The 68,879-nt window shown below is 53.1% G+C and overlaps 4 protein-coding genes across 6 annotated transcripts in view; 2 read left to right on the forward strand and 2 right to left on the reverse strand.

Annotated features, from left to right (window-relative positions):
• The first annotated feature begins 2,513 nt into the window (after window positions 1-2,513).
• Window positions 2,514-10,101, forward strand: GUCA1B (guanylate cyclase activator 1B). Its single transcript, XM_046639274.1, has 4 exons — window positions 2,514-2,720; window positions 7,687-7,836; window positions 9,180-9,300; window positions 9,974-10,101. The coding sequence occupies exons 1-4, from the start codon at window positions 2,514-2,516 to the stop codon at window positions 10,099-10,101; spliced, it is 606 nt and encodes a 201-aa protein (XP_046495230.1).
• Window positions 10,102-13,434: 3,333 nt separating this feature from the next.
• GUCA1A (guanylate cyclase activator 1A) lies at window positions 13,435-19,351 on the reverse strand. The gene is made up of 4 exons (XM_046639840.1): window positions 19,151-19,351; window positions 14,409-14,558; window positions 13,925-14,018; window positions 13,435-13,625 (listed from the first exon to the last, which is right to left on the reverse strand). The coding sequence occupies exons 1-4, from the start codon at window positions 19,349-19,351 to the stop codon at window positions 13,435-13,437; spliced, it is 636 nt and encodes a 211-aa protein (XP_046495796.1).
• An 8,585-nt stretch (window positions 19,352-27,936) lies between these two features.
• On the reverse strand, window positions 27,937-32,085 carry GUCA1ANB (GUCA1A neighbor). Its single transcript, XM_046638760.1, has 2 exons — window positions 32,006-32,085; window positions 27,937-28,352 (listed from the first exon to the last, which is right to left on the reverse strand). Exon 2 carries the CDS (start codon window positions 28,293-28,295, stop codon window positions 28,023-28,025), a length of 273 nt encoding a protein of 90 aa, XP_046494716.1. The 5' UTR covers window positions 28,296-28,352; window positions 32,006-32,085; the 3' UTR covers window positions 27,937-28,022.
• Window positions 32,086-43,458: 11,373 nt separating this feature from the next.
• Window positions 43,459-68,879, forward strand: part of C15H6orf132 (chromosome 15 C6orf132 homolog) — a 38,473-nt gene continuing 13,052 nt past the window's right edge. Inside the window, exons 1-3 of one of the 3 annotated variants that reach the window (XM_046639499.1) lie at window positions 43,459-43,927; window positions 54,816-54,922; window positions 68,647-68,722. In XM_046639499.1, the coding sequence (XP_046495455.1) occupies window positions 43,786-43,927; window positions 54,816-54,922; window positions 68,647-68,722 (325 nt within the window). In that variant the 5' untranslated portion in view covers window positions 43,459-43,785. Of the gene's footprint in view, window positions 43,928-54,815; window positions 54,923-68,645; window positions 68,723-68,879 lie in introns of those variants that run through there. The other 2 variants (XM_046639498.1, XM_046639500.1) reach the window with 2 other exon arrangements.

Below are 68,879 nucleotides of genomic sequence, written 5' to 3' on the forward strand. Positions count from 1 at the left end.
GAGGGGCGGAGCACGTGGGTGAAGGGCAGAGAAGGGTCTCTGGTGGGAAGATGAGGAGGTTGATGCGTCGCTTTCTTTGTGAGGTGAAGTATGTGACAAGGTCATCAGCTGAACATGGGAGTGAGTGGAAGCTTTGAGGGCAGGGAGAGCTGTGGAATAGTCCCCTCGGAGGGGGAGAGGGAATCCACAGGGAAGAGAATGTAGTGCGATTGTCTGGCATTGTTTGAAGTGGGTGCAGCCAGTATGATTTGATGACTTTCTCCAACCGTGTACAGCCTCCTGGGTGCAGGTGAGGTGTTAGCACATAGTTAGTGGATAGCTGTAGCCAGGGTCAGGTTTTGCCAAGTGAGTAAGTTAGAGGGAGAGAGGGGCACCAAGGGCAAGGAAATGGCAAGAGTGCTGGGCCATGGATAAGGAGAAGGAGGGAAGCGAGGATATGAGCGAGATGACACATGTTAGGAAATGAGATCAACAGGTTGCACGTCTCAGGAAGGCTAGTGAGTTGTTGGAGCAAAGGTGTTAAAGTAAGTGAGCTGGACAGAGAGGTGATGGCAATGTCTGAATGTTTCAGAAGTGGTGCAGAAATGCTTGGTAGCAAGCCCTACGGTAGAGGCTCCCAAACTTTGTGTGCATTGGAGGCACTGGAGGGCTTGTTCAAACACAGGTTTCTGGGCCCACCCACAAAGTTCCTGATTCAGTAGGAGAGGTGGGCCTGAGAACTTGCATTTCTAACATACTTCCAGATACTGCAGCTGCTGGTCCAGGGACCACAGGTGAATGGGAGGCCAAGGTGGGATGGAAGAAAAGCTCTTTGGGACCAAGAAGATCAAGAACTTTTGAGGCCAGAGTGTGGGATGGACTGGCTATCCATCTAGATGTAGAAGTCACTGAGCTGACACTTTGAGACAAATGGTGAAGTCACTAGTGAATGATGGCAACAAGGAGGGTCCATGGCAGGTAGCTGTGGCCATGGCTTCGAAGGGACCGGAATTTTTGAGGGAGAAAAGAGAAAAAGTGGAGGCAACAATTAAAAGCAAGGAGGAGACCAGCTGTACTCTCCAAACCCTGAGAGATGTGGGATGTGGCAGAAAAATCCATCAGTTCTTGAAAGGATGACAGAGGAAGTGGGGTCCTACTTCAGGAATGGCAAGAAGTGAGACAAACTCTGAGAGATTAAGGATGTTTGGAGACAGGGAGCGGTGAGAGAGGGCATCAGGCCTCGAGATGCACAAACAGCTCAGGGATAAACGTCCAGTGGGAGACTGGAGTGTTGCCCCTGAGATTACAAAATGCACTGGAGTGACTGCCCCTAAAATCTTCTAGAAAAATCAGTGCTTCAGGCCTTCTGGTTTCTTGGAGGTGTCATTTTTATACTACATTAAAATAAGCATGAATATATAACTGATTCAAAAACAAATTTACATGAACCTTTACTATAAAGTAAGAGCCTTCAGGGGGGCTGGCCCCGTGGCCGAGTGGTTAAGTTCGTGCACTCCGCTGCAGGCGGCCCAGTGTTTCGTTGGTTCGAATCCTGGGTGCGGACATGGCACTGTTCATCAAACCACGCTGAGGCAGGGTCCCACATGCCACAACTAGAAGGACTCACAACAAAGAATATACAACTACGTACCGGGGGGCTTTGGGGAGAAAAAGGGAAAAAAAATAAAATATTTTAAAAAAAAAAAGGGCCTTCAGAGATATTTTAAGCCCTGTTCCCAGATCCTTCTCACATGTTCATCCTTTGGAGGGAAAGTGGGGAGAGCCCTGCCTCTTGGTCTTGGGTGAAGGGTGCTGGAGGGAAGCATTTGTGCTTTAAATTGGAAAATGGAAAACTTCCAAGACTCAAGGGTGTGATCTTAATGGAGCTAAAGATACTGTGCTGGGGACTGAGTTAGCTTGGGGACAGAGCTGTTCACCCAGAGCCCCTCACATTGTGGATCCTGCTGCTGGATCATGTGGAGGAGCGAGCCCCAGATCACGAGCAGATTCTATTTTATGAGTAAGGAGTTGGCCTTTCTTCCTCTCTCAACCTCAGAGTCTCCTGCGTGTCCAAGAAGGGCCTCTGGAGCAGTGAGGTGCCCAACTAAAGGGACAGGGAGCATGTGTGAGAGGGGAGGGTCTCAGCCTGTCTTCCCAAATCGCCTTCACTCAACCCTCCCTCTGCCCACCTCTCAGTTTCTTCCCCTTCTTCCTTTTCAGAACCTGCCAGGGTGGCTTAGTTGAGTGAATGACAAGACTAAAGGGAGGCATGAGGCTGGGGGAGCTTAGCAGGCTGGAGGTCAGACCTTCCAGGGATGTCTTCTAATGATCTTAGGGCAGCTTAGCTGGCCTGGTCCCGCCCCCCCTTGCCACCTGCTGCCTACACTGTCCATCATGTTCAGTTGCCCAGGAGATGATGAAAAGACTGGCTGAGCAAAGGAAGGGGAGGAAGAGGGCCCTGGCCTAAGGAATCAATCAGCAGAAGCCCAGGAGGAGACAGAGAGCCTTGCTCCCTGACGTGAGCGGGGACCAGGATGGGGCAGCAGTTCAGCTGGGAGGAGGTGGAGGCGGCCAGCGAGATGGACGTGGCGGAGCTCCAGGAGTGGTACAAGAAGTTCGTGGTGGAGTGCCCCAGCGGCACACTCTTCATGCACGAGTTTAAGCGTTTCTTCAAGGTCGCGGGCGATGAGGAGGCCACCCAGTATGTAGAGGGCATGTTCCGAGCCTTCGACAAGAACGGGGTAAGGCGCCTTGAAGGGAGGACCGGCAGCCAGTCCAACTGGCCCATTTCTCCTCCTTGAGCTAAAGGAGCGTCCTCTGAGGGAGCCACTGTTCCCCAACCCTCCTGCTCCTCCTCTCCACTCTTCTTTTCTCTCCATTCCCCTCACCTTTTCTGTCTCGCTCTTTCTCCAAAACTCTTCTCTCTCTCTCTCCCTTGTCTGTCCCTTCCCATCTTCTCTTCCCTCCTCTCCAACTCTCTCCTCTCATCTGACTCTCCGTCTCTCCTCTTCCTGAGAGCTGAAGTGCACAGTCCAGTCCTTTCTTTCGGTATTTTTGACCAGGGCTCTGCAGCCCAGGAACCTGGTTTTCCACACCCACCAGAGCCGCTGTCACTCTAACGTTTAGGAGCTAAAGAGCTGTCCCACATGGAATGAGCTATCGTGGCGTAGACCGTGAGCTCCCCCTTGTTGGGGTCCTTCAAATTGGTCTTCCAACCAGGCCTTCCCGCCAAGAAAGCTGGAGGAGCCTCCTGCACTGACTGGGCGGTTGGGTGGATTATTGCAAAAGCTCTTCCAACTCTTCAAGTCATGGAAGATTCCATGAACTCATTCAACCACGGGGTTTCTTTAAGCCTTCCAGTGACACCAGCGGCTGAGAAGAGAATACATTTTGTCAATACACCTGGAAATTGAATGTAAAAATTGAAACCCCTTCATTATTTAAGGTCTTCCCTTCCAGTTCCTCTGCAATCCTTTAAACCATTAGGGTTGCTTCAGATACGTATTTCAGCCCTCAAAATTGAGCGGGTGGGTTGGATCTAGATAGTCAATCTGGAGAAAGCCTCAGTACCCCACTTCTCTGTATGGAGAACTTCATTTTCCAGGCTGAACCACTGGGAATGCCTCTTTGGGTGTGACCTGGTCCCTGGTACCAGTCAGCACACATCTCCTCAGCACCTGTCGGGGCACAGGAGTGGGGGTCAACGTCTTCAATGCAACAGGAACCTCCTTGGAGATGAACTCTGTACCCCCTCCCGAGGCTCAGAGTGAGCCTCAAACTTTCCAAAGCTCCCCCTCTCCTCAGCCTCCTCTGAGTCACAGCAGCCCTGTGAGGGGGCAGGCAGAGTTTGTTATTTCAAATTAAATGATGGGAAAACTGGGGCAAAAGGAAGTGAATTAACTTGCCCAAGGTCACGAACTCAGGGATCCTGACTCCCAGGCAAGTGCAACTGCCTAGAAGGCAGTTTGTTTGTTTAAAGAGAGAAAATGATTTACAGAAAAAAAAACAGGCCATATATGATGACTTTCATAAATATATCAATCTCCCCCATCTGAAAATTCAGTACAATGACAATTCAAGATCCAAAAGGGATTATTAAGCCCCTGGGCATAATATAACTCTACCCCCAATACCGCATCTCTTCTTACAGTTAGCATATAATATTCATCAATTGCTTTTTTCTTTATTTATAACTTTTATTTTGATAGGATTTCAAATTTATACAAACTTGCACAAATAGGACAAGTAACTCCCATGTACAACTTATCCAATTGTTTACATTTTGCCTCATTTGCTTTACCGTTCTCTCTCTCTCTCTCCATATATGTTTTTTAGAAGAAAGTTGGAGACATCACAGCCTTTCTGCCTAAATATTTCAGTGTGTTTTTCCAAAGAATAAGGATATCTTCTTAAATAACCTAATACAATTATCAAAATCAAGAGATTTAACACTGATACAATTCTATTATCTAATCAACAATCCATATTCAAATTTGGTCAATTCGTCCTTAAAATGTCCTCCATAGCGTTTTTTTTTTTTTTTTGGTCTGATCATGCATTGCATTTACTTGTCCTGTCTCCTTAGTCTTTAATTTGGAAACTTTAACCTCTTCTTTTCTTTGTCTTATTTGACCCTGACATTGTCAAAGATCGCAGGGCAGTTATCTGGGTTTGTCCAGTGTTGCCTCGTGATTAGATCAGGTGTTACACTTCTGGCAGAAATGCTGCAGAAGTCATGTGTCCTTCTCGGTGCATCATTTCAGGGGGCACATGGGGTTGGTTTGTCTTATTACTAGGGTGGTTAACTTCCATCATTTGGTTACGGTGGTGTCTGCCAGGTTTCTCCACTGCAAAGTCACTATTTTTTCCTTTGTAATTAGCAAGTATCTTATGGGAAGATACTTTGAGACTAAGTAAACATCCTGTTGCTCATCAAATTTTCATCTACTAGGTTTGGCATTCATTGACAACTTTCCAACTCCACCATCCCTTCTTTATCTACCAGTTGGCATTCCACTGTAAGGAAGAGCTTTCCTAGAAGGTGTGTTAAGTTCCTCTGTCAGGGTCTGAGCCTTTCCTTTTCTCTTCCCACTTAGCCTCTGTCTCCCAACTCACACCAGACTCCACTTCCCACTTTGGCACCATCTTTACATAAACAAGTCTCATTTCTGGGCAATTGGTCTGAGATTTCTGGGGCAAATAAAATCAAAAGAGCTCATATAGGTCTGGCTCACGTGTCCAAATCTGGGGTGATGGAGACAGGGGTGTGGTGGAGGCAGGGAGGGAGGAGCTCCTGGTCTCCGCTGCTCTCCCTTCAACACTCCTCTCTGGCAGTTGCCCTGTGATGCACTGGAATGGAAGGAAAGGGAGGATGAAGACCAAATGTCATTTGGGATCCTTATGTAACATACATTGGGGTCAGGGCTGGTGTCGAAATGCAGCCAATTCAGGGAGAAACGGGGCAGATAATCCCAGAGAGCAGATCACACGCCTGTCACTTCTGCTCCTACTCTTGGGTAGACAGGCATTTCCGTCATCTTGGGCCTCTGTGGGTAATTGAAGCTGATGAGGCCCGTGCACGGAGGATGAGATTAGTCTCAGCTGGAAGTTTCCCAGACGTGGTCCTGGGGTTTGGTGTAATCTCACAGGTGAGCTCACCTGACAGGAAAGGCCACTCTACAACGTGGCTCATGTCAGCAACGGGTCATTGTGGAGACTGAATCATGTCGAGAGAGGATGTTGTGAGAACAGAAGTCTCTAGACAAAGAATGTGGGGGAATCTAGAGATCTGGAGAGTAGGCCTTTGGCAGTGGTCTTGGGTTTTTTGCTTTTCTCCTCTGGGTGCTAGATACCAGACTCATTTTTTAGACAGTAATAGACCTTGAGTGGGGTAAGAAAGTTCTTCAGCTTGATAAACTGGAGAAGATGTGTAGCTTGAAAGGCTCTGCCACTTGCTGGTGGCAATTCCTTGGGAAACTTATTCAACCTCTGAGTCTCAGTTTCCTGATAAATAAAATGTGGATAACAGATCTTAGGGAGATGATGTATGACATTTCCATACCCAATTCTTATTGAAAAAGAAACGTAAGATCGATTTTTAGTAAACTTAATAAATAATAACTACTAATGAAAACAGCCTTTTAAAGAACAACCACTACTAAGAATCCACCCTAAAGAAATTATCAGAGATTCAAGAAAAAAATATATGTGCACAAAGACGTTCATTGTGTAACACAAAATATTAAAACCATGGTCGATAAGAGGGACCGCTCAGTACCCCTCAAAAAAATAAAAGGTAGGATTTTAAATCATTTTAGAGACATGGGACATTTTAAAGTAAAAATCCAGGAAATAAAACTGTAGCTACAGTCTGACCTCAATTAGGTAAATGCACGGTGGGAGGTGTGGAGGACCAGAAGGAATTATATAAAAGACGTTGAATAAAACACTTCAGGTGTTGATCAGGCCCGTTTTGTTTTCTTCTGGGTTTCTCCTTAGGCTTCTTGCTATTTCCCTGGTTTTCTGCTGCGTTGTCCTGTTGCTCACACCTTGCTCATCCAGGCACCCCTTGATCTGGGGCTGGGGGTTCTGAGTGGCCTGGCCCGGTGAGACAGAGGTGCTCTGGGCCAGTGATGTCATTTCTGATTACACTGTCAAGTGAGTGACAGACCCTCCTGGGGAGCTGATGACTGAGATTTTGGTTTAGAGAGCTGAGCTCCCCACCCTGGAATATGAGAGCTCCGCTAAGTGGGAACACCCCATAAAGCTCCGCCTGAGGCCCTGGCCCCACCGACCCACTGCGGCCACCACTACCCGCCTCTCACCTCAAACTCATCTGGAGTGAAAGCCTGGTCTCCCCCTACTTCTAACTTATTACTTATGGAATGATTGTTGCTGTCACATTTCTGTTTGAGGAAGGCTCAGGTTCCTGGTCAGAGTTACTTCAGAAGTGGACTGTGCCCCCCTCCTTCCTCTGGCCAGTGAGCACCTGAGCTCTGTCTCCCCCGATTCTTCCTGGGTTGGGGTGGGAGTGGGGGCACAGGCCTCTCCTTCAGGGTCATGTCCACCTGGGCCTAGAGGGGAGCAGGGGCTGGAGCCACTGCCTGCCCACCTTCCTCAGGCCCAGAGTGAATGAAGTGCAAAGGAAATCATCAATGTGAGCACTGCTCTCTAATCTCCTTCCAAACTACCTTAGTCTCAAATTCAGTCTAAGTCAATCATTTATTCATTGATTCATAAATATTTATGAGACCTCGACTCTGAGCATAAGGGGCACTCTGCCAGGTATGGAAGAGACACAAAGGCAATGTAAACCCTCTCTTTTCTCCAGGGGCTAGAGAATGAGATGTACTTATGAAAGTTAAGTGACAGAGTAAGTCCCAAACTGTGTAGAATAGACAGTAGGTGCTATGAATGTTAGATGAGGGGGGGAGAGAGAGATCAATGTGGCTGAAGTGGTCTGAAAAGGAAGGCTTCCTGGAGGAGGGGACCCTTGAAGGCTGGGTAGATTGGGTGATCACGGAGACTGGGAAAGGATCTGGGGTGGAGAATGCCACGAGCAAAGATGCAGAGGCCACACGGATTGCAAGGAAGAGGCAAAGTCCTGAGCTTGTAGGGGTGGGTGGCCCAGAACAGGGCTCACACCTGCGCTTTGGGGAGGTGGGGCGACGGGCGGGAGGGGGCCTCACAGCTCCCTCTCCAATGCAGGACAACACCATCGACTTCCTGGAGTATGTGGCAGCCCTGAACCTCGTGCTGAGGGGCACCCTGGAGCACAAGCTGAAGTGGACATTCAAGATCTACGACAAGGACCGAAATGGCTGCATCGACCGCCTGGAGCTCCTCGACATTGTGGAGGTCAGCGTCTGACCGTGGGGTCAGGCCCCTGGGCCCCTGGGCACTGCTGGGCTGTGGCCACTGGAGTGGGGGCCCCAGGCCTGGGATTGGGGGAGGCGCATTGGAATCAGTCAGAGCATGTTCTCTTACCACAGTGGAATTAAACTAGAAATCAATTACAAAAAGATAACTGAAAAGTCCCTATCTGTTTGGAAATTAGGCAATATACTTCTAAATACTCCATAAATCAAAGAAATAATATCACACACATACACACACACACACAAGTAGTTTGAACTGAACAATAATGCAAACATAAAACTCAAGGAATGCAGCTAAAGGTAGGCTTGCAGAGACATATATAGCCTTAAAATTTATATATTAGGATATACAAGAGTCTGAAAATCAATGATCTAAGAAGTCATCTCAAGAAATTAGGAAAAAGAAGAGTAAAGTAAACCCAAAGAGAGTAGAGAAAGGAAATAAGAAAGAGCAGAAATCAATGAAATAGAAAAGAAATGCACAAGAGGAGAAAAGCCAACAAAACGAAAAGCTGTTTCTTTGAAAACTGATAGGAAGAATGATCAAGGGGGCAATGAAATTCCCTCCACTAACACGGACTCCGTCACGTGAACAGGGTGAGCCTGTTACTGCACTGCGAGGGTGTTGTTAGCTCATCTTACAGACGAGGAAACCGCCTCACGGAGGGTCTGTAGTTTGCCCAAGTTCATCCACGCAGGAGGTGCTGGGGCTGTAAGCCCTGAGGCTCCCGGACACCGGCAGTGCCAGGCACTGTGCTGGGCAGTGAGGGATGGACAAGACAGGCCTCTGTGCTCAGAGATCACCCAGTCTGGGAGCTCAGGATAAGCCTCACATTTGTCTGTCTCATCCCCATTTCACTTCACCAACATTGCCTCATCGGGAGAGGAAACAGGGCAAAGAAGAGACCTGTTCCTTCCCCTCCAGTGCAAACGCCCGGGTCTCCCTCATCCTAGTTCACACACAAAGACACTCATCCATAAGTATACTAAATTCTCTTTTCGGAATCTCCATTTCTTCCTCCATAAAGTGGAGTTTAGACCATCACGGTGCCGTACACATCCCGCAGCGGAGATTTGAGGTTCTGGCTCTGATACTCACAGTGGAAATGCCAATGGCAATGGGGTGGGTGGCACATGAGGGCGGGGACTCCTTGGTTGGAACTAGGCCACTGGGACCCTGAGAGAACAACCTGAGGACGGGTCAGTTTTGATTTGGATCTGGGTCCCGTGGTCCTCAGCTGCACTGCCTGGGGGGTAGCGCTGGGGGCACAGGTCCCGGGTGTGGGGCAGTATCTGTCAGTGCGTCTGGGTTTCCTCCCGCAGGCGATTTACAAGCTGAAGAAAGCCTGCAGGGTGGAGATGGAGGCCGAGCAGCAAAGCCAGCTGCTCACGCCCGAGGAAGTCGTGGATAGGATCTTCCTTCTGGTGGATGAGAACGGAGACGGTAACAGGGGCAGAGATGGGGGGGGGGGCACCCACTCCGTAGCACCCTCACTTTCTGGCCATGTGACCTTGGGGAAGGCCCTCCACTTCCCGACAACTGGTCCTCATCTGTGAGCTGGGTGTGGAGAAGATTACGTGAAATAACAAAGGGTGTCACCAGCACGTGATGTTTGTAAGAGTGATTAAAACTCCCACCGGAGGTGCTGACGGAGGCCAGGCAAGTGTAGCGAAGGAATAGGAGCTTTGGAGTCAGGCAGGCAGACCAGGATGGTACGTTTAACCTCTCAGCCTGGCCTCAGTTTCCTCATGTGCAAAACGGGGAGAATAATGGTTGAAAGGAATGCACGGGGTATTGTAGTTAAGAGCTGGGCATAGGGTGGGCTTCCATTAAGGCTACTTGGGCTCTGCTCCCTGTAGCTCGGTGCCCCAGCCCAAGGCTGTGCAGGGAGGGCGCTGGCTGGGAACACACCCAGAAGACTCCCCAAGAACATTTTGAAGGTACCATGGGCAAAAGTAAAGCTTAAGTTCATTTGCAAGGGAAGTCCCTTAAAGAAACCCTTGAAGGTTCCAGGAGACTCCTGGAGAATCAGAGATTTGACAGGCCCCAAACTTAGGCCCTGTGCCTGCCGGCTCTTCATTCTCCTGTGTGACCGTCTCTCCTGCCCCTTGCTCAGGCCAGCTGTCTCTGAACGAGTTCATTGAGGGTGCCCGTCGTGACAAGTGGGTGATGAAGATGCTGCAGCTGGATGTGAATCCCAGTGGCTGGATCTCTCAGCAGAGGCGGAAAAGCGCTATGTTCTGAAGGGTGTGGGACCCTGGGAGCCCTGTGGGAGTACATAGGTCCCACCAAGACTCCAGGCCCAGCGGGTTTCCAGAGTCATGGCAGGGTCCCTGGCTCGGCCGGCTTGTGCCCACTTATCCTTGCTTGGACTTCCTGGCAGCCCCTGTGCAGGGCGGTGGGGCTGAGTGGAGAGGGGAAGAGGCTGTCGGTGTGAAGTGGCCGACAGGACACAGCCCATTTGGGAGGATTTACTGGGGTGGTGAAGGGAACTGGGTTACTCTCCCCTTTTGGCTGCTCCCGGGAGGATGATACCTTGGCTGGGTAGTTGCGGGGCTCCCTCAAATTCCTGGGTGGTTCTCAGTTGGAAGCAGGGGCAAACTGAAGGGTGGGGTCCCACAGCCCAAATTAGCAGCGAGAACGCCCACTCTTACGGGGTGTGAGGCAAAGGGGAGCAGGCAGGGGCTGGAAGGTGTGGAGACTAAAGAAAAGGGAGGAGTTGGGGGAGGACAGTAATGACATCCCCCCAGGATCCTGAGGAGTGTTCACGGGAGGACTCTTGCCTGCTCCTCCCCAAGTTGTCCTCACCAGGGCTGTCAACACGGGGAAACTGCAGTAAGTAAGGCTGTGGTCTTCCTGCCCTTGGAGGGGTCAGCTCTGCCCTGGTCCTGTTTCCCCAGTCCCTGCGGCCAACCTCCCTCCAAAAAACCTCCTCTCCACCTCCCTAACCCTCATCCCCCACACTCACCTCTTCAACCACTACCCCCAGCATGGACCTTCCTCGATGCCCAGCCACAAGCCAAATGTGTCTCCTTAAAGGATGGAGAAACCTCTGTCCACCTCTGGGGAGAATTGGGGGCCTGCTGACCCAGGTTCTAGGCCAGGCGTGGCCTCCAACTGCTTTGTGACCCGAGACAGCCATTTCTCTTCCCTAACCTCAGTTTTCTCAGCTGCAGGGTGAGCAGGTTGGACTAGATGAGCAGTTTTCAGATTATTCTTTTTTTAGATGTGGAATTATTATTATTATTATTTTTGGTGAGGAAGATTGGCCCTGAGCTAACATCTGTGCCAATCTTCCTCTGTTTTTTATGTGGGGCCCTGCCGCGGCATGGCTTGATGAGTGGTGCATACGTCCGTGCCCGGGGTTCCAAACCCTCAAACCCCGGGCTGCTGAAGCAGAGTGTGCAAACTTAACCACTATGCCACTGGGCCAGCCCATGTGTGGAATTACTTTTGTTATGCAAATTCTGTATGCAATCCCAATACAGAAACTTGATGAAAAGGGAGCCACTCTGGTTGAAGGGGGCCTGAGGAATTCAGCCTAGGAACTCATTCGAATAGATACGTTTTTATGTTGAAATACAAAAAATAAAACTAACCTATTGAGCCTGCGATTTCATAGGTATGATATTGTCATAAAGTTTCCTTTAGAAGTAAATTTTAGGTAAAAATAAGTTGATTAAAAAATAATAGTAATCCAGGTAGGACACAGATATGCCCCGAGTCATGAAGGGGGTGCGTGAACGAGGTTGTAGAAAGGCCCTAATTCTATCCAAATACCCTCCCAACTCAGACCTGCAGGATTTCTCAGGAGGCAGCCATCAAGAGAAGGAGCAGAAATGTCAACTCCCTTTTTTTCCAGGCTGCCCCTGGCGTTGACCCCCACCTTCCCTCCACGTCTGTGCTCAGGCCCTGGCTGACTTCCCAGTCTGGGGTGGTCCAAGAGGTGTGAGCAAAACACGTCCTCTCCTCCCCCCAGTGGGGCTCTCAGCAACCTGGAGCTTCACTCCCTCTCACCTCGTGTTCTCCCTACCACCCCTGGACTTTTATTTACTCCCTGCCCCTCCCCCACACCCAGCGGCAGTGAAGACAAAGCCCAGAAGAAAGAGCATCTTTGTAAAAATGGGCAAAACTGCTCCAGCCTATGTCTCTCCCTATGGTCCGAGACCCGTATTCCTAAAGTTGAGGTGGGCAAAGCATGGGGATGGGGCCAACCTGTAACAGACTTCCCCACGTCTCAACCGTTGTCAGGTGTCAGTGCGGCAAGAGAGATCTAGGTGAGACCAGGGATGGTCAGCTCACTTGCCCTGAGCAGAGTCGCAGACCCGTGGGAACTACGTAGCACTATGCGCCGCCGAGGAGCCAGCAGGGAAGGTGAGGGTGTGGTGCAGTTACTTCTGAATAAATACGGATTTCCCTGGATGAATGAGGACTTTCTCTAGTGCCGCCCCTCCTTCTTTTCTGGTCAACATCAAACTGAGCAGACCCTTCCAGAGTGTCTGGATGCACGCACATGCACGCGTACACACACACCCCCCCCACCCCGTGACCGGTCATTCAGTCACGATTCAGATCTATACTGTCCACCAAATGCCATCCTTGTCTCCTTAGAAGCCTTGTGAACATCTTGAAGGTTTTTTTTCTTTATTACTGGGGGCCTAGGAGTGCTCCCTAAAAATGGACATGTGGCCCCTTATTGTTTCAAATTTGGTAAAATTTAAATCCTAAGAGATATCCCCAATTTAGACGTAGGAAAGCCCCTCCCCACATGACACAGCCCCCCACATGCACACACATAATCACACAGAATGCACCTCCAACCTCCCCCGCACCTCACCTTCTTCTCCACGGGCAACCCCAACTCCTCTTTCTTGTTCAAAGTCAAGGGTCACCTCTGTGAGGCAGCCTGAGTCAGACTCGCTCACTGTTCCCCGTGCTCCTACAGTAATCTGTTCATCGCTTCTCTTAGTATATTTTATTATAACGCTGCTGAGCCTGTGGGTTCCTTGAGGATGAGAACTGTCCTCTTCTTTGCACACCTAACATCTAGCATTATACACGGAAGGTGTTCAATAAACGGTTGCAGAAGGGAGGAACAAATCAACGCAAACCAAACAAGTAGGCTCCAGGCTCCTGGCGTGGGATGGGTGTGTGGTTGCAGCGCTGGGTTGGAGCCTGTGGTCCCCCAAGCTGCAGGATCCCATCAGATTCCGGGAAGGCCCAGCTGTGCCTCAGAGCTTTGCTGTCTAGAAGAGAGTGGGCCTGGAGAAGCTCAATGGGGCAAGCCGGGAAAAGCTGGAGGAGGTGCCAGAAGGGGCAAGGGAGGTGGCAGAGGGATGTTGAGGAGTTGCCCCCAGCAGGGAGCAGTCACCGCCAGCAGCCTCAACGGAGAGTTCAGGAACCTTCCTTCACCGTCCCAAGCTCTGGCCCCCCACCCTTGCCCCTCTGCTGCCACCACGCACCCCAAAGAGGTAAGCTGACCCTCTGAGTTCATAGACTCCATCTAGAATTAAAACAACGAGGACACCAGCACCACTGCACACCCCTCCCCCATACAGAAGCAGCTGAGCGGTGGGCTCAGCCGGCTGCCTCAGCCGCCCCGCCGCCAGCCCCCTCCTCATCTTGCTGGTTGCCAGCCCCCTCCTCATCTTGCTCGCCGTTCTGGAGCCTGCGCACAATGCGGGTAAGATCCAGGCTTCGTGTCAGTGTGTCCAGGAGCATCTGGTCGTTTTGGACGCCCTCCACGAACTCCTCCAGCGAGAGTTCCCCTGGGGTAGAGAGAAATGGGGTCATGGGCAAGAGGGTGTTCATGTCTGCTGTCCAGAGCCCCGAGCTGGAGTCTTGCGAGGGGGACAGAGCCAACACCAGGAGAGGTGGCTGTGAGTGGAGCGTGCAAAGCAGCCAGAGACCAAAGTCAGGTCCGGGATCCCTCAACCCAACTGAGCAGCAGATGGAGGAGGCGGCCAGCAGAGGCCCCTTGTGCCTCCCTCTCCCCTCCCACCCTTCTCCCCTGGAGACTCCACATCCCTCGTGACCCTCCCCCGGGGACGCCCTCCCGGCTCCTCACCATCCCCATTGACGTCAATCTTGGAGAACACGGTATTGGTGAACTCCTCTGCGCTCATGGTCGAGTCGCTGCAGGGGTTAATGGCACGGATGGCCTGGGAGGGAAGGAGAAGTGAGACGACCCATCCTAATTCAGACTCAGTGGTGGCAGTGCGGGCAGTGGGAGCTCGTCTGGCTCCCAACAGCAGCGGGGAGTAGAGGCCAGGGTGCCGGAGCAGCGGCGGGCAGCAGAGGCAGAGCTGGCACTTAAGAGCTTCCACAGTCTCTTGGTACAGATGGGGAGACTGAGGCTCAGAGAGGGGAAGCAACGTAGCCGGGGTCACGCAGCTGGTGAGGGCCAGAGCTGCCACAGGGACTCTCAATTCCAATCCTGTCCCCTTCTGAGGTTGCAGTTCCGCCCGCGAAGGAACCCCGAGGTTTCACCTCTGGGTCCACCCCAGGCCGCTGCCCCCGCCCCTAGCCCGGCCCTCTGCACCTGGAGTTACCCGGATGATGGTGAGCAGCTCGTCGCGGTCAATGCACCCGTTGCCGTCGACGTCGTAGAGCTTGAAGTACCAGCGCAGCTTCTGTTCCACCTTCCCTTTGAGGACCAGGCTGAGCGCCGCCACATACTCCATGAAGTCGATGTAGCCGTCCTGGGCGAGGGGCGCGCCGCCTTGAGCCCACTCCCCGGCCCCGCCCTGGAGCACCCACGGCCCGGGAATTGCTGAGCCCGGGCTCGACCCGCGCCCCTGCCCCCTCGTGCCCACCCCCGTCTGTCCTGGACGCGCCGCCCCGCCTGCCCCAGATCAAATCCCATAACGTCCCCCCCCACCCCCACCCCGCACTGGGGTGTGAGTGGCTGATGCTCTCTCTTCACGGTATTTGGGTTCTAGCGTCATTGACTGCTTCCCTGTGACTCTCAAACTTGAGCCCTTCGAGGGGCAGGAAGGTGTGTGTAGGTGGGAGGAGAGAAACGAACCCCCAGGGCTGGGGACGTGGTCTGGGTGAGCTCCTCCGAGCTGGGGTCAGGGGAGCAGGTGGATATGCAGGCAGGGGGCGCCTTACTCCTTCTTTGCTGTATTGTGGAGCTCCCCGGAGCGCCTACTGTGTGCTGTGAGAGACTGAGGACTCAGAACTCGGGAAGCTATGAACCCTGTGCTGACGGGAGTGCGGTATGGAGGGCGCAGGTTCGAATCTTGGTTCCACCCCCTCAGAGCTCTGGGATCTGGGACAAAGGACTCTGATGGGTCTCTGGCCCTCGATTTCCGCATCCATAATAGTTATAACAGTACCTGCCTCTATGGGATTGTTATGGGATTAAATGAGTTCGTGTTGCGTAGTAAGCACTCAGTCAGTGTTGCCTATTATCATCATAAGGAGATCACTGCACCATTGTGATGTGTATTCGGGGACAACACACTAGACAGGACATTATGTGATCACAGAACAGAGGCACCAGATCTGCTGGGCGAGGGCAGGGGAGCAGGGCTGCAGGAGGCTTCCTGGGGGAGACGATGCCCTCTTGAGTCTTGGGGCAGGGAGGGTGGCACAGACATTCCTGCGGGATATTTCTCCAGGGTCCCCCAAATGTTCACGGGCCCTGCCAGCCCTACAAATGGAGCAGGGAAGTGGGGAGCACAGGCCTGCCTCTGCCCACGTGCCCCCCAAGCCCAGTGAGGCTGGGAGAGGGCAGCCTGTGTCTGGCAGGAAGGCTGAGTGCTGTAAGGAAAGGAGCACTGGACTCAGAGCCTGAGAGCTTGGAGCCCAGCCCCCTGTTCCTCCACTTGCTCACAACAAGGACTCTGGAACCGGGAAGTTACCGCCAGGCAGATTTGGGATCGGTATGAGGAACTCTTTAACAGCAGAGTTGCCCGTGGTGGAAGGGGCAGCCTCATGCAGTAATGAGTTCCCTGTCACTGGAAGTGTGCAAGCAGAGGCTGGAGCACTGTTATTAGGGATGTGGCAGAGGTTGAGCAAGACAGGCTTTGAGATCCGCTGGTTCTGGGCCAGCCTTTGGCCTTAGGTGAGGCCTTACCCACTCTGAGCCCCACAGGGGGTGTCGTGATCCTCGTGAACATTTGCCTGGCTTTCACACTCGCCTTTGGTCATTCAGTTCCTGCCCAACCCGCCTCTCAGGACTGTGGTCAGAACGGACCAAGGCCCCTGGGCAGCGATGCTCGGAGAAGTAAGAAAATGCTGAGAAGTTTCCTCTGGGTGAGCGGCCCCGGGTGAGGACACTTTTGCTTCCATTTTTTTATCTTTCTTTATTGCTGGAAATGTTCGCAATGAGCTATATTACTTACGTAATTAAAAAAAAATGGCTCAAAAGGGGCAATGGAAAGGTATGGGCTTCTGTGCCAGAAAGACCTAAACCCCGTCTTCGGAGAGGTGTGACCTTGAAAAAGTCACATGGCCTCTTTGAGGCTCAGCTTCCTCAGCTCTAAGCCAGAACGACAGTATGTACGTTTCACGCTTGGGGTATGGATGAGGTCCGGTCATAACGCCACCATCATACTGCCTTTTTTTTAGTGCTTCCTGTGCTGAGTGTTTTATTGGCTTCACTCAGTCTCACAACCACCCCAGGAGGTGAGGTTTTTGTCCCCATTTTTGGATGAAAAGGCTGAATTAGAGAGGTGAGGCCACACAGCTAGTGAACCACAAAGCCGTGCCTACAAACGGGGTCTCCTGAATCCTACGCGGCGCTCAGGTGCAGGAACGGAAGGTTTATGTGGACTGTGTGTCCCTGGATGGTTGCGGGTGCTGCCGAGTCCAGGCAGCGCTTTAAAATAAGCAGAGCACATGCGTGGCCCCCAGGTCACACCGCCCCCTCGTACCACTGCACCCCCGACCCCTGCCCGCCCAGCACAGCACCTAGCAGACAGTGTCTTTTAACTCAGGGGCCGGCAAACTTTTTCTGTTAAGGACCAGAGAGCGAATCTGCCAGACAGCATATAAATCAATGGTTGTGGTATGTGTTCTAATAAAACTTCATTTACAGAAATAGGCCCCGGCCATTGTTTGCACAGCCCCGTGTTAACTCCTCTCTGTATCAAAACTTCCCAGCCTCCAACCGTCCGGTCTCCTGGTCTGCTACACTGCTCTGTGCTCGGGACAACGGGTGAAGGCAATGTTGCCCCAAGTGAGTGTGCACCATGGGTGGATATGAGGCTCTTCAGATGTGACAAAGATGCTCTTTGTTTTAATAATTATGCATTCAAATTAATGTGTATTGTGAAATATAAAACTAGCTCATAAACTCATGATTGCTGATATATTCATTCACTCATATAACAAATATTTATGAAGCACCCACTGTGTTCAGGCTGTGTTCTAGGTGTGGGGACACCGCAATGAACAAGACGGACCCTACTCTCTGCCCTGACGGAGCTCACACTTGAACGGGGGAGACAGACCGTCAACACCGTGGCTAAATGTTATTTAATATCATGTATGAGAAAATGAGACCTGCTCTAGGGGGAAAGCGGGGACTGGGAAATTGAGGGGTCCCAGGAAAATAGAGTTTAATCAGGAGAGCAGGGCAGGTGTCAGTGGAAAGGAGGTATTTGCTAGCAGAGACTTGTAGCAGGGGAAGATGTGAGCCAAGCAGGATTCTGGAGGAAGGGGGAAGTCTGAAGGAAGAGGGCTCCAGCCAGCACCAAGGCAGGCACTAAGGTAGAGCTGTGGGCATCATCTAGGGCAGGTTGGGGACAGTACAGGTGGTGCTTGCATGTGACAAAAATGGAAGAGGTGGCTTACGCATGACTAGGCAAATACAGGGTTGATGGGCTGTCCCTCTCTCATGTCATAGGCGTGATGGGCTCGACCATGGTCTCTTCCCTGTCCTCTTCAGTAACTATCACTGCCTCTGGAGCCCTTGGGGGTCCAGCATGTGACACCATCCCTCCTGGTCACCATCCCTCGGGCTCCAGTACTTGGCTCCCCCATGCCCCCTTCAGGAAAGCCCTCGGACGCCAGGATGCTGCCCTTGAGGCCGGGACTCAAAGCCCATAATCTGCTTTGGCCCCTTGATCCCAAATATTAGTGAGTTTTAAATAGCCTCAGAGCCCCAGCTTTCCCCAGGAGCCCCACCTACAATGGCGTTTCGACCTCTGGGCAGTGAGGGGAGCCGAGAAAGCTCTAGGCAGCCTCCCCGGCTTGTGGTGGACACGTGGCAGCTCAGCATCACATCCCCGCCTTCTGAGGGAGCGCCAGCCTGGGTGGGGACCAGCCGGCATGGGGACCAGCGGCGTGGGGACCAGCAGGGGCAGGAAGATGGGTTTGTGGATTTGAGTTCTTTTACCACTACATCTTGACTGAATTGCAGCAATTAAATGGAAGATTTGCTACTGAAAACCAACAAACACCTCACCCAATGACCTGCCATCCATGGCAGATACAGGTGAACAAGCTGAGGCTGAGGGGCAGATAACGAGCTCAAGGTCACCCAGCTGATGAAAACTAGGGGCCAAACTCACCCAGTTAGGAGTTAGGTGCCTACCTCCTCTCTCAGCGCCCCCTCTAGCTTTTGGGGAAGTCCTCGCCCAGTGCGTCCAGGTGATCGCATAGGGAGGAATACAATCTGACCCCCGGGCTGAGCTTCGACCCACCTGAGAGAAGATGAACTGAGGTCACTGGGTATTTTAGAGTTGGAGAAGCTGGATTCCCCAGTGACCAGGCAACCCTGCCCTTCCCCAGGTCTAGTGTCCACGGAGCATCATGGATGACCCAAGTAACACGGGCCTGCCCATCCCAGACCAGCCGGGGCTGAAGCCTCATCGCCCTGCTCCCTGCTCTCTACCCGTCCTCCTTCTGCATCTTGCAAAAGCAGCGCTTACAGCGCCAAGCACTTAGTAGGTGCTCACGGATTGTCTTGTAAGTGTTCACACTTGTTCTGGAGTAAACCAAGATGTGTTTGCGGAAAAGGCAGAGGCGGCCATTAGTTTCAGCCTCTGAGGACACTAGCTGGTGGGCCTCCCTGCCTTCCCCTGGAAAGAGAGGGCAGGGACGGCTCTGGTTCATCTCGGAACCCCAGTGCCTGACTCACAGTAGGCACTCAGTAAATGTTAGATCAGCTGAGTCCCTGATGTGGTCCTTCAACCTCCCACATGAGCAAAGAACAGGACAAGCCGGATGAAGTCACTCCTCCAACGGACGCTGCCGCTCTCCCACCTGCTCCTCCCCTCCCCAACACCGGTTGGGCCTCCGGGGTGCCCCTCCAGCGCTCCCCACCCGGACCCCTGCTCACTTTGTTGAAGTCAAAGGTCTCGAACATCTGCTCCACATACTGGCTGGCCGACGGGCTCAGGTTCTTGAGGCCGAAGAACTGGCGGAACTCGTAGAGAGTGAGCTGGCCGGAGGGGCACTCGGTCATGAACTTCTTGTACCACTGGTGGCACTCGGTGCTGCTCAGCTCCTCCACCGACTTACCCTCCATCACATTGCCCATTGCCCAGGCCCGCGGGAGGCTGACGCCCAAGTTGGACAGGTTCTGTGCCTGCTGTTCCCTTCCCAAGGGCGGCTCAGCTTTCTAAAACTGGGCCCCCCTCGCTCACAGGCCTCGGTCCTCCAGATCTGAGCAAGGAAGGGCCTGAGGAATCAGACAGTGCGCAGAAATGTTGGGAGGAGGTGAGCAGAAGGGAGAAGGTAACGGAGCCGTGCAAGTCCACATGCAAATGCAGGGGATGCCAGAGAACCGGTGTTAAGAGTCCCCGCTAAATCCTTGTAGCCAATGGGGCCTGCTCCCTGGGGAAGCGGAGTGAAAATAGAACAGAGCTTAGAGGAGCGGAGGCCCGGGATTACCTGTTGAGCTGGTAGGTGAGAGGATTTTCTTACCCAGTTTGCAAGCTCCTTATCCCTTCTTACCAGGACAGAGTGGGTGGCCAGATAGCAGCTGTTCTGATCCTGTGACCTCTACTCCCTTCTCCTCCTGTTTTGAGTGGGTTTTCAATGCTTTTGGTTCCTCCTTCAGACATGGAATTGAGGTCCATGTGAGATAGAGCTGCTTCCTTTTCCAGAGCTGGGCCAACTATGGGCTCTTGATAGGGCTGCTGTGTACAGTTATCCAGGCTGTGCACTGCACTTGTCCATCAGAGCAGAGACATTCCAATCATACCATGGATAGCTAATATATGAGAGCAGCTGGGTGATGCAAAATTTTGGGGCTTCCAAGATGAGTCCTGAGCAGCTGGAGGGAAACCCCTCCTATATAAAACTGCACTAGTACACATAGCCATGCACACACACACTCATTGGTCCTGTTCTGACCACACTCTCAAATTCCTGGAGGTTGCATCTTTCCCATCCTGGTAGACCTGGACTCAGCCCTCCAACTGACTCTGACCTGACACCATCACCTCCCAGAAGCATGGGGATAGGTGACATTGAGTGTGTGCCTGGTGGCCTGGGGGGTGTGTGTGAGTGTGTGTGAGAGAGTGCCGGGACACAGGCGCATGGGTGAGCTGCTATCTGCTGGTCCTGGAAAGCTCCCAGGCCAAACCGAGGGGCCTGTCTCTGCAGCAACAGCTTCCTCCCACCCCTAGTGGGATGTTCTCCAGCCATAGACTTTAAAGTTAGGGCATTTATGGAGCCAACAGTCAGGTGCACCTGAGCTGGATGCTCCCAGGAAAGCCCAGAGCACGCACTCGCTCGCTCCGCCTGGCCCCTCCCCTTGTTTCTGTCCTCCTTTGCACGTGGACCGAGCCTTCCCCTACCTGGGCCACAGGGAACCACCACCCACAATGCTGCTTTCCCAGCAGGCCCTTGAGTTCTTCAAGTTGTGCACTGATACGCTAGCATAAAAATGTCTTTTATACTTGAGGAAGGCGTACCCTTTGGGGGGGGGGGCTTGTTACAGCAGCTAATCTACCCTCTCCTGCCTGATGCAGAGGCTGTGCAGTTTTACATGCTGCACCAAGCATCAGGAGGCTTTCCAGCAGCACTGGGCCTGCTGGGCTCCTTCAGGAACCCCAGCTGCCTGCCTGGGCCCCCCACACTGCAAGGCTGCAGGGAGAGAGTTCTTTACCCCAGGTTGCAGAGCAGTTTTTCTTGAGAGTGGAAACTAAGGAAGGTTTTTTTTTTTTTTTGAGGAAGATTAGCCCTGAGCTAACATCTGCCACCAATCCTCCTCTTTTTGCTGAGGAAGACTGGCCCTGAGCTAACATCCGTGCTCATCTTCCTTTACTTTATATGTAGGACGCCTACCACAGCATGGCTTGCCAAGCGGTACCATGTCCACACCTGGGATCCGGACCAGGGAACCCTGGGCCATCGAAGCAGAACGTGCAAACTTAACCGCTGTGCCACTGGGCCGGCCCCTAAGGAAGATTTTTATATACACGTGTATGTATATAAAGGTACTGATATTTACATAAATTATACAATTAAATGTATTGTTACATATAAATTAATTTATGTAAATATGTTTACAATCTATATTATATAAAACATATTTTAGACAACAGAGTCCAGACATATATATCTCAGAATTGACCAGGTTTAGCCACAGTAACAGACTACTCTAAAATCTCGGTACCTTAAAGCAGCACAAGTTGATTTCTTGTCCACACTACTGGCTCGGTGACCCTGAGCAAGTACCTTAACCTCTCTGAGCCTCAGTTTCTTCATCCTTAAAATGGAGACGATGGAGTCCACTTCATAGGGCTGTTAAGAGGATTACGTGAAGTAAAATTAATATATGAAAAGCATTTAGGTCAGGATCCGGCATAGAGTAAGTGCCCCATATTAGCTATCAGTGTGTTATTTCGTATCTGCTACTGCAGCAGTTCTGGCTTGCTGGTGACTTTAGAATCTGGGTGCAGTTATGTTGCGTTTTGGGCACAGCAGTGTCCCTAGATTACAGCCAATCGTGCCTCTTGTCCCTTTAGCCCCATTCACCATGGCCCGGGCTTTGTGTGGGGCAGACATCAACCTGTCTCACACAGGAGGACCAGCTGTGGTCAGGCCCCAGAGAAGGTGGAGGCCTTCCTTGGAAACTTAGCGGACCTGACCCCGTTCCCAACTCCCCACCCCCTTGCCTGCCTCTCCTAAAAAGAGGCTGGAAAAGCAAGAAATTGTTTTCCTACCCTCTTTTTGCAGCTAGGAGTGGCCACATGACATGGTTCTGGCCAAAGAAATATAAGTGAAGATCTTCCATGGTTTTCTGGGGAAGCTTTGCTTTCTTGATAAAAAAGTGATAAAAGATGCAGCTGGTGCTGCCCTGTCCCTAATTTTGGACTTGAATGTGAATGTGATGCCTGGACCATAGCAGCCATCATGTGACCATGAGGTTATAAGCAGAGAGAAAGGCCAAGAAAACCAGAGATGTCAGCCATCATTGTTGAGCTACTGAACCCATGCTGCTCCCCATAGTTCTGGTTATGTTTGAAGAATGATCCTCTCTTTATTTAAACAAAAAACAAGCTAGACCCCTCAGAAGCAGTTTGGAGATGGAGACACCAGGAAAATGGTGGTTCTTGTGCGATTTTGTGTGAAGAATGCCAGGCTGTCAATCCAGAGGTTCCCTGAGAACTAGACAGAAGGGAGGACTAGGGGCCGGGACAAGGTCAGCTCAGTAGATGGCCCAGCCCTGTCAAGGAGGGGCAGGCACAGCCTTCCGACCATCAGGGATGGCCCAGTCTCTGCATCCACGGGCTGTGCCCACTGCCTGGGCAGAGGGAGGAGCCCAGAGTAAGGGGGAGGGGGGGTCTGTGCCCCTGGACACTGCTCAGCCCTAGCAGCCCTTCCACAGGTGGACACCCCCTTTCAACAACTCAGGGCACATATGAACCACCAGGAGCAGGACCCTGGACACCCAGGGAGGGATCTCCCTCCTGGACTGAGATGCTCCAGATGGAACGAGCCAGAGGGCTCCCTCAGAACTGGGGGGAGACCGGGAAGGCTGCTTCTCTGGCCCGGCCCAGATAGGTGGCGTCTGCCAGACGTAACCGGGGTGGGGGATATGTGCTCTGAGCCGGGTCTGCCTTCTCAGATCTGGTCTTCCCCTCAGGAGCGGTTTTCCTCCTTCCTATCATAAAAATCACTGGTTGCTCTCTCCTCTTTTCAATTCTACACCTCTTTTTGCCCATTATCCTGAGCAGGTTAATCCAAAGGGCCTGGAGCTCAGAACGCTCCTTAGAAGACCAGAGAGAGAAAGACTGAGACGAGGGTGACATTAACACTGTTGTCCCTGTCACTTGTTGTGTACCTGTGACCAGAAGGAAATGCCCAGAATGTTAATGGGGCTCATCTCTGGGTCATGGGATCACCGGTGCTTTTTATAATCTTTGCTTTTTAAAAGTTATCTGTATTTCTTAAATGGTTCATCATGAACACATGTCACTCCCATAATCAGAGGACAGTTATTTTTTAAAAAGAAATCAAACAGGACTGTTTCACCTCTCCTCTACCTAAAGCGATCAATTTAGGGCGCATCGGGTGGGGGTGCTGGACTCTGCCTGCTTTGGGCAAGTTCTCCAGAGCATGTTTTGAGGAGCCGGGGCAGGGAGAGCTCCTCCGGGGAACTTGCTTGGGGTCCAGGCTGGAAGCCATGTCCTTGCAGAGTCCTCTCAGGCCCAGGGTTTGGAAGAGGCTGAGGAGGAGGTGCCGCTCATCTTTCCATCTCTCCCTAGTTACATCCTCCTCACTCTTCGTGTTCGAGTACAAATGCCACCTCCCCCAGAAAGCCTTCTGAATCTGCAGCATTCACCTTTCCTGCCTCCGCACACTGACATTCTGCATATGTGTTACGTTGTTTTCTATGCTGCATAGCAAATTACCACAAAGTCAGCAGCTTAAAACGATTCACATTTATTATCTCACAGTTTCTGTGGACCAGGAGTCTGGGCATGGCTTAGCCAGGTCCTCTGCCCAGGGTCTCACTGGGCTGTAATCAAGGAGTTGTCTGGGCTGTGTTTTCATCTGGAGGCTCGACTGGGGAACAATTCACTTCTCTCTCATTCAGGTGGTTGGCAGAATTCATTTCCTGTGGCTATATGACTGAGGGCCCTGGCTTTTTGCTAGATAGTGTCTGGAGGCCACTCTCAGGTCCTAGAGGCTGCTTGAAGTTTCTAGAAGCTGCCCACACTTCCTTGTTACATGGGGTCCTCAATATGGCTGCTAATTCTGTCAAACCTGAGAGGAGACTCTCTCTCTAATCTGCTAAAGTGGAGTCTTATATGATGTAACCTAATCGAGGGAGTGACATCCCATCACCTTTGTCGTTCTCTGCGGTTAGAAGCGAGTCACAGGTCTTGCCCACATTCGGAGGGAGAGGACTGCACACAAGCAGGAACAACAGGAGGAAGAAATCACTGGAGTCACGTTAGGGTCTACGACAACACTTACACTTCTACGACAATGTAGACAAAACATTCCTTTCTTTCTGGAATTATAAGCAGCTGTTTACTGCCAGCCTGCCCTCAGGAATCCAGCAAAGCTCCCGGAGAGCAGAGACCATCGTCTTACTCATCTCTCGCATCCTCCCAGAGCCCAGTCCTGTGTGTTCCACGTGGTCGTGTGCCGGTTATTCTGTCTGACCTCTCCCCACTCATTCTCCACCTTCCTCTGTCTGCTCTGCACCCCAGGAGGCTGACCCCCATGGATTGGATCACCCAGGCTCCCCTGCTCTCTAGCTTCTGCTGGGTCTTCCATTGAGGAGCACGGGAAGGAGATTAGAGGGTAGAAAGAGAGAAGGGCTGGGTATTTGTTCCCCTCTCTCCCTACTGGGTCACAGATGGGGCCCTGGTTGCTTTCTTCTACCTTCAGCCACAGCTCCTGGCAGAGCTCTCTTAGGGATCCCGTAACCAAGTCCCTTCCCTCTACCCCTCAGGCTTAGGAGTGAGAAGGGCTTCCGTCTGTTTCCACTTTCTGGGTGCATCACCAGCCCCTTAACTATGCCCACTCCCCTGTAATAAACAGTCCCCTCATTCAGCTCGCCTCAGTTACCTTTTTGAGGGTAACATTTGACCCACAGAAGCTTGAGCTCCATCAAGTATCATTGAATGAGTGAATGCATGCATGCGTGATTAAAGAAAGAATTAAAGAAAGCTGGGGCAGGATGGAACTGTTATTAAACATCTAAACATCGACTGTGTTCAGGGCACCGTGCTAAGCTTGTTGAGTAGGTTCACAACAGCCCTGTGGGGTGGGTCTTATCATTTCCACGTGAGACAAGAGGAATTTGGAGCAGAAAAATCACATCCTGAGGTTCACAAAGATTTTAAGTGAGGGTACCAAAGTTTTTCCTCTTCATCACCATGCTCCTGCCCAAGTCTTTAAATCTCTGAGGAAGGCCTGGATGGAGCTAGAGGGCCCCTACAAGCCCCTCACTCCAGCGCCCTCCCCTGTGGCCCTTCTGCCTGGACAATTCCATTGACAGGGAGCTCGTGACACTTGGGTGTGGGGACCCCATCCCTTGCCTCCAGCCCAGGATGGGCGTGGACCCCCTCGACTCCCAATCCCAGAGCCCAGCTTCTTCCTCTTCGGTGGCCTCTCTCAGTCCCGCTCTCCCTCCTTGCCCCAAAGACTTAGACGCCATTCGATGGAGGATTGGGATCCAGACCAAGGCCTCCAGGAAGAGGGGAATACAGGAGAGGTACAGAGGGGCGGAGTGGACGGCTCACACCATACACGCATGAGAGACGTCTGGTGACTGCCCCTGGCTGCTTTGTCCTCAGGACCCTCCTGGGACAGATGCCGTACCAGGTGAGAGGATCCACCTGGCTGAATGGTGCCACGGAGAGCAAGCCGGTGGGGCAGGGCCACAGAGGTGGAAGCCATTCCCAGGAAGAGACGGGAGGGGCAGCAATCCCAGGCCTGACTGACCCCTCCAAGGCCGCCCGCCCCCCACACTCCACCTCCACAGAAACGTGACAGAGCCTGAGCGGGGGTTCTTTTGCCTCCGGGGACCATCCCTCCCAGACTGACCGGGATCTGGGCCGGCTTCTGCTAAAGAAAGCTTCCATGGAGGCTGCTCTACCAAGGTGAACCTCTAGGGGGAGACCATTCTCCAGGAGAGGAGCAGGCGGCTGGTGGGAGAGTGAAGATACTGGCCCCGCCCCCGACCCCACACAAGGCTGTCAGGTCTGGAGGGGCAGAGATGGTTCTTTTCCGTCTTTGCAGCCCAAGGACCTAGCAGACCCTAGGTGGTCAACCAGTGTGTGTCGGTTGATTAATTGGATGTATTACTTTGGTTGCATAGAGACTGAAAACTTGCATTCTTTGCTGCTCCTTTTCAAAATCCCACTAAAATGACAATAAATGCATTTTGAAAAGCTGCAAATCCACAGAGACAAAGAGAAAGAGAGACAGCTGATGAGAGGGTCTGATAAAACTATGGACGACAGAAGGCAGATGGACGAGTGGTACCCATCTCATCAGAGTGCAGAGTTGAAACCCAAATACTTCCAAAGAGCTGGAGGATGTGGAGGTTGTACAGGCACAAAGCCTGTTCCTCTCCCAGAACTCCAGAGGCTCAGGAGGTGTGTGCAGAAGGTGCCCTGAAGGCTGGGGTGCAGGACAAGTGGGGCAGAAAGAGGAGAACTGGTGAAGTGTCTGTGTCAAGAGCAATTAGCTGCCCAGATGCCCTCTGCAGGGCAGCAGGATGGGCATCTCCAGGCATCTCTCCCCTCCTGACCCTGGCCAGAGGCTGTTCTGGAGATTTGGATTGGAGAGGCCCTAACCTCTAGGCACAGCTCGGGAAGAGAGAAGGGCCACTCTGAAAATTGGGGAGTTAAGGGAAAGTCTGCATGTGAAGAGTGAGACCCTCTGCCCCCGGCTCCTTCCATGCTGGCTACTCGAACACCAACAACCAGGCAGGGGAAACATGGTCCAGATGCTAAGTTGCCTGGTTCCAGCCAAGGATCACCAGGCATTGGAGGAGAACCTCTATCTGGAAAGAGAGCCTGCAACAAGCAAACAGAAAGACCCGGACTCCATGCTGTTGGGGAAACTTCAGGAGGATCCCTCATCCTTCCTCTCCACTTACCATCTTCTTTTCAGAGAAGGGCATCCAGCGAAGCCTGGCCAGTGCATCAGCTGCTTGTTTGGGTCCCCAGAAGTCCTGTCCCTTCATCCCACACCAGCACCAACCTCCTGTGTTCTAGAAGTATGCTCCACTGAATACGCCACCCTACCTAGAATGAGATGTGACTCCCAGAGATGAAACCAGTTGTATCCCCCAGTGGCGTGCTGATAAATGTTTAACAATGGGCTCTGGAAAAAAGAACCCCCAGTTCCTAGGCTTTTGCTGTTTTCCGCGCTGTAAATACTCCCACCACGGCTGACTTCAGACTACCAACGTGAAGTCACTGATTGTGGAGCTGGGAGGAGATGCCCATGCTCAGCTCTCCCAGGCCGCTCTGAGCTGGCTCCAGCACACCACTGGATTCCCTGCTGGATGGCAGTGACCAGGGACTCACTCAGGCCACTGCTCTGGGTCAAGTGCCGTCTGCTTTCACCCTTCTTCTCCAGGAACCATGGCCCAGGAGCCTAAATAACCTCAGAGACAGCTCTTCTGGTCCAAAGGAGAGACTTGAGATGGGGAATCCATCCCCTACCAACAAAGTACAAGTGGGAAGAGGAGGTTGTGGCAAGGCTAGGGCTGGAGAGGAGGCCCTCTGGAGACGGCACTCTCCCCTGCATTTCTTCCCCTTCTCCAGCGGCTGCTCCAACCCCAGGGGAGAGGACCTCGGAAGAGAGCAGGGGGCCTGGTCAGATGACGTATCTTTTTCCTGTCTTTGGAGGCATTGCCAAGCCAGGTGTGACCAGTGTGAGCTTTGCTTTGGACTCAGGCTCTGGAGGGGCGTTGGGGTTACTCTTGGGGAGCGGGGACTGAGAGTCAAGTCCTTTCAAGTCTTCAGGCACCTCCAGACATAACCTTGCTCTATGACACCCCGTGACCTCAGTTTACCTACCCACAGCCACCCATTCAGATGCCAGGGAAAGGAAGGACAAACTTTAATTGCTGCTGAGAAGAGAGACCTCCCTTTACCATTGTTGATGGTGGGCGGGGCACAGCTGTCTGAGCCCAGGCAGGGTCCACTCCTCCTGGAGTGAGCGGCCCTTCCCCTCCGTGACCCGGGATCATGGGTGTGAGGTGGGGGCTTCTGGCTGGCACAGGCCTAGGTACGCCACAAGATCAGGTTGGCAGGAGGCACGTCAAAGCGCTTGCGGGTATGGTCGGTGTCCCGGCGGTACAGGTAGCCACAGGTGGGCTTCTGCAAGGTGTAGAAGGGGTTCAGGGAGTTGGAGTATTGGGAGGTGTAGAAGTTAAACCTGAGCTTGTCCAGGTTCTGTCCCCTGGGGGCCATCACCACTGGTACATAGGCCGACGCCAGAGTCTGCTCGTGGTCCTGCTTCCACGACCGGGACAGGGGAGGGCGTGGAGTCATCATCTTTTTGCCTGATGATATCTTCGGCCCACGGCTGGATAAGGAGGGTTTCTGTGAGTCCTGGGAGGAAGGAGAGAAGGGAACAGCTGGGGCATCGGACAGTGGGACTTGGCCTGCTAGGACCAAGGGCAGGAGGGAGGGGAAGGACCCCAGAGCCACCCTGGAGCATGGCTCTGCTGGCCATGGAGCCAGAGACCTCCAGATGGAATTAATCTTCCTGTATTAATGGCCAAATCATGTGGCTCTCCTCCTCAAAGCATCTTTTGCTCTCTACTGCCGAGAAAATAAAGCCTGAGCTCCCAGCCTGGAGGGAAGGCCTCTGAGGATGGGGTAGCCCTGCCCTGTGCTCTAGCCGCGCCGTCTCCTTCTTACTCCCTGCTCTCTGGCTGTCCTTCCAGCTCTCCAGGCCTGTGCGCAGGCACTTGCCCCAGCCAGGCATGCCCTCCCACCCGGTCATCAGGGAAAGTCTCTCTTCCCTTTTCGGTTCCTTAAGGGCAGGGCTTTCTCACCCTTGCCCTTGACATAACAGCCTCCGAAATCCTCTTCCTTGTTTTACTTCAGACCAAGGCATTTAGTGAGAGCTCAATAAATATAGGTTCAACTGAACCGGATTCTAGTCAGGGGCCGCTCCCCTTCCAACCAGCCAGCCCATTCTATTTTAGAACATCTCTCATTGTTCCAGAGTGTCTCCTGCCCAACAATGCCTGCTCTCCGTCACCACCACTTGTGGTCGGCTACTGCGGTCTCCCCTCAGGGAGTGCCCCATTGCCACATCTATCACGTCACACTGACATTTATGTACTCCTCTGTTTCTACCCTCCTTGACTGTCCTGTGACCTAATTGTCTTGTTCACCTTTGACCCCCCCACACCATCTCCCAGGTACCATACGCCCATTTTACTAGGGACCTTCATAGCCATGACAGTACAACCCAAAGGATGCGATGCCTGTGTGTGGGCTGGCTCTGTCCTGCTCCCCCAGACTACAACTGTCAGGGGAACCTGTTTCCCCCAACCCAGCCTTGAGGCCCTCCAGCCCTGGTGGAACCAGGAGGAAACTCCTAGCTGCAGAGTTACTGGAAGCTTAGTCCCTGCCATCTTACAAAAGAAATCCCCTGTATTCACATCATACTGGACACTTCTCTGCATTTAATTCATAAACTATTTGTCCAGCTCAAACTTGCCCAGAGCTTTCCTCCAAGGCAGTCTTTGCTCCTGTTGCTTCTTCCCCAGGAATATATATGCCCTCAGCTTTGCATTTCAAAGTTCTTCCCATCCTTGGGGCTGGCCCCGTGGCCGAGTGGTTAAGTTCGCGCGCTCCGCTGCAGGCGGCCCAGTGTTTCGTTGGTTCGAATCCTCGGCGCGGACATGGCACTGCTCATCAAACCACGCTGAGGCAGCGTCCCACATGCCACAACTAGAAGGACCCACAATGAAGAATATACAACTATGTACCGGGGGGCTTTGGGGATAAAAGGAAAAAAATAAAATCTTTAAAAAAAAAAAAATTCTTCCCATCCTTCCAAGCTGGCCACTCTCTTGACACCTCCTCCAGGAAGCCTCTGATGCTGCAGCTCGGTCCCCATCTTTCCCACCTCTGTGCCTTCAGGCACTCCTCCTGGCATGCGGTCCTTTTTGGTCTGGGACTAACATGAGGCAATTTTAAGGAGGTGCTCACTCTTAAGAGTCGTGGGAGGGCACTGTGAGTGCTTCCTTATGTTTTGCACCCTGGATGCTGTGCTTTCCTCGTCCTAATCCCAAATCCTGGTCCTTCCAGCCTCCTGCCATTGCTCCGACAGCCTATTAACTGTTCGCGGTGGTCAGGACCACATCCCATTCACATCTGCATCCCTGGGGCTTAGCCTAGTGCTGGCATAGAGCCAAGCTGGAGAGATGCGTGAATGCATGAATGGGTTCTCAGCCATCTTCCCAGACTTTTCCAGGCTCAGCCCTGGGATGCAGGATTACAGGCAGAGGGGCCAGCACGGGAAATGAACTATGATGGTGGTAATCACTGACCGTTTGTCACCCCCACTTAGAGCCACGCCTCCAAACTCTTTAAGTGAATTATCTCTTCTAGTCTTCACATTAACCCTTTAAGGAAGGTATTATTACTAGCCTCAATTATAGTTGAGAAAACCAAAGTGAAGAGGTTACTCACAGGGTTAGGGTCGCGTAGCTGGTAAGGAGCCGGGTTGGGATTTGAACCCAGGTCTGGCTGAGCGCAAGGTCCACACCCTATGCCTCACAATGCATCCTCTGACCACAGCACTGTAGGGATTGGACCTGCCCATTCATTTCTGCCCCATTCCCTCAACTAGCTGAGCCCCTGCTGGGCGTGCTGGGCAGCAGGTGAGCAGCCAGGCTGCCCCCACAGTGCCAGGCTTGCTGGAGGGCGAGGCAGCCAGATTTCCTAGCTTGGCAGGAACAATGTGGTGTTTGGAATGCTGGATTTTGGTTCTGGGTTCTTGGACCCTGCGTGGACAGGACGACACACCAGGAAGCATGAGATTTATTCTGTGAATTACCACCTCTCAGCAGAGCCGAGGATATGACATTAGTTGCTTCATTCATTTCTTCAAAACTATCCCTCTTGTTTGCCAGGCTCTGGGTGTGGAGGTAAGAAAGACACCACGGATATGAAGCCCCGTGGAGCAGACTTCTCACTTAGCACCACTGACATTACATGCTGATAATCCCTTGTGGTAAGGGCTGTGCTGTGCATCGCAGGATATTTAGCAGCATCCCTGTTCTCCATCTCCTGGATGCCAGTAGTGCCCCCTTCCCAGTTGTGACAGCCAAAAATGTCTCTTGGCATTGCCGATGCCTCCTGAGGGCAGCGCTACAGGGTCTGTAACAATCTCTTTATCCTCCATCTTGAGGCTGACAGCCTGGCCTTGCGGAATTTTCCCTTTCCTGGGCCACAGAAGTGGCTCAGGTTTCTATGTGTTAAGCATGATTCTGAGGATGTGGGTTCTGGTCCCTCTGACACTACAGAAGGGCTCAGCCTGTGGCCATGGAGAAGAGGGACCTGCAGAGGCACCAACCCCGACACACTCTTGCTCCCCAGCACACCCTTCAGTCTTGGCCACCTGGACCCTGCCCCTTGGGGTCGGGGGGCTGGTGTCTGCGGTGACAAAGGCAGGTGCTTTCAGAATAGTTGGGGGTCTGATCAGAGACTCCCACAAAGGGAATGGTGACCCTCTTTGCTAACAGAATCGCGCATCTACCAAATGCCAGGCACTGGCCACTCAGCTCTGCAAAAGCTCCTAAGGGCCAGTTGAGATGTTACTCCCATTTTCAAATGTGGAAACTGAGGCTCAGAGGCGTCTAAGTGTTTGTCTAAGTTCACACAGTTAGTGAGGTGGCATGTAAGAACCTTGCAGAAGTCCCACGACTTCTAGTTACCGCGGGAACCAGGAGTTGAACAGTCCCCTCCCTCTCTGCGTCAGCCCAGGCCCTGGCTCTCCCGCCCTGGGTCTACCCATCAGCTGCTGCAACACGGGGGGCCCTGGTGGGGGAACAGGGCTCCCAGCACGCCCAGGGATGAGGCTGTCACAGAAACTGGGGCAGAGGGACGGTCCCAGGAGGAGGAAGCAGAGGAGAGGGAGGAGGAAGAGAGAAAGGAGGAAGAGAAGACATCAGGTGAGGAGGAGGAGAAGGCCCAGGCAGCCCCAGCCTCGCCCTGCCCCTTCCAGGTTCCAGGTGACTAACCTGAGGGCTGAGGACACCCCATCCCCTCCGCAGGGCCCAGCACGGCCAGCTCTGAAGGGAGGGTGGGGCCTGACCGCATAGTTTCCAGGTTAACATCTGGTTTCCTTTAACCATCTCCTCCCCTCTCAGGTCCTCTCCGTCAAAGGCACTCTGTGTATGCGTTGGGGGGTGGGGCGCGGGGGGGGGGGGGGGGGGGGGCGCAGGGGCGTGGGGGTGGGCGTGTATTTGTGTTTGTGTATGTGTGTGACTTTAGAGAAGTGGTTCGCAACCTGTTTGTTCCCCCAGGGCACATTTGGAAATGCCTGGAGACATTTTTGCTTGTCACAGCTGGGGGCGCTACTGGCTTCTAATGGGTAGAGGCCAGGGAGGCCGCTAAACATCCTATAGGGTGCAGGACCGCCCCCCAACATAGAATATCAGCTCATGATGTCAACGGCGCCAAGGACGAGGAGCCTGGCTTAGAGGTTTGAGGAAGACCTCCATCTCCCCTCCCTGCTTCCTCAGCCCTCGCTTGAGCCCCCCACTCCACGGGGAGTGACGAAGCTCGAAGGGCAGGTGCAGGGTCCCACCAGCCCCTTCCCTCCCTTCTGACTCCCACTACCCTATTTTTGCTTGGTTTTTGAGGTAGAGCCAAAAGAAGGAACCTGAATAGAACTCTCCGTCACGACCCTCACCCCCGCAGGCAGACCCCCCCTAAGGTCTTTTAAATACACATGGATGCATTTGTCCCTTATACCAGGGTTTAGAATGGGGACGAGGGGACTCAAGAGTGGGGCTTTCTGAGTAGGGCAAGAAGACCTCAGACATGACGTCACTCCAGGTCCTGTGGGGAGATACCGTCCTCTCAAACCCCCAGGGCCACGGGCACATCCGCTAACCCAGCCTGTGCCTGGCATTCCACCGTTGGCACCTTACTCTTCGGTGTGCCCTGTTGAAATGCAAATTACGTTGGGTGAGGCAACTGGTTAAGCCTCCCCGGGCACCTGGCGCTGTGGAATGTGCCTGAGCTCAGAGCCTGACTCTGCCCTTACAGGCCAGGCAACCTCCGGCAGGTCGCTGAACCTCTTTGAGCTCCAGTTGCCTCATCTGCAAAATGGGGATAATAAGGCTCTCTGTCTCACCGGCTTGCTGTGGGGGTGCAACAGGTTTTGGGGCCTGTAAGAGCGCCGTGCAAACAGTGACTACGACCAGCCTCGTCCAGCAGTTACTCCTCATCTGAACCTTGATGAGAGCATGCTTGCCTGCAGTGGGGGCAGAGGGGCCCCGAAGCCAGTGGATGGGGAGTCCAAGGGGGCCCCAGCTTCCTCATGAGGCTGTGTGGCATGGGGGCCTGGCGTTCAGGTTCCACCTCCACCACCCACTAGGCACCTGGCCTTTTAGTAACTTATAATTCTCTGTCCCTCCGTTTTCCCACCTGTGGAGTGGGGATAACAGGAGAACCTGTCTCACCCTGAGGATGCTCTGAGAGATTCTACGTAAAGTGCCTAGACCTCTGGAACACTCACTGAACTTCAGCTGTCACTATGACTTGTCACAAGTGTGCCTAGGAGATGGGGTAACACCAAGTAACAGTCCAGGAAGCGTCTTGGAGAAGTGAAGGGGCAGAGGAACCAGAGGAGTTGGATGGTGGCCCCCTCCCTCCCCCCTCCCTCCCCCCTCCCCCAGGAGACAACGCCCCACAGTAAGGGAATGAGTCGGGCAGTGGCACTGGCACCTAAGCCTTTTCTAAGAGGCCCCCAGCTCCCAGCCACACAGGTGGGCCCGGCTGGGGCCTTCATCATCCTTCCCGCCAATGAAACTTCTTGTGACCTTGGGCTGCCCTGATCTGGCCCTGTGATGTCATCCCACCTGGGACATCCTTGACCAGGGCCTTCCTTGGTGGTGAGATGGAACTTCTGGTGGTCAGGGGCTCCAGGGCTCCCGGGGTCTCTTGAGAGATACTGGGACTGCCAAAGAGGGGAGCACTTGCATGGGCGGGGGCATTGTGACACCTCTTTGATGACACAATTCCTTCTGTCTTCCTAAGGAGATACAGGAGCAGGGCTGGGGGCTGGAGGCTGAAGTTTCAAGGCCTGAAAGGTCTGTTAACCTTGACACTGACCTACTCTGCAATTCCCTATTCTCACAATCTCCCAGGACCGGTGGGAAGTAGGGTGAGTGGAGAGAGGAGGAAATCATCCTCATGATTCAGGCACCTCCAGAAGTCCTAAAGTTCCCCCAGGACCCCAACATGTCATGAGAAATCACTGGCAGGGAGGAAACGGCCAACCCTCCATCCTGTCTCTCTCTCCTTCTCTTTCTCTCTCTATCTGCCTTCCAAATTACAGAGATGATGTATGGATGGATGGATGGATAAATGGATGGATGCATGGATGGACGCATGGATGGGTGGACAAACAGATGGAGGAGTGGAAGGGTGGATGCGCAGATGGATGAGTGTGGGTAGATGGATAGATGGTGGATGGGTGGACCCTCCTGATCTGAGCCCTACTCACCTTTTTTTGCCCCATCTCTTGCTCTCTTTTCTCTCGCTCTGTGCAATAGCTAATTTCTTAAACATGCCCTCCTCTCTCCGCTCTGAGCCTCTGAATATGCTGCTCCCTCTCCTCGACCACTACAAACAGGGAATTGGGAGATGAAGGGATGGATGGATGGATAGGTGGGTAGACAGGTGGCTGGGTTGGGTAGCCGTGGGCGAGCGGATGGATAGATGGTGGGTGGTTGGAATTGAGGGCCCAAGAGTCAGACTCCTTGAGCTCGAATCCCGCCTCTTCCATTTTACTAGTTGTGTGAGCTTGGGCAAGTAATTGACCTCTCCGTACTTTTGTTTGCTCATCTGTGAAATGGGTGGACTAAAAGTCCCTACCTAATAAGGTTGGGCAAAGCACGCAGGACAGTGCCTGCACAGAGTAAGCACTCAATAAATATTAACTATTCTCGTGCATGGGTGGGTAACCGGAGTGATCGGTGGGTGGCTGAATGGGCTGTCCTGTCCCCATCTTCAAAAACCAGACCCCTCCCTCCTCCCTAGGGTCCCACCTCCCCAGCACCAGACTTCAGGAATGTGTCACCTCTCAGGAATGTGTCATAAATCCCACAGGTAGGAGTGACCCTGGCTTTGCCCTGGGGGGAGGAAAGGGGGAGGACCAGGGGGAGAGAGAGAGCGCCAGCTGGCGACCTCCTGCCCTCCACCACGCTGGCTTGGGCTGGGCCCAGGACTCGTTTCCTTCCTGGCGCTGTGTCAGCACTGACGGTCGGTCATGGGGCGGACTTTGGGGCTCACAGGCAGATTGGGAATTGGGGTGCTGATGACGTGCCCGTGATCAGATCTCACACTGTGATGGCAGTGACCCCTAATTTCCAAGGAAACTGGGAGGGACCAGGAGGGGAGGCTGGCAGGGAGGAGGGCAGAGGAGGAGAGAAAATCAGGACTGGCCCTGCCCTGCCAGAGCCTCTGATCAGGGATCTCCAAGGCTCTGGGGCGATGATATCTTGCTTGGGAGAGGGAGGGAAGGGGGAACTTGGCATTCTGGGTGGAGTGGCCGGCATCTCTGGCTCTGGGGAAAGTGGCCTGGCTCCCAGCCCAAAGCCTGAGGGAGCTGACAGGCGGGAGCCCAGGAGGCCGGTGGGGGTTTGGGGCAGCAGGGTGCCGAGACTTAGCACACGTGACACTTTGCCTCAGCCAAAGGGGGTGAGGTGCTGGGCTGGTTGCCGGGAGACTGGGTGACCTGGGCAAGTCCTTTCCCTTCTCCGGGCTTCCATTTCCTTATACTTACAGTGAGGAGGCTGGGTCCCTCCATCTTGCATATTTGAAGAAGAGGGAACTGAATCACATCCTGAGGGCTTCAGGCAGGGACTCCCAGACTGATCATAGGCCCAGGCCCTGCCAGGAGCGTCCCCAGCCCAAGCTGTGCCATCCTCACTGTGGGAACCTCAAGAGAGGGCAGAGGCTGGGGAGATCTCCTTTACAAAGGCCTGGCCAGTCAAGCCATATCTGACTTATTTCACCTATAGATCACATAGTGGTTAAGATCAGGGCCTGTGGACCCACTCTGCCTGGGATCAAGTCCCAGCTCTGCTTCTTCTCAGCTGTGTGACTTGCACAAGTTACTTAACCTCTCTGTGCCTGAATGCCTGACCTGCAAAGTGAGGATGATAATAGAAGTTACCTGGAAGCCTTGTTGTGAGGATTGTGTGAGCGTAGAGCAGTGCCTGCTGCATGGTTGGTGCCATGAGTTATATTGTTGTTATTATTTCCAAACAACACTGATTCAGTCCTGCCTTCAGGAAGCGCCGCTTTCTTTGACTTCTCTGGTACATTCCAGGCGTGACCTCATTTTATTCATCATCAATAAGGCGAGGACTGTTATCTGTCCCTCACGGCGCTCAGTGGGTGTTTGGGAAGGATGCGGGGAGCTACTGAGACTCAGGGCTGGCTTGGAGCACAGGAGGATCCACCAATCTCCCACACACCTTTTGCCACACACACAGCCTCCGCCCCTCCTGCCCTCTCTGCTCTTGAGGTGCAGGCAAATGGTTTTAAGTGTCCCGCTATCACCTTGCTTGAAGTAGGCCTGGTTATTTAGACATTCTCTCCTCCCCTCCTTATCTGCTGCGTGATTTGGACAAATTACTTAACCTCTCTGGTCCTGACTTGTTTTTCCTTTGTTGAACCTCAAGTACAGAAGGCTGAGTTATGCATGCACCTCATTCCATGGTGCATTATCATCACTCATCCATGAAGGCCTGCTCTCTTGTATTAATTTTCCCCCTTTATCTCCAGTCTCCAACCACATTCTCCACCCACCCCAGCCAAAGGCAAGCACTCTGTGTATCTTGGATACTCATTATTGAGAAGATACTCAAGCTTAATGAGTATCTTCTTGTTCATATGTGTTCTTGCAAAATAGATACACATTGTTGTTTAGTGTGCAGGTAGTTTGCATTTACATGAGTGGCATTGTGTGTTTTGGAGCTCATTGTGTTGTTTACGCTGATCGCTCCCTGCTGTTAAGACCCGTCTGGGTTGCTCTACAAGCATCTAGTTTCTTGCTTCCAGTTGTCGTGTAGTCCATGGAGTCATCCACCACATTTTACGTCTCTACTCCCCCCAGGCTGGACCCACCTCCAGCATGCCCCATCTCCACCAACAACATGCAGTGACATCACATCCGTGTCCCCCTATGGACCTGGGTGAAGGTATCTTTGGGGCACATTCCTAAGAGCGGAATTGATTGGTCATAGAGTCTGAATAAACATCATTTGAAGTCTTCTTTTCTCCAACCATAGAATGGGTGTATTGCTCCCTCCCTTGTGGGGCTGACTTGACAGGAGAGGGTTAATGCGTGTAATCCACTCGGCCGCTTGCCTGACACAGAAGAGATGCTCAGTGAATGGCCGACGTGGCTGCTGTCCCCCCCAGGTCTCAGGGAGAGAGAGAGAAGCCAGACCCAGGAGGATCGCACAGGAATGCACCCAGGGCTCGAAGTCCCAGTTCAAGGGTTGGTCTCCAGAACACGGGAGAAGTGTGTGGGGCTGTGCTGATCCCCAGAGGGTGAGGCCTGCTCTTGAGCGTGAGACCCTCCCCAGCCCAGCTCAGGGCCTGGTGCAGAGGAGATGGCTGCGTCCAGGAAAGGGCTCGCTGCATCCCATGTCTCACCTCTCTCCCCAGAGCCGGAAGCAGAATCCTCCTACCAGGAGGTGCCGGACAGCCTCGCCTGCTGTTCTGCCTCCGCTCTGCCAGCCAATGAGCATTTTAACCAGATGGGAAACCACACCTGAGTATTGGATCCCACCAACCCATTTTATAGATGGAGAGACTGAGGCTCAGGAAGTCTACCATGGTCTCACTGGAGGTTAATGGCACAAGCGGAATCCACAGCTCCAGGTGCTCCCTCCAGTGCTCTTTAAAAAAAGAAAATGCAGGGGCCGACCTGGTGCTGTAGCGGTTAGGTTGGCACGCTCCACCCTGGCAGATCCTGGGTGAGGACATACACACCGCTGTCAAGCCATGCTGTGGCAGCCATCCCACATATAAAGTGGGAAGATGGGCACGGATGTTAGCTCAGGGCCAGTCTTCCTCAGCAAAAAGAGGAGGATTGGCAGCAGATGTTAGCTCAGGGCTAATCTTCCTCAAAAAAAAAAGAAAGAAAATGCATTCCATGTGAAATTATGTTCTTTATTATTTGTAGAGTTTTAAGTTAAAGCAAATGACATGCCAACAGAGCACATCACTAAAAAGTAAAAGCCCCACATGCAGTCCTGGCATTCCGAATGAACCATCTCTATGGTTCTGGTCCCTTCCAATCCCTGGCCATTCACAAACCCACTTTATATATTTATAGTCACAATCTACATAGAATTTCGTTTTTTGCTTTTTGTACTTAATAATCGTTGTTTTCCTTTCACACACACACACACACACACACACATTGTTTCAGACTGTGGGATGTGTCTTACAATGGGATGTTTTTGCCTGGCCTTCGAGGTGACCTTACTGTAGGCACCTGCCCCGCCCCGTCTCCTGGCACTGGTGGAATTTTCCTTCCTGAGGTTCTTTGTTGAATGGTCACTGCTCTCTTGCAGCCTCTCCGGGCCTCTGTTCTGTCTGCTATTTTCTGTTTAGCATCTTCACACCCAAAGTCAGGGTAGGGAAGGGGGCGGGAGCACGCAGGCACTGAATGCCACCATGAGTCAGACTCTCTGCGGGTCCTTAGCCCACTAACAACCTCACATTAATAGCCCCTGATTTACAGATGAACAAACTGAGGCTCAGAGAGTCAGTTACTCGGCCAAGGTCACACCCTTGCTAAGCAGCAGAATCAGGATTCAAACCTGTTCCCCAGGAAGGATCTTTCCCACTAGGTCAAGCTCCCATCCACAGACCCCATGGCTACAGAGGAAAATGAGTCTGCCCAGCAGCCCCGAACGCACCACTCGCCGCCCAGGGCTGGACCTTGGATCCCCACATCCTCAGGCACCAGGAAATGCCTTCCTCTGAGCCCCCTCTCAGGATGGAGTCCACACTAGCTAGGCTTCCTCTTAGCCCAACCACATCTCCCGGCGCCCACCCAGCCCAAAGGAGCGTCGAGGGAGGGGTGATTGAACGCCACCCTCCCTTGCAGGGGCCTCGCGAGCTAGTCTGGCATAACGTGTCTCAGGCCTGGAACAAGAGGCTGGACAAGATGATGGGCCGCTCAGTATCTTTTGAGAGTTGGGATGACGGGAGTTCTGACTTTTGTCCCCTGAGAGCAAGCCGCAGAGACCTGGGACTCTCAGGACGTCTCAGCCTGCCCTTTCCCGACTCAGGGTGCACCCTCCCAGCTGGGAGCACTTGGCTTTGTTGGAGGAAAGACTACACACTTGACAATGAGCCTCTGGAGAGGCTGCAACTTCCTGGCCCCAAACACCTCCACCCTATTCCCAGACTGGCCAGTGAAGTTGCTCCTGGAGGTTACTCAGTGTTGCCGAGCCAGATTTAATTACAGGATTGGGCTTTTGGCTGTTTCGAGGGGAGCCTGTTATTTGGCTGTTTCTTTTACTGCGGGAGCAGGTGCGAGGCTTTGTTATTAGACGGGGTGGGGGCTGAGCAGCCACAGGACAGAGTGCCGAGCTGGACAGAGAATTAGGCCCCAGTGCCGCCCCAGGGAACTCAGCCTCAAAAGCCGACAGGGTGAAACTGAGGGGGCGGGGACACTGCTCACCACTGAAGCCAGGCCTTCCAGAGACTCCCCACCCCCCACCACATGGGAATGAAATGACATCCAGGCCCTACGGCCTCAAGCTGGTGTTCATGAGTCACCCTGGTCCTCTCTTTCCTCCATCCCCAACCAAAACTAACCCAAAAGGCATGGGACCAGGAGCGGGGGACATGAACACACACTTAAGGAACGCCCCCTGTGTGCCAGGCCCTGTGCCGGGCACTTGACATCTGTTATCTATTTAACCTTCGTAACGACCCTAGGAGAGGGTACTGTTACTTCCATGCTACAGACAGGAACGTGGCTCAGAGTATTTTTTTTACTGCCTCTCCATGCAAGCTGTTTACCAAGCCCTTCCTTTCGTCTTAAGAAATGTCACACCAACAATTATGCTGTTTCTCCCACCAGCACGCAAGTCATGCCCCCATCCTCTCCTGCTTGTACCAGTTCACCAACTGATTAACCAATTAACCGACCAATTAAGCCGCTTCCCTGAGCCCCTGAGCCGACACCTTCTCCTTCCCATCCGTCCTTCATCCAGCTGCTAGATGAACATCCTTAAAAGGCAGCTGTTAGCAGTCACCCTGGCCTGCTCAGTCACAGTGCCTACTCCTGGCAGCCGCCGACGCCAGGTCACAGCTTCTCAAACCTTCACATGCTCCTGAATTACCTGGGCATCTTGTTAAAACGCAAATCTTTCGCTGGGCATCTTAATCCACAGCACACACTTAATTCTCCAAATGACCTTCGATTAATAGCCTGTTTTCCAGATGAACAAACTGAGGCCCAGAGAGGTTGCCCAATGTCTGGGATGGGACCAAAGATTCTACATTTCTAGTAAGATCCCGGGTGACACAGACGCCGCTGGTTCATAGACCACATTTATAGACTAAACTCGCCTGCCTAGTTATTTTTTTCTTTAATTTTTAAATAGCAAGTACATTTACTGGTTTGAAAGTTTAGAAACATGGAACAGCTTCCGTGACAATTCTCCGTCGCAGTCCTCTCCCCACGTGCCCGGTTCCCCCTCCTCCACCTCCGGTAAACAGTTTTATTAGTTTCTACGTATCTTCCCAAAGTCCCTCTGCCAATATAAGCAAGTAAGATCATACGTCTCCTGCCCCAAATGGTAGGATACTACACACACCCTTTTGTCAACAGTTTATCAGTTTATCTTGGAGATAACTGGACACAGTCGGCTGACTCATTCATTTTTAGAGTTGCATTATCATTCCATTGTGTGGATGTGCCATAATTTATCGACCCAGTCATCTCCAGGTGAGCAATTTGGTTTTTTTCCGATCTCACCAGCTGGCCTTTTTAAGGCCCTCATACCCTGGCCAGCCTGGCTGTGGCCCTCGTCCAACCCCCCAATTCCCAGCTCCACCATCCTGAGCCCCTGCAGAGGCTCCGCACCTCCTGCCTGCCCTCCTGGATGCTCCAGTCCACTCTGATTGCTACTCCTCTCAATCTCCATCCCACTGATAGTCTCCTCCTCCTCACTTACCTCTCCACTCTCCATCGCTCCATGTGTCTCTTTGTCTCCCCAAATAGTCTGGATTTCTCTGGATCCTTCACAGCCCAGAGCTGGGCACACAGCAGTTCTCAAGAACATTAGCTCTGCAGTAGAAGTTGCACATGAATGGAGCCGCTCAATGGTGGCTCTGCTGGGGCTGGTTCTGGGCGTGAGAGCCCAGGAGCTACCCAAGGTGGGAGAGACCTCATGCCTCAGAGGTCTCCGAGAAGGAAATCTCTAGCTAGGGCCTGAAGGTCTAGAGCACTTGTGGGGGTTGTGATGATGGCCAGGGTGTGACGGAGGAACTGGGGTCCCCTCGTGCCCTTCCTGTGTGGACAGTGGGAGGTACCATGATGTGGAGACAGGTGGATAGAGGGATGGCTGCTATGGGTATGCGTGCATGCCCTAGCCTTGGCTCCTTCTCTATTAACATCCTTGTCATCCTTCGTGGGCCAGCTCAAATCTCAACTCTTCCAAGAAGCCTTCCTGGACTTTTCTAGCCCACGCCCACCTCTCCTCCTCTGAATTCCTGCTGTATGTATTAGTGACAGCAATCGCTGTTCTGGACTTAGTCACCATGGGCTGCCACCTTGACTCATATAAACCTTATCTCCCAGATGGGACCCCAAGATCTTCTATGGTTGAAATAAGACTTCTATAATTCTCTTGTATCCACTGAGCAATTGGGAGAACCTCCACAAATACTCCTTGAATGAACAGGAACTGCTTCCGGGTGCCATGGTAGAGTGTGGGGAGGAACAGGGTTGCCCACAGGCGTGTCTCCACCTGTGGTCATTTGGGGAACACAAGTGTTTTGAAAGATGCTCCTGTCCCCCCCAATCTGTTCCTTAGTCCCTCCCCTCCTGGTGGGAAAATAATGACTTCACAGCCACAAGCCCTGAAGGCCTGATTCATCCTGTCCCTTGACACTGGAGCAAGTAAAGGGGACTTTTCAAAAATGTCAATGTCATGAAAAACAAACAAAAGCAAGGGACTGTACTAAATTATGACATTAAAGGGATTTGACAAGCAAATGCCATGTGTGAAGCTTGACTGGACTATGGATTGGAAAAAAATTAAAAACTAAAAAGATGTTTTGGGGAATAATTGGGAAATTTTTAATATGGAGCATATTTTAGATGATAGTAGTGTATCGATGTCAAATTTCTTATGTGAAAGGAATAATAGGAAAATGTTCTTATTCTCAGGCAGTGGATACTGAGGTATTGGTGGGGGTGGGAACACGTGCCATGATATCCACAACTTTCAACCATCAGCAAAATGGAAATGAAAAAAAAGTATGTGTGTGTGTGTGTGTGTGGAGACAGCACGTGCAAATGTGGCAACATGTTAACAGTTGGTGAATCCAGGAGAAAGGAATATAGGCAGTCATTTTCCTAGTCTTTCAAATTTTTCAAAATGAAAAGTCAAGGGGGAAATGCCTTTGGTACAGAGAACGATACAGCTCCAACTGTAAGCGAGAAAGAGAAGGGGAAATGCCTCAGCAGTGGGTGCTGTTTCGGAGGAGCTCAGGGGAAACCAGGCCACACTATCTGTGACTGGATCACTGCCCCCCCCCCCCCCCCCCCCCCCCCCCCCGGCTGTCCCCCAACTCCGCTGCTGCCCAGAAAGCATCAACTCTAACCCCTTGGCCCTGCACTCGCCCACCTCAGCATCTTTCACACAGTCTCCCGGGTTCTCATCCGACAGGACCTTCCACAGTGGACAGCCACCTCTTGCCTTAGCTAGGACGGTCCTGAACACACCTTAAAGGTCCACACAGCTTGTCTCCCTGGAGAGGGAACTGAACCCTAAGTGGGTTCGACTCACCTTGAGCTTTAAAAAATTATATTAAATTATAAATTACATAAAATTATGTAATTTTATTAAATTATAAAAATTATGTTCACTTAACTTCACAGAAAAAAAAAGAATTTGATGCACAAAAAATGCCAAGATTTAGTCATTCTACATTCTCTTTGGAGTTCTGTCACTGAGGATATTTTCCACCGCCGTCATTCTCAGGGGCGTTTCCTTACAGCCACTGAGGGCTCACGGCCCGCATCTTTGACCCCTTCAACGTGCCAGCCATCTCCCTGGTGCTGGCCACAAGAGTCGTTTCCGAAGTCCCCGTGTTGACCTGGGCACGAACCTCCGTAGAACTAGGGAACTGCCCGCCTCTCCCCTCCGCCCGGGAGAAGAGGGGTGGAGAGGCGGCCAGGAGGGGACCCGGGGAGGGGGCGGCTCTTCGTCCGGGCTGGGCGTGGGCTGGGCGAGGTCCCGGGCCCTGAGGTGCCAACAATGGCCTGCAGTGGGAGGAGGCGGGCAGGAATGCGGCCGGGGCGGGGCGGGGCGGCTCTGCGCCGCGGCCTCTTACCTGTCCAGGTAGCTCGCATTTCGAGGCGAGCTGCGGAGCCCGCAGCACCTGTCGCGCGGCGCGCGGGCGGGGAGGCCGGCGCGGGGCATGGCCCGGTAGAGTCCCCGGGGGGCCGGTGCGGCGATCGGGCCCGGCCAGGGCAGGGCGCGGGGGAGGTCCTCCCGGGGCCCGCGCGGCCGGCGGCAGCATGAAGAAGAACCAGACAGTGCAGGGCACCTTCAGCAAACTCTTCGGCAAGAAGCACAACGCCCCCGCCACCTCCCTCTACGCCACCAATCCCCCCTGGATCTTCACCCAAGAGGCCCCGGAGGAGAGGACCAGGCGCTTGGGTAAGTGCGCTCGGGAGCGGGGAGGGCGCTGGGCGGGGGGCGCGGGGCGCGGGGCGCGCCCACCCCGGGAGGCGCTGGGGGCGCTGCCTCGCCGCCGGGTCTCCGGGCGTTCCGCGCGGCTGGCAGGGCGGGAGAGGAAGGAACACGTTGGAGCCTGCGAACTGGCCGGGAGGGAGCTGGTGGCAGGGGAGGCGGCGCCGCAGCGGGGTGTCTCTGGGAAAGGGCCGTGGGGGGACAGAGGGGCGCGGAAGGAGGAGACCGTTCCCACAGCGCGGTCCGAGGCCTTTGCCACCACCGCGTCGGATCCTGGTCCCTCTTCCGAGGTGTTTCTTTTCCCAACTCGGCGGAAGTTATGTTTGCGTTATTGTTGCCAGAAAGACTTGCTGGGGTTTGCAGTGGCCCCCTCTTCCCCGGCAGTACTGTTGAGTTCCTCCAGCTGAGGGCTAGGGGGTGGCGCCTTCAACCCCCACCCTTTCTGCTTCCTCTGTTCTCTCCAGTTCCCCATGGGGCCTCTCCTGACCCGGAGAGAGGGGGTTGCTCTCTGGGTGCTCACACACTCGGCTCTGCACAGGGGAGGCCCAGGAAAAATCAACAGGAGCCACGGCAAGCAGGATACCAGCCTGTGCAAGCCGCCAAGTCACGTATTAGGGTCTCAGGCTCTTGCCAAGTCAACCTGGGGCCTGGGCTTTCTACTGGCTCAGACAGAGGAGCAGGAGATGGGACGGTGGAGGCCAAGGAAGCCCCTCCTTACTGCCAGCTGCTGCTGGCCCCTGGTGCAGGATGCTGGATCTCTGCAGGCACCTGGAACACCATGCTCGCCTGGTCCTGGGGCTCTGGCCATAGGTCACCTCATCGTGGCATCTTTCTGCTGCAAGTTATACCCTCTGTCACTTAGGGAAAACCAGGGGGTGGGAACAGGAATTCACTTCTTGTGTATGATCCAAGGCTCTGGGCCCAAGGAGGGTCCCTCATCCTTGCTCTAGCTTACCTGCCTTCCTTGTGACCCCATTACCTTCACTGACCTTTATGGCCACTGTGCCGGACCCACAAAGGATGTTATAGCCTCAGCCCCCACTGTCAGATTCAGTTCAGCACCCAGGTTGTCATAGTTGGGACACAGGTACCTGGACAGGAGCAGGGCACACAAGATGTCGCCTCCCCCCTGCCCAGGGAGCTCAGGCGGGCGAGTGAGCAGAGCTAACTGGATGCCATTTAGCCAGTTCCGAGCATTTGCTGTAAACGATTAAGTTCGTAAGGAGCAGAGGAGAGAGATGACCTCTGGCTGGAGTTGGCATTTGAGCTGAGAGGAAAGGGCATCCAGCATTTTGCAGAACCAACAGCAGGAGCAGAGGCCGGGAGGGGCAGGGCAGTCTGGAGGCATGGGTTAGGAACTTGCAAATACACGTGTGCTGCCAAGTACAACTGTGAGGCCTGAAAGCCTCTCCTGGCCTGTGTAGCAAACGTTTATTGACCCCTTCTTAGGTGCAAGGTACCATTCTAAAGTCCTTGTGTTGCTAACTCTTTGAATCCTCACCTAGCCTGTGGTGCAGGGACTATTATTCCTGTTTGACAGATGACAGAGGCACAGGGAGGTTAAGTAACAGATGAGATCACACAGCTTTAAATGGCCAAGCCAGCATTTTCTTAAGTTTACAATTCAGTGATTTTTGGTAGACTTATAGAGTTGTGCAACCATCGCCACATTTCCATTACTGCAAAATTTCCCTCATGAGGTGGAGCTAGTATTTGCACCCAAGCAGTCAGGCACCCGAGACCACACTCTTAGCCAGTTTGCTGAACTGACTGTGGAAGGAATTCAAGAGTGAATTTGACTTCAGGAGCATCCACCTGAGAACACCTCCTCCCCACCCCCACCCCCACCCCCATACACACACATTCCTTCTCCAATGGGACATCTCAGAAATGCCTTAGACACGTCTCTGTCTCTGCATTTTTGCCTGCACTGAGCAGGCTGCTGGTGGGGACAGGTCTCTCTGGTGAAAGAAGTGGAGGCATGGTGCCCTGTCATGTCTAGCCAGCTGCTGCCTTCGCCAACCTGGACAGGGCTAGAGCCCAGGGGACAGCTCCTCCCATTCCCCAGGGCGGGGCTGGGCCTCCAGGTGACTCAGCCTGGTTGCACCCTGCGCATGGAGGGGTGGAAAACGATATGCACTCAGCAGGTTGGCTCCCCACTGCTTCCGGGGTGTTCCCTAGGGTGTGGCAGAGGTCCTCCTCTCTGCTGAACAGGACATGTGTGTGGAGTTGGGGACGGGAGAGACGAGAGTTGGGGATTTTGTGATATGATGGAGATGCCATACTTGCCTTGGATCCTGCCTCTGTCAATAATGTGGGGACCAGCCACTCTCTGGGCCTCAATTTTTTCTTCTGTTAAATGAGTATGGTGTCCAGACTACCTACAAAATGACTGCTTGACTTCTGTATATGGCAGTGCTTTGAAGAGCCCTAAAAAGAAAAGCCTGAAAGCAAGGATTGGCAAATTATGGCTCTGGCTCATATCTGGCCCATGGCCTGTTTTTGTCAATAAAGTTTTATTAGAACACAGCCAGGTACACCCATCATTTACATGTCGTTTATGGCTGCTTTCACACTGCAGTGGCAGAGCTGAGTAGCAATCGCAATCTTCGTTAAGCCTCCTGCCTTCCCCCAGCCCACACAAGGGTCTTAAAAGGCTCCACGGTTGTTTTTTTAAATGCAGCAGAGACTGGATGGTCCACAAAGCCAAAAATATTTACTAGTTGGCCCTTTACAGAAAAAATTTGCCTGTGTCAACACCTGCATGATTTATTATTATCAGGTCATTCCCAAGTCTGAGCACTTCCTGCCCTTGCCTCCTTCGGTTCTTCTTCCTAACATTGTTGTAGACTAGAGGACACTGAGACGTGAAGAGGCTATCTTGAGGTCTCAAAGGGGTTGCGATGAGAGTTCCATATGGTCCTTGAGTCTGTGACATTCTCTGAGATGCTGGTGGTATCCAGCCCTTGGAGAACAGCCGGAAGGAAGGAGGGGGAGAAAAGTCAATGTAGGGATGTGTAAGGGAATTAAGGAGTAACCTTGCTCGGTGGCTCCAGCCATGTAAAACTGTTTGCACAAGAATAGGCTGGGCGCAGTGAGTAAAATGCAAACAGCCATGTGACGGTGGTGCCGGGTAGATTTTTCTTTGAAGAATTTCCCCAGCATTTATTCCAGTGACTATTAGGAGGACTTGGCTTAGTGCAATCGCAATCTTCGTTAAGCCTCCTGCCTTCCCCCAGCCCACACAAGGGTCTTAAAAGGCTCCACGGTTGTTTTTTTAAATGCATGAGAAAGCAGAGATGTGGATCTTTGCAAATCCAGCGATAAAGGGCGGGCTGCCCAGACGAGGCTGCCAGTCGCTCTGGACTCCTCCCTTGCCTTTTGGATTCGTTGAGCCTGCTTCTTTATCTACAGACACCCACTCCACCGCAGCAATGGTACACGCTGCTTGCTGGGGGACTCTCTTTCTTGCCTTGTTCCTCCAAATGTAAATCACCTTTGTCACAACCCCCAGGATGCTGATTTAAAATGCAGATTCCTGGGGTCCCACTTCAGGCACAGGAAGTCAGAATCTTGGGGCCAGGGCCCAGGGTCCATATTTTTCACCTGCTCCCAGGGGAAGGAAGGAATCAAGGAAGATTTGAGAATCCTGGGCTTTCCTTCCCCAGATGGAGCCAGGCCATTCTCTTCTCCTTTAGGACTTCCTGCAGGTTCTAAATAAATGTGTGGGGACTGTGGCCAGTTCCTTATCAAGAGAACCCCAATGCTCCCTAGGGTGGCTGTTGGTTCTGGTGTCCCTGCTTCTGGGGCCCCCGATCTCGTGTCTCAGGCCAGGCTAACGGGTAGGAAGCCATGAACCCCAGGAGCGGAACACATATTTCCAGCCAAGCTGGCACCAGCCTACCCAAGCTGGCCTGTGCTTTGCAGGGGTGTGAAGGAGACTTTTGTTTACTCCCGGCCCCTGGAGGTGTGCCGTGCTTTGCAGTTCAGTACACACACATCCACACCCTGGCTGCTGCCCCATTATATAAGCTCCTCTTGTCCCCGTAGTTCAACTCAGAAAGCCAGGCCCTCCCTTGACCTCTGCAGACCAGCTGCAGACTGCCCCTTTTCTTCCAGCCAATAAATTAATGACAATAATAATATCATCATCATTGTTATTATTATCAGTTGTCATTTATTGAACCAGGCACCAGGCTCAAAACCACATGTGTTTTCTCAGTTGAGGAAACAGACTCAGGCTCGGGCAGGTTAAGTGACTCAGAGTCCTTTCAGCTCAGGGCAGCTCCAACATTAAAGGGCCCCCATCCAGTTGCCTGTGACCCGGTTAAGATCTGATTCGGATGGAGTAGGTTTGCGATGGAGGGAGGCGCTGCGCCTCCTTCCCCGGGTCTGCAGACCACACTTGAGTAGCAGGTCCTGGCTGGGAGGCAGGGGGCCCTGTTTGCTTGCTCTTCCCCTTCTGCTCCCCACCCCTAAGGCTCCCCGCTCCCAGTCCCCCCTTCTGCTCTCTGGCTCCCAGCTGCCGTCCAGCCCAACCTCAGTGTCCCCTCTGCCCTTGGACAAAGGCCTTGCCCTGGTGCTCCGGTCAAGCCTGCCGGGGTTTGCTGGGACAGACTGGCCTTCTCAGGTTCCTGCCATGTGGACCTGGTAATTATCAGGAAGGGCCTCATTAAGGCCATTTGTGGGTTACATTCACATGGGCACCCCGCCCCCCCGCCCCACCGCCCGCTACTTCCCTGAAAGGCAGGGTCTCCCCTCGTGGCCAAGGATTGGATGCCCCACATTAGTGGGCTAAAGGTCTCTTTTGGAGTTCTGGGTTACTCCGGTCAAGGCAACACACGCCCCCAGCTAAAGCCCCTGGAATCAGATTAGGCCCGTGGCCAGTGCTCCTGGGGTCATTTGGGGGCTCCCAGCAATTTGGGGCCCCATACCATCACCCCAGCCCTCCGCTCACCCCTGCTAGCTTCTTTTCCTCCCCTGACTTTGGGGGGATTCCTACAAAATAGGAGTACCTATCCCCATTTGACAGGTGGGGAGCAGCCCGAGAAGGTGCTAGAGTCCTCAGGTACACACGGAGGAGCTGGGGTCTGACCCCCGATCTGAGTCTCAGGTCTGTCTGCCTTCCTCTAGGCCTCAGCCTCGCGAGTCTCGTTCTGGAAAAACGGGAGACGGAGGGGAGAGATGCTGGTTCCCAGCATCATTTCCCTGCTGCGCTGGCTGTGACCAGAGGGACCTGCATTCTAGAGTCAGGTTTCCCGAGCTTGAATCCTGGCCCCTTATACTGAGCGACTGTGGGACCATGGGCAGGGGCCTTGACCTCTCTGAGCCTCAGTTTCCTCATCTGCAAAGCAGGAAGAATAAGAGTGCCTCCCGCACAGGTTTGTAAGGGCGAATGTCAGGAGCACGCAGAACAGCGCCCAGCTCATGATACGTGCGTAACAGACGTTAGACAGTTAAATCTTTATTATTAATCTCTCTAGTCGGGACCTGTCTGGGATTTGGGGAAAGAGCTAAGTGACTGTCCCAGAATCTTTCTGAGCTCAGCTTGCGTGCAGAGCCAGGGGCAGCTTTGGAGCTGGGGTAGGAAGAGCATTTTACCAGACTTTCTCCCCTAACTCTGAGAAGAGAAATGCAGATGCCCCCCTGAGAGGCTCCTCCCCTTGGGGGCTGGGAGTGAGGCAGCAGCTTGTGCCCAGCCCCCAGCTTCCCCAGTAGGCCATCCCCTCCCCCATCGACTTAAAACACACACACACACCCCGCCCCAGACCGCGAGAACCAGGCTGGCCTGTCTGGGGAGAGGTAGTGGGCCCCGTGCCCTGGGTAAGGCCCGGCATTACTTGTGCCTGGAGCCCAGCACTAGGAGTTGGGGGCCCTGTTTGGGCCCTGGCACCACCACTGCTCTGAGACTTTGGGCCAGCCCCACCCACTTTGGGCCTCAGTCTTCCCATCTGCAAAGAGGGCAGCCCCAGGTGTCCAGACTCAGAGTTCTCCCTGACAAGGGAGCAAAGGGCCACCTGCCTCCCAGTGGCTCTCACCCATGGGTACAGGGGTTCACCCATAATTTGCCAGTGACACGACCTGATTCAAGCTCGGAGCCCAAGCCCTTGGTGAAGCCAGGGGAGATGGGACAGAGAGAGCGCAATGGTGATGCTGCTGCTGCTGCTGATGATGATGATAAGAATCCCTCCCCGTTACTGAGCACAAACTACCTACTAGGTGCTGTGCTAACCTGTTATACAGTTTCTCTCATTCAGCCTCACACCAACCAAGCTGGCAGGGACCATTGTTCACATTTACAAAGATGTGGAAAAAGCCTCAGAGATGTGGAGTAACATACCCAAGCCCCCCCATTAGTAAATGGTGGAGCAGGGACTGGAACCCAAGTTCAGCCAGCCTCGACCCCCACACCGTCTTGCCTCCCCTCCCAACCAAGGAGCTGCGGCCTGCCTGGGTGTCTCTGGCCTGGGGCCGCCAAGGCTTGGTGGTGGCCTCCTTGCAGCCCACGCAGCCTCAGCCACGGTGTAAATGGCCCTGCGCCAGTGGCAGGGTCAGGCTCTGCTGAGGGAGGCGTGGAGGGGGAGCTGCTGTCCCCGGTTGAACTCTGAGGGGAAGCCTTCCTGCTGAAACTGTTGTGGCACCGAGAATCATTTTCGAACCGGGTTTTTGAATATTCGCTGGTTTTTATATGAACTCAAATCGTTGAGGAAGCGTAAATGAAAGCAAGCTGGTTTCATTTCCTGTCAATATATGAGGGAGAAATACAACCGAAAGGAAAGGAATCCTGCGCACAATCCTGTCAGAAAGAGGGTTTCATTTGGGGGAAAATTGGGGTGGTTTTAACAATTGGGTTTGGGTGAATGGAGGCAGACCTGGCTCTTCTCCTATTTTTTCACTGCAGCATTTTTAGATGAATTTGCCAGACACAGAGGCTTGAGTTTTTATCTTGACAGGGCTGTGGTCCACCTGGGCCTCAGGCTCTGCTCAGAGCCCGTTTCTCCATCTCCCAAGGCTTCCTGGCTGCTGCAGTTGCTCCAGGGGTTTCCTAGAGGTGCCGCCTTCTCTTTCTCTGGGAGCTTCTGAGTCCACGGTGGCTCTTGGCACTTCCCTGCCTTCCTAGTCCCACGACGTTCCTCAGCTGCCTCTGTGGTCCATGACAAGCTCAAAACCCCCCAGACCCCCAAGGATTCTTCCAGTGGGAAAGGGATCAAGTGAAAAGGCAGACACAGAGGGAGTTTCCAAGTTTCAGGGTGGACACGATGTTAGGATAGGTCCCCTCTTTCTGACTGAGCAGTGTCATTGTGTCCTCAGAGGGCAAACTGCCCAGCCTCCCCTCCATCACCCCCTTCACCTCCTCACTCTCCTTCCTCCCTCAAGAGGCGGTCTGGCCCTCCTTTATCTCCTCCGCTGAGGAGGGGGCTGCCTCTCAGGAAGGCCCATGCTAGCTAGCATCCCTGACGCTGCGATCCAAGCAGAGGTCATTTACTTCCATAGGAAAATCCCCCAGGTTGGACTCTGTTGTCTTTCTGTTTAGTTTTGGGCCTTCACCTTGAGGCTCAGAAAGCCCCGGCCCTGACCTTGAGCCCCTGGAGGACCTGGCTTATGGTGGTGGCCACACTTGCCTCACCTGCTGGCATGGCTTGACCGGTCGGGAACTGAGCCCAGGTATGAAGGGCCCAGGTAAAGTCTGCCACACCTCTAGCCTCACCTCTTTTTCTTTTGTCTTTTTCTTTTCTTTTTTTTTTTTTGCTTAAAACAACCTACGTTTATTATCTTACAGTTCTGTAGATCAGAAGTCTGATCCTGGTCTTTACGGGGCTAAAATTAAAGTGTCAGCAAGACTTTGTTCCTTCCTGGAGGGTCTAGGGGTCAATCTGTTCTCTTGCCTTTTCTAGCGTCTAGAGGCCGCCTGCTCTCCTTGCCTCATGACCCCCTGCCGTGTTCAAAGCCAGCGCTGGCCGGCGGGGTCTGTGTCACATCACAGCACTCTGACTCTGCTTCCGTCACGTTTCCTTCCCTGACTCCCAGCCACACCTCTTAGAACTGGGAAATCAAGTTGGATTTCCAAGAGGTGCCCTGCTTGGGAGGGAGCCACCTGGCCCTTCCAGCCCGGCCTCGACCACAGCCGCTTTCCTTCCATGGGTTTTCCGGAGAACGACTGCATTCTTAGAAAGGGCTTCCCTGCTGAACACAATCACAAACCAATGAGACAGCAAACAGTGCCTCTGAGTCAGGGCTGAGTCAAGGAATCTGTGAGGTATTTAGAGTGCCCGCGTGAGGGTCAGCTGGCCCGGCTCAGATCTGGCTCTGTCCTGACCTATGCATGGCCTGGGGCAAGATGCTTCACCTCCACCCCTCCCCAGCACTGCTCCTTGGCTAGAACCAAGCCTCCCTGACCCTCAAACAGCTCCCCTGCCCCTCGAACCCCCATCCTCCCATCCTTGTCCTGTAAATGGCAGGATCAGGATTCCCTGCATTGGGAGCAGCGCATGTAATGGTTGAGACCAGCCCTGGAGCAAAGAACCTGGCTTCACCATTTACTTTGAGGCTTTGAGCAAGTTATCTGACTTCTCTGTGCCTCAGTTTTCTCATCTGTAAGATGGGGATAATCATTGTACCAACTGGATGGGGCTGTTTTGAGAATTAAATGAATCAATAATGTATAAGATGCCTAGAACAGTGCCTGGTCCATTGAAATTGCTCAGTAAATTTTACCTATTATTATATTATTCCTACTATTATAGTCACCGCTTTGCCAGGTTGCTCGCTTCTGAAGCTCCTAGGAATCCCCAAATAGTAGCGATTAATATCATAACTCAGCTGTAGAAAGAAGGTGCCCTAGACCCCAACGCTGGTGCAGAGATTACATGAAATAGAGAGAGGGTCTGCCCAGGAGCCGCCTCTCTCGCACTCCCAGTGTTAATGCCCACGCCACACGCAGTCCTGTCCAGGGCCCCGCAGCCATATCACATCAGATCTAGGACCCTGGTGTCCAAACAGAACTATCTAGGGAACGTCCCAGGAGATCCTGGCGTCAAACACGTAGATTCTTGGAAGCCAGAATCAGGTGGGCATTAGTGGCAGCCCCTGGGTGTGTCCAGGGAATCTCTACTTTCTTGTTTCTGATTGGGCCAAATCTGCACTCTTATACCCCTCCTCTCCTGCCCTGCCCCCTGGCATCTCGGGCTCCAGCCGCAGGCGCAGGCGCAGTGGAGCCTGGCCGACTGAACTGGGAAATCGTGACTGCACCGATTACACATGGCAGAGCAGCCCTGGGAACTGGAGTCCCCGGGGACGGGTGGAGCGCGCGGAGAACTCGCCGTTTGGCCCCTTTTGAGAGGTGGACAATCTTGAATGTACCAGCCGACCTCTGCCTGGCAGAACAGCACATAGAGGCTTCTGCGTCCAGGTCCTGGGGTGCTCCCCGGAGCCACCTGTCACGTTCTGAGCCCAGATTCTCAGGCTGTAGGTGCAGGAATATAGGATGAAGGTATTCTGATCCCAGGACCTCCTTGACAAGCCCAGTCTCTTTTGAATACATCATTTGGCTTTCTTGCAATTTTCTCCTAAAGTCATGTGCAACCGGAAAAGTAATCACAATTTGTTCAATGTTTTAATTAGGAGGATTCTGATTAACTGATTTTTTTTTTTTTGAGGAAGATTAGCCCTGAGCTAACATCTGTGCCCATCTTCCTCTACTTTATATGTGGGACACCACCACAGCATGGCTCGATAAGTGGTGTGTAGGTCCACACCCCGGGATCTCAACTGGGGAACCCCAGCCCTGAGGCAGAGCCCGTGAACTTAACCGCTCCACCACCACCGGCCCCTGGTTAACGGAAATTTTGAGCTTTCTTCTCTTCCTCCAGCTATAGAGGAGGAGAAAGTCCCTCATGCCTTATTAAATGGATGAAAACCCTCTTTGAGTTCCTGTCAAGGTGGGTTAAGGGTCATGCGGGAGATTGGCTGAGAAAGTGAGAATTGCCCCTCACGCCCTCCCCACTCCTGCAGAGACAGCCTAGAGCAGGCCCAGTAACCCGAGAAGAGGGAGGTCCTTCATATCATCTTCCTACAGGGGAAGGGACCATGTTTGTTGAGCACTTACTATATGGGGGCCACACTTACTCCTCACAACAGTCCTACAGGGTTGGTGCTGTCATCACTCCCATTGTACAGATGGGAAAACTGAGGCCCAGAGAGGCTAAGCGACAAGGCCAGTCAATGGCAGAGATGGGATTTGTATTATGTCACATGGACCCTACTGTCCAGTTCTTTCTGCTCTGCCTTCAAGGGCACATCAGAGCCGTGCACACAACCATTGATGGTTTGGGGGTAAGGAAATTTCTAGTTAGAGGAGTCCAGAAAATGGCATCTGGGCCCCTGGGGGCAGCAGGTGACCTCATCTGCTCTGCTTGTTCCAGATTAGAAATTCAAACACTTGGGAGAAAAGCCAGCTTGTTTTCCTCCTTCTCTCAGAGATAAGCTTTAGCCAGGGCCTTGGCCGAGCTCTCAGGGCCCCCAAAGGAAGGACAACTTGTTGTAGGAATGAAGGCTCAAAACCTGTCGGGGGTGAATCAGGAGGGAGATGGCTGCTGGGAGCTGAAAGCTCCAAGAACACTGGGGGAGACCCCAAGAAACCGCCCCCTGCAGTCTCTCCCGGTGCTGCCTCAGTGGGCCCATTAGCACACGCCCCATCTGTAGGATCTTGTTATGTAAGAGGTGCTGAGCTGAGTCAAACAGCGGCCAACCGCAGGCCTGGGCTTTCCTTCCTGGGCACTGCAGGGCAGATTGAAATCAGCAGGCCCCCAGGCCTTTGATCTCCAGCTCATGCTCTCCCTTCACTTGTCTCCTCTAGATGGGATCTATTATGCAGACAACCGGTTTGACTCGGTGAGCGAATCAGGAACAGCCACGCTGAAAGCTCGGCCGAGAGTCCGGCCCCTCCTGACCTTCCTTCCACTGGTGAGTACGGGTCTGCTCTGAGGTCTAAGGGTCTGGTCTGGCTGGGCCACCTTGGCTGCCACAGACAAGGCAGTCCCACCTGCCCTGGCCCAAGTGGACATCCGCCTCACGCTCTGTCCATTCCTTTCCCTCCTGATGCCAACCCGGGGTGGCTCCTGGGAGGAGGCATGGCTGAGGCTCATGGCAGGAAGCCTGGGATTAGAGGTGTCAACTCTTCCAGGTTGGAACCCAAGGAGAGGTTATGGGGAACTCGGGTGTGGAGACAGAGCGGCAGTGGGTGCCTCCGGCTAAGCAGGAGTCACGTTCTACAGTTGTTGGTGGCTGCCTGCTCCATGCCAGGCCTGCACTGGATGCTGGGATTCAGAGATGACCGAGCCAGCATGGCTGCTCTCCAGGAGCTCCGTGCCCAGTGCAGGGAATGAGTGAGTAAGCGGACTGTTAGAACCTAGGCCAGAGCAGGGGCAGCCAATCTGACCACAGTGGGTGGTCAAGGAGGGCTTCCTGGAAGAGGTGACACTTGAACTGTCCCAGAGGACAAATAACAGTGATCCTTGGGAGAAGGGCATTTGGGGCAGATTTGTTTGTGTGTCTGGAACTCCAGGAAACTCCCTTCTGGTGATCGGGCTTTTGTTCTTTGACAAAAGAGAGACTCAAAAAACAATCCCTCTGTGACCGGTTCTATTTATGTGATGAGAGTTCCCAGGTTTTCTGGGATAGTCTAGACCAGCGCCGTCCAATAGAAATATCATGTGAGCTTCATGTGTCATTTTAAATTTCCTAATAGCTACATTAAAAGTAAAAAGAAATAGGTAAAATTAGTCAAAAGATTATCCTTTCAACATTTAATCAATATAAAAAATACTAATGCGATGTTTCACATTCTTTTTTTCACACTAAGTCTCCAAAATCTGGTGTGCCGCACTTAGAGCATATACATTCCCACTTCTGACTAGTGACATTTTGAGCGCCCAATAGCCACTTGTGTTCAGGGACAAAGCCCAAATCTGGAGGCTAAGCAGCGAGCCTCATAAATTCTAGGTTCACTCCTGTCTGTCAGACCTGGGTCCTGGTTGGGACAATACTGTCGCTGGGGTCGTGGCCTCCTCATACATGAGGAGGAGTCTCTGTAATGCCTAGACTGGCCAGGCACCGAATCCTGTCTGAGTTCTCAGGGGCCTGGGTGCTGGGCACCCGCGCGTTCTGCCCAGCGCTGCCTGGCACGACCGCCTCCCTCTCCTCATCACCAGTTTTTTCTGGTTTGTCCAACCTCACCAACCAGACCCCGAGATTCTAGATGGGAGAGACCGAGTCTTACATTCTCCTTGCTGCCTCCCAAGGCCTGTATGTGGAGGGCTGAGCCCACAGCCCTCTGGGAATACAACTTTAAATATTTGTTTTCTGCTTATAAAAGCAATTCATGAATGTTATAGACAAATATAGAAAGTACAACACCAACAACAAAAAGGTATAAAGCAAATGAGTCAGCCCCTACCTAACCTTGTCTCCAGAGATACATAGAGCTGTAACAGGGCTCGCTGCACCCATAAATGCAGATGAAATTACTTAGACATTTTCTATTGCTGGAGATGAATTAGATTCTCTCCTTTCACCTACCCCCAACACCCATACGAAGAATTGCAGTGCTGTGGGCCCAGGGCTGACACACCCGTACCTGTTCTGGTTGTTAAAATATTGAAATACATGGCTGTTGCCCCTTGAGTGGCTCTTGCTGTCCTGGCTTGTCCCTCAGATCTGAACCAGCATCTAAAGGGCTCGTGCTGCACAGCTGAGTCTGTTCTGGTTGGACAGCATCCTGTATCCCCCCACCCCACACACACACTTTGGGCCCCTTTGGTAATCAGGGCTCTCCCAGCCTTTCTGCCCTCCTCCCTTCTGGTTTGGGTCCTCTGGTTTGGATCTTGTCTGCGCCAGCCAGGGCATGACTTGAGGGCTATGCAGACCCCAGGCAGGCTGGCAGATGACTGGGGGGCCGCCGGAGTGGGCTCTGCTGGCTGGTGAGGCCTGGAGTTCCTAGACTGCTTTTTGGGAGCAGTCCTTCTGGGCAAGCCTCAGAGCCAGTCCCAGGGGATGGGGGCTTCTCCCCAACAAACTCACGCCCCCTCGCTGGTGAGGGTGAGAAAATGAACACACCATGAACCAACTGGAAGGGGCCTCATCCAGAAAGGGGAAGCTCACTCCATGCCTTTGGTGCCAGCTGAGCAGAGAAAGGCAGATGGAACAGCTCGCGAGGTCCTGTCCAGTGGCATGGCCACATGATCGTCGCTGACACATATAGAGCACTTACTTTGTGTCAGGCAGCATTCCAAGCACCCCGTGTATGTTAACAGAGTCAACAGAGCCGCCCTACCGGGAAGGTGCTGTCCTTAATCCCCATTTTACAGATGGAGAAATTGAAGCACAGAATGGGGCAGTAATTTGCTTAAGGTCACACAGCTCATAAGTGGCAGAGTTGGAATTTGAACACTGGTAGCCAGGCTCCAGGGTCCAAGTTCTGTTCAGGCCATCCTACTCTCCCCTCCACCCACTACCTAGAAGCTTTTTTCCTCCCTCCTAGTCCCAGCCTGGAGAACTACCTGCGTCTCCCTTGTCTGCCTCTCTGGAAGCCTGTTCAGCAGCCAGGGCTTGCTGGGCACCGTGGTCTCTTTCCTCTTTTGGGTCATCGACCCCTCTGAGACCATGATGAGGCTATGGGCCACATACACACAATTTTGCTTGCAGTTTCAGCAGAGGGCTCTCAGGCCCCCAGAAGCCCACCTGCAATGTCCTTTAGATTAGGTTCCCTTGGCCTGAAGGCCTGTATCTCAGAGATGTCTCTGTGCTCCTGAACAGGTCACAAGATACAGAGCATCTTGCATCCCCTGCTCCTGGGGTGAGGGGAGTCCCACTCCTCTCCTTAGGCTCTGAGGGGTCCTTTGCTCTCTTCCAGGGCAGGAGGCCGGGAGGATGAGAAGCAGGAGGGCAGAGCTCCGTGTGGGTGTGGGTTCACACGCAGACACACATGCGCACACCGCCCCCTAGTCCCGCCGAGTCAGGGTGGGCGGGGAGCTGGGCCGGTGCCCAAGCCCTGCCTGACACTGTCCTAGCCAGCTGGGCCTCACCCCTCCCTATCCTCTTTTCCCACACTCAGAGGCCACCTCTTGGTCCAGGCCACCCTGGGGCAGGGGAGGCTCAAGGCAGCTGTCCCCAAGAAGCCAGGTGACAGACCCGTGCTCTTCCTCGAGCTCTGTCTGGGCCTGGGCCATCTTCTGAGCGCACCCCCACTGTCAGCACCCTCCATGAGCCTGCAAAGGGACGGGTGCAGGAGGGGAGGGCAAGATGAGGCGGGGGAGGGTAGTGCAGGTGCTTCCGCCCCCTCCAGGGAGCTTCCTTGCCCTGTTTAAGGTGAAAGTGCAGAGGACTAAGACATACTTCCTCAGGCAGCCAGGAGCCATAGGCCAATTATGAAAAGGACCTTGGGATCCCTCAGTGACTGGGATGGGACCCAGATTGATCCTCGGGTAACTGGCACCAGTCCCGGCTCTGCCACTGGGCAGCAGGGAGGCTGAGGGCCAGGCCCTTCCTCTGCCGGGCCTCTGGCTCCTCACCCATCAGTGGGGCTTACACGGGATGGTCCTCCAGGGTCTCCCCAGCTGTGACTTTCTGTGTTAAAGTAGCTCCCTGAGGGAGGGGCAGAGGTGGGGTCAGCTCTCTGGAGGTCCCCCCGAAGCACTCCCTGAGCTCTGCTTCCCCTCTGAACAGGGTGACACTGCAGCCACCAGGGCCGCCCCACTTCCTGCCCTGAGGGCCCTGAGAAACTGGGTCAGAATCACCACCCTTCAGAGCTGGGGGGACCTCGGCGCCCATCAGCAGGAGAAACCTGAGGCCCAGGATGGGAGGGTCCTGCCCGGGTCACCCAGCTCAGCAGAGGCAGAGGCCACGCCTGGTCTCCTCCTCCCAGTCCAGTCCCGTCTCCACCACCCTGGGCCAGGCCGGGCCGAGTAGGGGAAGGGCCTGTTCTCCTCACTTACTTCTGCCTCCCAGGGGAAACCCGGCCCAGAACTTAAGCCAGAGCCTGTCCCCAGCTTTCGAGAGCGGAGTGGATAGGACAGCTGGTAGTGGGAAGGTTGTGCTTCTCTTGGGGCTCCCACTTGCCCTCCCTGGTCTGAATCAAACCGTCCCCAGGGTGATGCATGTGAGGAATTAAAAATTAAATGTCAATGTGGCAAATATGGGGAAACTGGCTGGACAAGTCCCCAGGGATGCCCCGGGCATGAGAACTGCCTGGGTCACCCCACCCTCTGAGTCAGGCAGGCCTGGCTGTGCCTGGGGAGGTGTCAGGCTGGGCCCGGGGCAGGAAGCCCTATGCTCTGGACCCCGCCCTCTATTCCTCTGCTGCTGGGAAGCTCAAAGAAGCAGCCCGAGTCAGCTGGATTTCTCCTTTCCACGCTGCCGCTGCCCCGCCCCCCTCAATATGAGCTCATCTCTGACCTCCAGGCCCCGGCTCGGTTGGGGTTGGGGTTGGGGTTTAAGCTCCTTAGGGTGAGCTGGGCAGGACAGTCATCACTGGCTTTTGAGTGATTCATGTGGCTGACGTTAGCTGGAAGGGAACTCCTTGTGTTCGTGTGGGGGTGGGTGTCGGAGGCCTGAGCTCCCCACCCCCACCGTAGCCCACCCCCTCCTCCACCCACCCGGCTCCCCTCACAGTGAGGGCCTCAGCCCGCACCTCCAAAGCTCCACGCACACCCTCATCCTTACCCATAAACAGCTGCCCCATGAGCTCAGGGATGTGTGCCCCCAGCCCGGGCTGCCCCCAGGAGGTCTGACCAGGGAAGACGCCCTAGCGGTGGGCTCACTGCCATTTAAGCAGGGGATTCTAGGGACCTGGGTGCCTGGAGCAGGGTCAAGAACGGGATGGCGTGGGCTCCGAGGGCGTGTCCCCTTGACCCGATGGACTCCGCCCCGTAGGGAACCAGAGCAGGGCCCTGCATAGCACAAAGTCCAGTACGGTACCCCGGTAGCCCAGGTCTAAGAGTGGTTCCGGGATGGTCGGCAGGGCCAGAGGAAGATGGCCTCATTGTTAGAACCTTCTCTGGCTCCCAGGAGGGCGGATGAGCTGTGGCAGATGGTGGAGGCTGGGGAGGGGAAAGTAATCAAGCTCTTTTCCAAATGCTCCCTGGCTCCCCACTTCAGAGGAGCCTCTCTCTGGGAATACACCCCGTACCCTCACACTGCCCCTCAAAGCTGGGAAGACAACTGGCTGGGCTTCACCCAGCTGGGGACATTGGGTGCCTGGCGGGGTGTCCTTGTGCTTCTCCCTCTGGGGTCCCGTCCTCTGCTCCCCCAGCCTACAGTGCTGCCCCCAACCATGCCCAGTTCTAACTCTGACTCAAGGTCATCTCCCTTACTCCCTGCAGCTCCACACCCCACCCTGAGGTGCCCAGCCAGGCTCCAGGAAGAATCTGGCGAGGAGGTTTGCGTTTCACAATGCGTAGCTGAGACTCAGAGCTGGCCCATATCCAAGGTCAACCGTTTGTTGCCTGTTGGCCCAGCCCCTGGTGACCCACCCTTGGGATTTGGCTGGGTTTTGAGGAACCCCAGGCATGAGGATGTGTGTGTCCCAGGTGTGAGGGGGCCAAGGGGGCAGTGCTGGAGCCATCAGTGGGCTGAGCCCTCCCCCAAGCCCTTGATGACACAGCAGGGGGCTTGAGCCGGGCTCTGACCCTAAAACTGTCCAGGGGGGCAACCTCATCCTTCCATAGCAAGGGCTTTCCTCCCGTCCTCCTTCCTTCCCTTCCTTCCTCCTTCTCTTCAACTCTGAAAGGTTTGTAGTCAAAAGGGCAGGAGGGAATACACAGTGACCTGACCCTGGCTATGAGGAGGCACCTCCCTCTTCAGATCCAACCAGACAGATACACCCTGAGGGCTGTGCCCGGAGTGGAGCATCCAAGGACCCAGGGCCACTGCTGAGCTGTGGGAGCTGAGGGAGGAGAGCCCAGGAGAAATGCCCTTTCTTGAGCACTAACTCAGCAGGATCTCTTAGGCGTGCGGCTGCCTCTCGCGTCACAACAAACCCAGGGGAGGTGGGATCATGCCCATTTTACAGATGAGAAAACTGAGCCTCAGAAGCGAGGGAGGGGGTTGCTTATGGAGCACTGACTGTGTGTCAGAGACTGTCTTTGATTGCTTAGAAATGATAGAGTTAAATTAAGATTGCAAATCTGGTCTGCCTGACTCCGAAGCTCATATTCTTTTCACTTGATCTCACGAATTTTTTTTTAATTACTATTGTATTGAGTGTTTTTTTAATTATGAAGGAAACAGAAGTTCATTGTTATGAACCGAGAAACAGAGATAAGTATAAGGAAGGAGAGAAATATAAATATTCCTGGAATGGTGCTCCCCGCCCTCATCCTTACCCACACTGATCATTGCTGAGTAACTTTTCAATACACTGGGCTGTGATGATTTTTAAAGGGCTGCTTGACTGAACTGGGAAGCTGGCTTGCACCCCTCTGTGAGGTGAGGGAGGTGACCAATGAGCTTAGCTTCTGGGTGTTGTCCAGGTGTGGGGACCAGGAAGGACTGAGGCCCAATTTCATGTGGAGTGCCCCACCTGACAGGGCCTGGGCTGGACTCTACCCCAGGCAGTGAGCAAGGGCTGCTGGGTGGCAGCAGCGCTGGGAGTGGGAGTGGCCATGGCCATGGCTGGCTGCCCACTGGCCCGAGGAGAGAGGCACCAGAGGGAGGCACCAGCGGGCTGACCCAGCAGAGGCACTCAGTGCTCATTTGCACATTGATGCTCATTCGCACGTTGATGCTCATTTGCATGTTCTCTGTTGGTTTCATTGCCCACAGGCTGGACCCCCCTCTCTTCATGTGGGAGGGATGTGGCGATGCCACCCTCAAAGGGCCACACAACCCTCTCCCCTGAGTATGTTTGAGATGCGCTCCAATCCCTGCTGGCAGCACCCCCGGGCCCCAGGGTCTGTCATTTTCGCAGAGCGAGCATGCCGAGGGTGGGGCAGTGTAAAGGGTAGGGCAAAGCCAGCTCCCCAGCTGACTGCAGCAGGCGGAGTCCATGTCCGAGGTCAGCAGTGACCCCACGCCCAGCCCTGCCCACTTGGCCTTACTCTGTGGCTCCTGGAAAAGCAGCTGCATGGACTCCTCCCTCCGACTATCCTCCCGCTTTGCCCACCAGCCCCTTCCCCTCTCAGGGGGCAGAGAGCTATCTGGAGACAATGGCTGACGTCTGTCCCAGCCTGTCATCAGGGGGTGGCTCCGAGTGTCCAGGCCACCACCCACACGGCATAGGTGAGCTGAGTCACAGATGGGACACCTTATGGGCCTGGACTCACAGAACACCGTGGTTGAAGGACACTTAGTGTTTACAGAAGACAGGGAGGCCAAGAGAGAGAAGTGACTTTGCTCCAAGTCCCTTGGTGGTGGGGCTGGCACTGGAGCATGGGTTTTCCGCCTCTCTGTCCTGTATTCTTTCTACCTCTCATTCACTTGTCCAGGAGCTTATTCACTCAGCAAACGTTTGTTGAATTGCCCAGTCTGGGCCAGGCATGGACAAAGAATCAGCCGGCACCCGACCCACTGGTAGGCTGGGCTGGGGCAACAGAGACTACAGTCATCCCCGATAGGCTTGATTTGTGCTGGAGGAAGAGTGAGGGTGAAAACTGGAGAGGCAAAGAGGGCAGGCTCTGTGGTTCCAACATCGCCTCTGCCACTGACTAGCTGTGTGACCATGGGCAATGGACTTAGCCTCTCTGTGCCTGTTTCCTCTTCCGTAAAATAAAAAGCACCTGCCTCTAAGAGTTACTATGAGGACTAACTGGGTTGCTGCATGTGAAGTACTCAGAATGGTGCGTAGTACATGGTATTCACCTGTGTAATAATAACGCACACAGGGTAGGGAACACACAGGGAAGAAAAAGTAACTCTGGCTGGGTTGCCAAGGAGGGCTTCATGGACGAAGGGCATTTAATCTGGGGTTTAAAGGATAACTAGGAGGTTGCTGGGCAAAGAAGATCATCGGAGGCAGAGTAAGAGGAAGAGCAAGGCAGTGGAGGCCTGAGAAGATGCGGGCATGAATCCAAAGAGCTGCAGTGTTCTCGACGGGGCAGAGGGAGGTGTGGCCGATCATCTAGGGGCTCTTTCAAGCTGCCCACCGCTCCCCCTCAAACCCCCAAAGACTCTCTCCGAGGGGTGGTCTCTGTGCCCCGCTGAGGACCCCTGCTGCAAGGAGCCCTCTTGCTCCTGAGGGGGTCAGGTCCCCAGGTACACGGAGCGGGGGTAGGGGGACAGAACCACTCTTGGAGCCCAGGGTCTGTGGAATGGGTGGGGAGAAACGGCCGGAGCTGCAGAGGGGACAGCTGACGAAAGGTCTGGCATGCCCCGTGGAGATGTTTGGGTTTCATCCTCTGGACCCATGGAAGGACTCTGGGCAGGGGAGTGACCTGCTCTGAGATGCATTTTAGGAAGGACACCCTGCTGTCAAATTTGAAGAGCGGCGTGAGGCGGAGGCCAGGGAAGTATCTGGAGATGAGGCAGTAGTCTGTCGGTCTGTGCAAGAGACAGTGAGGACTGAAGAAGGGCTGAACTAGGGGTGTCAGGAAGGGAGGGTCTCAGGAGGTGCCTGGCAGAACTGAGTGACAAGCTGGGTGTGTGGGTGATGACCGGGTGTCTGGAAAGACAGTAATATAGAACTAGCTGTGGGTCCTTGGGCAAGTCACTTAACCTCTCTGTGCTTCAGTTTCCTCATCTATAAAATGCTAAAAAATGTAGCAATAATAGCACCTATCTCATCAGGTTGTTGTGAAAATAAATGAGTTAAGAGACAGAAAGCGCAGAAAGAGTACCTGGTACAGAGTAAGTGCTGGAAAAGTAGCAGCTGTTGTGATTGCTAAGCTCGGGAGTATTGGGGTGGGGGAGGAGGAGATGGGAGGTGCTGGTGTCCTGTGGGTGGATAAGCTCCAAGTCTCCCAAAACACTTTCTCTTTTGATGTTCCTGTCTTTTGTTTGTGTTGTTTAACTTTTTAAAATTGTAACACACATATAACGTAAAATTTACCATTTTAACCATTTTAAAATGTACGATTCAGTGGCATTAAGAAGCTTTCCTTTAACCAATTCTAATGTGAGAAAAGTTGCAGGAACAGTACAAAGAACTCTCTAGAGCCTTCACCCAGAGTCACCGCATTTTGCCACATTCGCTTTATTTACTCCCTCCCCCTCTCGTATACAGACATATTGTTTCTTCCTGAACCACTGAAGAGTAAGTGGAGACGTCGAGTCCCTTTTCTCCTAAATACCTCGGTGTGCATTACCTAAGGACAGAGCCACTCTCTGCACAGTCATCAAACTCAGGAATTTGGGATTGAAACAACACTATTATCTAATGCACCATTTATATTCAATTATTGCCCCTTGTCCCATTAATGTCCTTCGTGGCACATCTCTCCCCCTGACCCCAGGATCCAGTCCAGGATCTTGCATTGCATTTCGGTGTCTCCTCCAGGCCCTCCCCTTACCGGGGCTTTTCCTCAGTTCTCTGAGGCTAAGGGAGGCAGGCTAGGACTTCAGCACCCGTGGCGCTGGACGCTGCCCTCTGTGTGCGTTTGCACACTGAAAGATGTCACCAGCCAAGCAGTGCACTCGATGCCAGCTGCTGGGGTCTCCATGGAGAGTGAGGGGAGCTCAGCTTCTGTGTCTGTCTTTTTAGGACTAAGATGAAAAATACAAAATGAGTTTGTATTTGCCTTCTCTGCACACACACGAACGTAGGGCACAGCTGGGTGAGCCCCGAGCCTGTGTGGGTGGGAGTGGGAAGCCCACTGCGGCTTGGAGATCCGGGGCTTTGTTGGGTTCAGTACTGGGAGCTCCTGAAGGGATGAGGCTGGACTTTGGGACTCGCCCCAGACGTGGCGGACAGTGGAGTGCCACAGCACCTCAAGCACAGCAGTGATGTGGTGGGCGCGTCCTGGGACCCCCTTGTGTGTGTGTGGAGGGGGGACCTGCAAAGCCTGACGTCTGCTGGGCTGCTCTTGCAGGGGCTCCCAGGGACAGACCTCCACCCTGGGGTCTTGGGAGTCTAACGCTTTCTGAGTTCTTTAAGATCAAAGGGTGGGCGGGCAGTACCACCTCTGGCCCGTAAAGTCTGTCCGTCTTCCTCTTCCACACGTCATTCGACTTCAGCACTCAGGGTGACAGAGCGGGTGCTTCTAGGACTCCAGGCAGCTTAGCTTTGATCGGTCACAATTTTTTCACCTTTGTCAGGAGAGAATTGGAACACATAATCCTTCAACTAGTGCCGTTTTCCTGGGTTAGGAATATTCTCGCATTTGATCCTCATAATGGCCCTGCAAAGTAGGAACTATTATGACCGTTTTATAAGTGAAGAAAACAGGTCTCAGCGATTTGTAAAAGGTGAGTCAGGAGGCCTGGGTTTGCGCCCTGGCTCTGTTAAGGGATTTGAGATAACGTGGGTAGAGCTCTTAGCGTGGGGCTGGTGCCTAATTGATAGTTTAACATCACCAGCCCCCTACCACATCGCCACTGCTCATCCACTAGCAAAATTCAGAGTGTGAATTTTGATGCTAAGACTGTTTTTTTAAAGATTGGCACCTGAGCTGACAACTGTTGCCAATCTTCATTTTTTTCTCCCCTTCTTCTTCTCCCCAAAGCGCCCCAGTACATAGTTGTATATGTTCTAGTTGTGAGTGCCTCTGGTTGTGGCACGTGGGACGCCGCCTCAGCATGGTCTGATGAGTGGTGCCATGTCTGCACCCAGGATCCAAACCAGCGAAACCCTGGGCTGGCGAAGTGGAGCGCGCGAACTTAACCACTCGGCCACGAGGCCGGCCCCGATGATGCTAACACTTTTGATGCTAAGTCCCCATGTCTTTCTACTTTCCAGTTATGTTCAAAAGAGAAATCAGAGATCTCAGCCCTGGCTTTTGAAGGCCTGGCCTCTGTCTCGTCAAAATCGGAGTGCACTTGATGGAGGTTTCTAGACAATCAGTGGTGGGTGGGTGTGCATTCTACACCTCAGTCTTGGGAGACACTCCTCACGTGGGCTGGTCCTGCCCCTGATTCAGAATTACTGGATTTGAGAGATGTGAAGAACAGGGGTGTGTTGGCTGTGTGAATCAAGGAGAGGCAGGAAAAAGACTGGATGAGGGCTCAAGGCCATTCCAGCTGCAGAATTCTGTGAGAACAAGAAGATGAGTTTTTTGTTGCCCCCAAACGACCAAAGAGTAATTCTGAGATGCCCGTGGTAACCCAGGTCTTAGGGGTATTTCTGAAACATCTACCTTGAGTCCCTGGTTCTTATGTATTAAGCCATTAAGCCCAGACGGTTAGCACGGTCTGCCCATCAGGAGTAACAGCTTGGCTTACCATGTGTCCAGCATTGGGGGATTCACATAATACATGGTCCCTAGGCTCTAGGGAGCAACCAGATCTCATTGGAGGAACTAGGGGACCATCTGGAGAGCGAACAAGGGGCCACCTCTGTGGGGCTTGGGTGAGTGCTCTGATCAGCCTCAGGTCGGTGTGGGCTGGCACGGACAAGGGAGAGCTCCCTGGTAGCAACAACGGCAAACATTTGTAGGGCTTTTACTATATGCCAGGAACTGTCAAAGTGCTTTTTGTGTATTGCATCATGTAATGCTCACAACTTCCCTAGAATAAGTAGATTCTATTTTTATCACCATTTGACAGACAGGGAAACTGAGACACAGAGAGCTTAACTGGCACAATCGTTCAAATCATAGGTGGCAGAGCTGGAATTCAAATCCAGGCAGTCTGGCTCCAAAGCCAGATGCTCTTAGCTCCTTCCTCTCTACTCTCCCCTGAGAGGGGCTCAGCTGATCCTTGAAGGATGAGAGATTTTGGAGAAGAAAACTGCTAAGGGGTGGGAGCTCACAGACCTGGTTTGGTAATCCTGGCTGTGTGACTTTAGACAACTTACCAAACGTTTCTGAGCCTCAGTGTTCTCATCTGGCAAATGGGAACATCATCCTCTTTGTAGAGCAGTGTGACTGAAAGCATGTGCTGAGAGCACATTGTTAGAGATGGAGGGTGGGAAGACCAACCTCCAGCGTCAGGGATGAACCTGAACTCTATGTGTGGGCTGGAAGGATGGTGGGGAGGGAGTCCGTCAAGCCAGAATGCAGGATGGATGTAACGGTGGGTGGAAAATGAAAGTTGGCTGGCAAGTGTGACGCCAGGTTGTTGAGGACCTTGAAAGTCACCGTAAAATCCTCTATGGCTCTTCAAAAGGACAGGTGTGTGGATTTTGTTGACATATGGAAATGTGTGTTTGGAAAAAAAAAAAAAGAATGCAAAAGAGTATGCACAAACCGACAGCTGTGTCAACTCATTTTGGCCTGCTAACCTTAGCGATCAGAGGGCACGTGCAGGGCTGTAAATATCCCAGTTCACCACTTTTTATTTATTTATTTTTCTGTAAATACCTAATGAAAACTAAGTGAACAGGAGGCCAGGCCGAGGGGCTCAGCTTTTAACTTGTAGACATCTATGGGGAGTCACTGCAGATTTTGTGTGTTTTTGTTCTAGGTTTTTAAAATTTGTTCTGTTTTCTTTTTTAGTTGAGATAGACTTCATATACCATCGATTCTCATTATTTGCAGATTCTGTATTTACAAATTTGCCTACTTGCTAACATTGATTTGTAACCCCAAGATCAATACTTGAGGGGCTGGCCCGTGGCCGAGTGGTTAAGTTCGTGTGCTCCACTTCGGCGGCCCAGGGTTTGCTGGTTTGCATCCTGGGGGCAGACCTACACACTGCTCATCAAGCCATGCTGTGGCAGCATCCCACATAGAAGAACTAGAAGGACTTACAGCTAAGATATGCAACTATGTACTGGGGCTTTGGGGAGAAAAAAAAAAGAGGAAGATTGGCAACAGTTGTTAGCTCAGGGCCAATCTTCCTCACCAAAAAAAAAAAAAAAAACTTTAAATACTTGAGACACTTTGGACATGCTTAGAGCAGTGAACAATTGTAGTCACCTGATGTACCCGAGCCCAGCTGGGGTTGAACAAGACCACAATCTTTCTTTTTTCAGCTCTCATACTGTAAACGTGTCCTTTTCTACTTAGTGCCACGTTTTTTGTATTTCTTTGCTTTTTGTCGATGATTTTGCTGTTTAAAACAGCCCCAAGCATAGTGCTGATGTGCTGTCTAGTGCTCTTAAGCACAAAAAGGCTGTGACGTGCCTTACAGAGAAAACACAAGTGTCAGATAAGCTTCGTTCAGGCCTGAGTTACAGCGCTGTTGGCCATAAGCTCAATGTTAGAGTCAAAAATATATATATTAAATAAGGTGTCTTTAAACAGAAACACAGATAAAACAGTTATGTCTTGATTGGCTGATGCAAATGCTGTGACCAACGTCTGTGGGAACCTCATCCTGTCTTTCCCCTGGAGCCTTGATTAAGGATTTCCTAATTCAGGGCTCACAGCAACTTTACGAAGCATAACGACCTCGAATAACAATACTTGACTATACCATAAAATTCACCTTTTAAAATTTTATATTTTATATAGCCCTTTTACAACTTAGTATATTCACAAGGTTGTGCAACCATCCCCATAGCTGCAGATTTTCGAGCAGTCGAATGACCTCACAGAGCAGCCATTTAAGAATTATCTGTCCATCTTTCCCTCTTCCCTGATGCCTCTGCTCTCTTTCAGAATTCCCAGGAGAACCATGGGCTGGCTGTGCCCACCCCTTCTGTCCCAGAAGACTTTGTAGACAAGGGAGTGACAGGTAAGAGGACCTGGGCTTGGGGTCTGTCCATCTTTCTTTCCTCCTTGGGCTCAAGCCTCTGGCCCACCTCCCCAGCTGGTGATGAAGCCAGAGCCGCAGGCCTCTTGGCTACCGGCTGCAGTGGGCGGGAGCAGCGGGGCTGGGCGTGAGGAGAGCC

Source organism: Equus quagga, chromosome 15, assembly GCF_021613505.1.
Source record: "Equus quagga isolate Etosha38 chromosome 15, UCLA_HA_Equagga_1.0, whole genome shotgun sequence".
NCBI lineage: Eukaryota > Metazoa > Chordata > Mammalia > Perissodactyla > Equidae > Equus > Equus quagga.

What these genes read in the sequence shown, in the direction of transcription:
- GUCA1B (XM_046639274.1), top strand. Translation starts at nt 2,514, where the DNA reads ATGGGGCAGCAGTTCAGCTGGGAGGAGGTGGAGGCGGCCAGCGAGATG. An exon ending in AGCTCCTCGACATTGTGGAG is followed by an intron (nt 7,837 to 9,179) that starts GTCAGCGTCTGA and finishes TTCCTCCCGCAG; the next exon opens with GCGATTTACAAGCTGAAGAA. An exon ending in GGTGGATGAGAACGGAGACG is followed by an intron (nt 9,301 to 9,973) that starts GTAACAGGGGCA and finishes CCCCTTGCTCAG; the next exon opens with GCCAGCTGTCTCTGAACGAG.
- GUCA1A (XM_046639840.1), bottom strand. Translation starts at nt 19,351, where the DNA reads ATGGGCAATGTGATGGAGGGTAAGTCGGTGGAGGAGCTGAGCAGCACC. An exon ending in AGACCTTTGACTTCAACAAA is followed by an intron (nt 14,559 to 19,150) that starts GTGAGCAGGGGT and finishes CCCCTCGCCCAG; the next exon opens with GACGGCTACATCGACTTCAT. An exon ending in AGCTGCTCACCATCATCCGG is followed by an intron (nt 14,019 to 14,408) that starts GTAACTCCAGGT and finishes CTTCCCTCCCAG; the next exon opens with GCCATCCGTGCCATTAACCC.
- GUCA1ANB (XM_046638760.1), bottom strand. Translation starts at nt 28,295, where the DNA reads ATGATGACTCCACGCCCTCCCCTGTCCCGGTCGTGGAAGCAGGACCAC.